Raw genomic sequence first — 72,089 nt, 5'->3', positions numbered from 1 at the left:
TTTCGAGTCAGGTCTAAGGTTGATGGTTTCAACTGGGCGTTGGTGGCGGTTTATGGTGCCGCACAGCCCGAGCTTAAACCGGAATTTTTGGCGGATCTTGTTCGGATTTGTGGGTCCGAGCAGCTCCCCATCTTAGTTGGGGGTGATTTCAACATCATTAGGAGGAGAGAGGAGAAGAATAATGATAACTTTGACGGCAGGTGGTCATTCATGTTCAATACTATTATTGAAAGCTTATATCTGAGGGAGATAGAGCTTTCTGGTAGAAAGTTTACCTGGGCTAACTCTTTGCCCAACCCGACTTATGAAAAGCTTGATCGCGTTCTTGCGAGTGTGGAGTGGGAACAGAAGTTCCCGCTTGTGACGGTTCAAGCTCTTTCACGGGATTTTCCGATCACACACCCCTGTTCGTTGACTCAGGGGAGCCGAACCACATGGGAAACAAAAACACCTTTTCTTTTGAGATGGCCTGGTTCGAACGCGAAGGGTTCCTAGACCTGATCGCTAGGGAATGGGCGAAGGGTGTTGGAGGTAGGACCGCGGTTGAGCGTTGGCAAAATAAGATTAGGAGTTTGAGAAGCTTCTTACGGGGTTGGGCTAAGCACCTTAGTTGGGTGTATAAGATTGAGAAGGACAGGCTCCTCTCTCTTATACAGAATCTGGACGTTAAGGCAGAATCCACGTTTTTTATGCCTGCTGAGCTCCAGGTTAAAACTGAAGCAGAGAAGAGGTTGAAAGAACTTCTCCGCGAAGAAGAATTGAAGTGGGCTTTGCGGGCTAAGGTTCGCAAAGTGGTCCAAGGGGACGCGAATACTCAATTCTTTCATCTGATTGCTAATGGTAAGCACAGAAAGAAGAGAATATTCCAACTTGAACAAGATGAGGGCACTATTTTAGGACAGGATAACCTAAAAACATATATAACCGAGTATTATAGGCAGTTATTTGGACCTCCGGAGGATAATTGTGTATCTCTCGATGAGTCCAGAACTGAGGATGTGCCTCAACTTTCGGCTGCTGAAAATGATATTCTGGTTGCCCCGTTTTCGGAGAAGGAGGTGTTTGATGCTATAGCACAGTTGAAAAATAATAAGGCCCCCGGACCGGATGGATTTCCGGTGGAGTTCTACAAGAAGTGCTGGCATATTATTAAGGGGGATTTGCTACCTATGTTTCCTGATCTGTTCTCTGGACAGCTTCAATTATTTCACTTGAATTTTGGAACAATCACACTGCTTCCTAAGAAGACGGATGCTGTGAGAATTGAGCAGTTCAGGCCGATCTGCCTTCTCAATGTTAGTTTTAAAATATTCACCAAGGTCGGGACTAATAGGCTCACACAGATTGCGCATTCTGTGGTGCAGCACTCCCAAACTGCTTTCATGCCGGACAGAAACATCCTTGAAGGGGTGGTCGTCCTTCATGAAACGCTCCATGAAATCCATTCCAAGAAGTTAGATGGTGTCATTTTTAAGGTGGATTTCGAGAAAGCGTACGATAAGGTCAAATGGCCATTTCTCCAACAGGCATTGCGTATGAAAGGTTTTGATGAAGCCTGGCGACGCCAGGTTGAATCATTTACGCAAAAAGGGAGTGTGGGAATTAAAGTGAATGACGATATTGGTCATTACTTCCAGACACATAAAGGCCTAAGACAAGGAGATCCGATGTCCCCTATCCTGTTTAACATTGTGGTTGATATGTTAGCCATCTTGATAGGAAGGGCTAAGGAGAATGGTCAAGTGGGTGGCTTGGTACCTCATCTGGTTGATGGAGGTGTATCCATCCTTCAGTACGCTGATGATACAATCATCTTTATGGAGCATGACCTGGCCAAGGCGAGAAATATGAAGCTGGTGTTATGCCTTTTCGAACAATTGACCGGGTTAAAGATTAACTTTCATAAGAGCGAGCTGTTCTGCTTTGGTAGAGCCAAAGACGAACAGGAGGCTTATAGGCAATTGTTTGGGTGCGACTTGGGGGATTTACCTTTCTCTTACCTAGGTATTCCAATCCACCATCGAAAGCTGACCAATAGAGAATGGAAGTGCATCGAAGACCGGTTTGAGAAGAAACTGAGTTGCTGGAAGGGCAAGCTCATGTCATATGGAGGCCGATTAATTTTGATTAATTCGGTGCTCACGAGTATGCCTATGTTTCTCTTATCGTTCTTTTAAGTCCCAGTTGGTGTTAGGAAAAGACTGGACTTTTATCGATCGCGTTTCTTTTGGCAGGGTGATGATCTAAAAAGAAAATACAGACTTGCAAAATGGGATATCATCTGTAGACCGAAAGACCAAGGGGGTCTTGGTATTGAGAATCTTGAAGTTAAGAACAGATGCCTTCTTAGCAAGTGGCTGTGGAAGCTTTCTTTTGAGACTTATGCCATGTGGGCCCAAATCCTTCGCAACAAGTACCTACAGACAAAGTCCTTGTCCCAGGTCACAGTCAGGCCAACTGACTCGCCTTTCTGGAAAGGCCTGATGAAAGTCAAACAATCTATGTTTATTAGGACAAAGGTTGTTATTGGCAACGGCGCTAGTACACGATTCTGGGAGGATACTTGGCTCGGCGAGACACCCTTGGCCATTCAATATCCGTCTTTATATCGCATTGTTCAACGACGTGAGGTGTTCGTTGCTACGGTGTTTCAATCCATCCCCCTTAATATTCAGTTCAGACGGTCGTTAGTGGGCAATCGTTGGGAAGATTGGCTCCGTCTAGTTCGGAGACTAATGGATGTCCATCTTTCTCAACAACCCGATGAATTACGCTGGAAACTGACTAGGTCTGGAGTATTCACGGTTAAATCAATGTATATTGATGTAATTAATTCGAGCTCCATTCCTACCTCCAAGCATGTTTGGGCTGTCAAAGTTGCTTTGAAAATAAAAGTATTTATGTGGTTTGTCCATAAACAGGTTATTTTAACCAAGGATAACTTGATTAAGCGTAATTGGACAGGACCTACGAGGTGTAGCTTCTGTCATCGGGACGAGACGATCAAACATCTCTTTTTTGATTGCCCGTTTGCCAGAGTACTTTGGCGGACGGTTCACATTGCTTTTAACATTACTCCACCGAATTCTGTCACTACGTTATTTGGGACATGGCTCACTGGGATTGAGCCTGAATTAGCGAGACATATTCGTGTTGGAGTTTGCGCTTTGTTGTGGACTATCTGGACTTGCAGAAATGATTTGGTTTTTAACAGAATATCACGTATTCACTTTTTGCAGGTTATTTTCCGAGCCACGGCCGTGATCCGTTCATGGTCGCTACTCACTCCGATGGAGGCCGGGGAGCATTTGGTTACTGGATCTATTCGCTGGGAGATGGTAGCTCGGGATATCTTCAACCGGTTTGGATGGCGGTCATGTAATAGGATAGGCAATTAGTTTACCTATCTATCTTTAGCCAGCCGGTTGTGGCGTCTTATCTTGGCTAGTCTGTGTGTCCAGCCTCTTTAGCTCTATGTGAGCTGTCTTTTTATTTCTTTTCAGTCGGAGACTTTGGAACCTTGTTCGAACTTTTTATTTCGTTAATAAGATGGCCGTATGCATCATTCTGATGCAGAGGCCGGGGAGATCCCCCTTTTTTAAAAAAACACTATCTATCTGCTTTCTTATCATCAGCATATATTTGATTCGCAGTGACTCTTCGGTCTGTAGGAGATATGCCCTAGAGGCAATAATAAATGTTATTGATTATCTCCCTGTTCATAATTATGTTTATGTTCCATGCTATAACTGCTGTGGTTCTCGAGCCCGTATATCCATAAAGGCTCTGGGGAGAACCCATATGCACGTGTGGAATAATAAACGGTAAAATGTATTCCTAGTCGTGCCTCTAAGACTAGCTCAAGTGTTGCATGATGATTATGTTTTCCCAATCATGGGCATGTCTATGCCAAGCAATTTTGAGGGCACAATGTCAGGAAGGACATTTGTGTTGAATCGACCCGAATTGATGTTATGCTATGAGATACATTCATCACAAGTTAATGGTTTATAACACAGAGATAGTTAATGTTTTCATAATTCCTTAGACCATGAGAGTATCGAGTGTCTTCATGCTTGCTTCATGAACTTTGGGGTTTGTTAAACGTCATCCGTAACTGGATGGCTATTACGGCGGCTTACGGGTTCATGGGAAAGTATGTTAAGTGACTTGATAGCTCGAGATTGGGATTTGATCCTCCGACGATGGAGAGATATACTCGGGCCCTCTCGGTGTTACGGTGTCCATCATCGTCTGGCCAGACACTTTGTGATTTGATCACGGGGATACCGGAACACGAAACGAGAAAAGAGAACAAAACCGGTAACGAGGTAACTAGCATAGTGGACAAGTTGTTGATCCACGGGAATGCCAACATGTCTCACCTCGGGTATTTGTAACATATCGTGAAGCAACAGGAATAGCACACGGCAACTGGAGGTTCACTCGAATATTTATTCGTGTGGGTATAGGGGTGAATATGGGTGTCCACGGCTCCGATGTTGATCATTGATCGGAAGGGGTTCCGGGTGATGTCTATACTTCACCGAACCTATAGGGTCACACGCTTAAGGGTCATCTATCTGCTGAATACTAGACAGGGAGTCTGAGAGAAAATCACCGAAAAAGTTTCGGACACCGAAAAGTTTCGGACAGCGGAATCGTACCGCAGAGAGAGGTCATCGGATAAGTTTCGATGATACTGAAAAGTTGTTTCGGGATACACCATTAAGTCAAATTGGTTTCGGCACATGCCTAATAATTCTTGGAGGATGCCAGAATCATTCTGGAAGCTTTTTGGAATTTTCTGAGATAAAAACCGGAAATGTTCCGGAGCTGCCGGAGCCACTTCAGATGCGTTTCGCAGATGAAAATCACTAAACCCGGAATTGTTTCAGAACGCGTTGAAAATCATTTTAGTGGGTACTGGAAATGTTCTTAGCCCACATAAATATTTTCAGTTCGATCAGACGCTGAAAAATGTCGTCGTGAATAGTGAAAATCAGCTTTATGGTTACTTTATGGAAAGCCACCTTTTGGGGCTTTGCTCCAAAAGATCTTGGGGATGACATGGATGGATAGGAGCCATTTTTTGGGCCCCTCATGGGGGTGTGGCCGGCCACATGGGGTATCCCCCCTTGGGGACCCTCTTGTTCCTTGGTTTCACTCCTAGGTCCTTGTGGAAGGACTTCATTCATGTGCATTTTGGGTTTTTTGTGAAACTACCCTACCCCCTTGGGATTTCCTATAAATAGAGGTGGAGGGGCAGCCCTCCACACTCATCCCTTGCTCTCATACACATGCCATGCATTATCTGGCTTCTTCTCTCCCTCCCACGAAAAGAGTTTCGTAGAGCCGTAAGGCTGTCTGGGTTCCGGCAGGAACTAGTTCTGGACGGCGAAGCCCTGCCGGATAGATGACACTGTATGTGTGCAACTCTGTAGAGAGATCGTAGTTTCGGTCCTCCCGAAGGGCTGTCCGCGACACCGTCCGGGGCGCTGTTCGACCGCCTCCCGGAGGGCTGTCTGAGGAGCAGATGAGGGTATACATCCTCGCGGTTGGGAGGTTGTAAATCCTAGCTGCGGGGATCTGCACCGCCGATCGTCGTCGACTCTACTTCCCGCTGCGCTATGAGTCGGTAACGAAAAAGATCAAACCATGTATGCAGTCTCCATAGTGGTCCTGGGCTGGTGCGTAGGTCGGAATTTTTTTGTTTTCTGTTGCGTTCCCCTTCAGTGGCATCAAGAGCCGTGCTATGCGTAGATGCAGGTTTCGACGAATACATGGAGATGTATGGGTATTGCATAATATAATTAGGTAGTAGATGAGATCTATTGCTGAAAATTATTTATGCGGGTGACAGATGAAATCTGTTACCCGAGGTTCTTGTTGCTTCCCTAGAATTTGCGTTTGCTCAATCTCGAGACAGCATGGTGGAATTTGACAAAGTTCTGGCAATCCGTGATCCTGATTGATCATGGAAGTGCTATCAGTTCTTTGGGTTCTGCCGTAGTCAAAAGAAAGATGAAATTCACAGATGAAAGGGCATTGCAGATATGATCTGCACGGGGGTCATGCGTATGACGAAGTTTAGTATGGGGCTCGAGATTTAATTATCCCGTGTTTCATACACCCCGAGATGTTAATCTAGCAACTTGAATAATCATACTTGATGATAAAACGTTGGTCGCTGCGGTTTAAGTCAAAACCTTAGAAGCCACGTAAAATAAATTTTGCATAAACCGATTAGAGGCGTCTAACTTGGTTTTGCAGGATGTGCATATGATGTGGTATAGCAGTGCTCATACTAATTCGATTATGTATGAGATGACTATATGATGTAATTTGATTAACATGACCTGTGTGTCATGATTCGGCATGATGGTTGGAGCCATATGATTGCACTTTAATGACCTGCGTGTCCACCTTGTTGTAATGCATTATTTTGTTAGCTATAGAGATAGCAATATTATCTGGTGCATCGACAAGGTGGTGGCAATCTTCGCGAAGGTGAACACCGACGCGAATGCCGAAGACGAAGAAATGAAAGACTTCTCCGTCAGAAAGGGCTATACCATATCATGCTATTATGAATTGCCTGAGATGTTTATCCCTTATGTTGCACCCTTCTTGATTGCGCGGTAGTCGCTTTTATTAGGGTGATCTCTCACTTAAAATACCAAGTAGTTAGTGTTCTCCCAAGTGTAGCACCGTCACGGCACCTATCTTTTCGGGGTGCGCCGTGTCACACGGGTACGAACGATTAGAGAAGTGTGAGGCGGGTGAGTTGAGACCTCGCAGCGAGATCACTTGGTTGTCTTGACGTTCAGGCATGACCGTCATGAGCTCGGAACACACGCATCGAAAGATGAACAAGAGTCACATAGAGATGTGATTGGCAAGTTGGCCTACCGGTTGAAATTTTTCGTCATCAGTGGTGTTACACCAATGGAGAACAATTGAAATGTGGGTCTTGTATCACTCACAATCAATTTTGAGAGATATTGAATTGAGTGGGAGCGCACTGTTGAATTAACATGTTTAATTCTTAGTGCAATTAATTATGAACATTGTCTAAGTGTTATATGCAAAATAGTTGTAGAATAATGGCTTGCGTTTCCACCTTCCCTGTTAAAATTGAATAGCTGTTAAATATCTGGTTAAAACTTTACGATTGGTACCGTAATATGAGGATTGTCCTCAAAAGTGCCGAGAAGGACTTTGTCCTATCGCATGCTTTCCGTATCCTCCCGCTAATGCTATGGATCATGTGACTCTCGTCCTTTGATCCAAAAGCTAGAATTCTGTTACGGTCAAGTGGAATATGTTTGCTTCCATGAAACCCAAACTTCGAAAGTTGGTATAGTTATATGATATTCATGGAACTGAAAATTATTTTCAGATACAAACAAAGCAATGTTTGTTTGCAAGTATTAGTAAAAGTGTTTACTATGCATTTGACTGTTGGGAAAGGGATCCAGAAGAACGCCTGTCATATAATGAAAGGTGAATAAAACAACAACTTAAAGAGAAAGGAAGTGTCCAAAGGGTGTTAGTATGACTTACACGCCTAGGAAGTCCGGGGCTAATGCCACTCTTAAGTTGGGTGCTTCTTCTGAGAGTAGGAGAAATACTAAAAGTTAAACTGCTAGAAGTATAAAGGCAAAAGGAAAGAAGACTGGAATATCCAGCTCATGTATGAATGTCATACAAGTTTTTGATGTATAGAAGGCTGGTCAAAGATATAGTTCTTGTGAATTATGGTTAAACATGTTAATCACTAATTCTTGGGTATTGTGAGTTCATCACAAAAATGCCCGCTCGATTGCATTCTGTTGCAACTCGATGTAAGAACTACTATGGCTTGAAAGACTAGCTAGAAATGAGGTTAAGGTATACACAGGGAACATAGTAAATGTTACTATACCTTCCATCGGTGTATTGCCGTCTGTATTTATTTTCATAATTCATTTAGGGTTTTACAAACTCTATCCCATTGCATAAGGCATCTTGCAAGAAGGTTGTTCATAAGAGAACTTTTTATGTTCGATGTTATGAATAACACAAGGGCCATACTTTCATTATGAATGAGATGTGTGTTATGAATATTGATAATAATACAATACCTCTGGGTTTACTTTCATAATTCATTTTAGAGTTTCATACACTCTAGCCCATTGCACAATGTTTGTTGCAAAAGAGTTGTTCATAAAAACAACAATTGTTGTTAAGTATTATGAATAACATAAGGGCCATACTTCCATCATCGATGGGACGTATGTTATGAATATTGAGGGTAATATGATACATCCATAACACTGACGCTAAATGTCGCAAGACTAAAAGAATACCACACAAGTGTGGCACTACATTTGGTCACATTGGAGAAACCCGCATGGAAAATTCCATTATGATGGATTTTGAAGTCTTTTTGATTTTGAATCATCTGACACTTGCAACTTTCCTCCGAAAAGTGAAGTGACTAAAATACCGTTCACAGGCCATAAGGAACGAACAACAAACTTATTAGTGATCATACATTTGATGTGTGTAGTCCGATAAGTATTGTTAGTGGTGGATTTATTTATCTTCAGAAATGACTCAAGTAGATATATGGATATTTACTTGATGAGACGTAAGTCTGGATCTTTTGAAATCATTCGAAAGGTTCTCAAAAATGAAGTATAAGTTATTGTAACAAGAAAATTATGTTTCTGCAATTTGATTGCACAAAGGAATATTTGAGTTACATGTTTAGCGAATGTCTGATGAGTTGTGAAAGGGGTTTCATAAACTTGCACCTCCCGGAACACCACTGCAAGTGGAAAGTCCGTGGAGATGTAATCAAACCATTTATGACATGGTAAGGTCAAAGATGACATAAATAAATTTGCCATTATCCCTTTTAAAGTGATGCTTTAGAGACTGCGGCTTTTACACTGAAAAGAGCTACATCGGGTCTGTTGAAATGAAGCCATGGTATGGTACGCCCAACCATGTTATATCTTTTCTTAACATTTGGAATATGGGGCTTGTGTAAAAGGTTACAAACCTATTCCAAATCAGACAAGTGCTACTTTGTAGGTTATACCAAAATGTAGGGTATTCCTCCCTCACTATACCGAGGCAAATAGTTTTGCCGCGAAACGGTGTGCTTTTAAAGAGAATGGTTCTTTCCAAAAGGTGAGTGGGAGAATAGTGCAACTCGACGAGATAAACAGTATCTTCATCAGATCAAAGGAAAGAGACCTTGGAAGAAATTCCAGAGTTTCCTACCGCGACTGATACAGAAGTCTCTACAATAAAATGTATGAACTTCGGTCGAACTTGCAGCTGAACCACGTAGGCAAGGCTCGTGCAAACCTCTCAGGTGCGCAAACGAGATATTGTTGTTAGACAACATTATACCTACGATACACAAGGAAGCGTTGACGGGCCCTGACTCCGGAATTGGCTAAATGCCAATACAACCCGAGTTAGTTTCCATATAAGTGATTCAAGATTAAAACCTTGATACACCTTTCGGAAGACTTAGAGTCTAACGAATATTTATGGAACTTAAAACTGATACAGATAAAATGTTTTATCCATAAAGCTCGACTTGTTGAAATAATACGATGAGGTTGTTTTCATCGTAGCGATGCTTAAAGTCGGTTCGGGTTGAACTAGCAATTAATACATATTTCAATCATGAGATATGAAACATGGATGATAAAAGGATTTCCATCTGATGGAAATGAAAGCTAGGACTTGTATATGATACAATCCAAAGTAATTTGTCGATCCAGAGGATGCTAGTAGGTATGCAAACTTCACAGTTCCAGCAATGGACAGAAGAGAGCAAAATGGAGTTGGAATCTTCGTGTTTTGATGAAATGGTCAAAGGGGTTTTGACTTCATCAATGGGTAACGAAGATGCTTGTAATTCAAGAAAGTAAGTGGGAGCGTAATAATATTTCTAAAAACCTTATGTGCTTGGCACATTGGTAATTGGAAATAAATTTCTTGACACAAATTAGGACTTCATTTGAAAATAGTTTTTCGATGAAGTGCTTAGGCTAAATAGCCTCAATATTAGGCATGATGATCTATGGAGATAGATTTACCTAATGGGGCTAAGCAATGAATACATATTGACAAGATGCTAAAACCTTTTAGCATTTAAAACGCCAAGGAGTGATTCTTGCCAAAGTCACATGGAAAGAGTTTTTGCAAGACTCGGTGTCCCAAAACACTGATGAGTAAAATACATGATGCAGATTCCACACACTTTTGTGTTTGGATTAATCATGTATTCCATGGTATGTAAAACAACCAGATATGTCCGATACTCCCAAGGTGTTGCGAGTATGGACACCAAAGTGATCAAATTACTGATCATGGGACAACAGTGAAAGATGTCACAGAGTACTAGAGTAAGTACTGATGACATGGTTCTCTCGCAAGCAGAGATCATGAGGAGTTCGTTGTAAAATGTTACATCGATAGAGTCTTCATCTTTTCTCCATGCGATTTTCGATTTAAATTAAGGGTTTTGTGTAACACACAATGTGGTGGCACAATTAGTTGGAATTTGTTCAAACTAGTTACTATGGCGAATTCTATAACAAGGGCTAAGTATGTTGACGCTTTAGAAGCGACAAAGAAGATGTTGAATCATATAGTTCATTCATGAACTTAGTATAGTTCCAAGATGGCTTTTGACAATGGGACACTACTGCAGGTAGTTGCTCCATAACTCAGTCTGAGGAATCCAGGTTCGACCTGTGATTCACATACATACAAAGCCAAGTCCACACAAAATATGAATTTTGTGAAAACGTGAAAACGCGAGGACATGCAAAGATACACACGGAACTGAAGTCGTCAGATCCGTTGGACATCACGCTATACCACAAGCAAAGCATATTTACACCGGTGTGCCACATGTGTGAAGTGCATTAGCATAAGCTAGATTATTGTCTCTAGTGCAAGTGGGAGTCTGTAGGAGATATGCCCTAGAGGCAATAATAAATGTTATTGATTATCTCCCTGTTCATAATTATGTTTATGTTCCATGCTATAACTGCTGTGGTTCCCGAGCCCGTATATCCATAAAGGCTCTGGGGAGAACCCATATGCACGTGTGGAATAATAAACGGTAAAACGTATTCCTAGTCGTGCCTCTAAGACTAGCTCAAGTGTTGCATGATGATTATGTTTTCCCAATCATGGGCATGTCTATGCCAAGCAATTTTGAGGGCACAATGTCAGGAAGGACATTTGTGTTGAATCGACCCGAATTGATGTTATGCTATGAGATACATTCATCACAAGTTAATGGTTTATAACACAGAGATAGTTAATGTTTGCATAATTCCTTAGACCATGAGAGTATCGAGTGTCTTCATGCTTGCTTCATGAACTTTGGGGTTTGTTAAACGTCATCCGTAACTGGATGGCTATTACGGCGGCTTACGGGTTCATGGGAAAGTATGTTAAGTGACTTGATAGCTCGAGATTGGGATTTGCTCCTCCGACGATGGAGAAATATACTCGGGCCCTCTCGGTGTTACGGTGTCCATCATCGTCTGGCCAGACACTTTGTGATTTGATCACGGGGATGCCGGAACACGAAACGAGAAAAGAGAACAAAACCGGTAACGAGGTAACTAGCATAGTGGACAAGTTGTTGATCCACGGGAATGCCAACATGTCTCACCTCGGGTATTTGTAACATATCGCGAAGCAACAGGAATAGCACACGGCAACTGGAGGTTCACTCGAATATTTATTCGTGTGGGTATAGGGGTGAATATGGGTGTCCACGGCTCCGATGTTGATCATTGATCGGAAGGGGTTCCGGGTGATGTCTATACTTCACCGAACCTATAGGGTCACACGCTTAAGGGTCATCTATCTGCTGAATACTAGACAGGGAGTCTGAGAGAAAATCACCGAAAAAGTTTCGGACACCGAAAAGTTTCGGACAGTGGAATCGTACCGCAGAGAGAGGTCATCGGATAAGTTTCGATGATACCGAAAAGTTGTTTCGGGATACACCATTAAGTCAAATTGGTTTCGGCACATGCCTAATAATTCTTGGAGGATGCCAGAATCATTCTGGAAGCTTTTTGGAATTTTCTGAGATAAAAACCGGAAATGTTCCGGAGCTGCCGGAGCCACTTCAGATGCGTTTCGCAGATGAAAATCACTAAACCCGGAATTGTTTCGGAACGCGTTGAAAATCATTTTAGTGGGTACTGGAAATGTTCTTAGCCCACATAAATATTTTCAGTTCGATCAGACGCTGAAAAATGTCGTCGTGAATAGTGAAAATCAGCTTTATGGTTACTTTATGGAAAGCCACCTTTTGGGGCTTTGCTCCAAAAGATCTTGGGGATGACATGGATGGATAGGAGCCATTTTTTGGGCCCCTCATGGGGGTGTGGCCGGCCACATGGGGTATCCCCCTTGGGGACCCTCTTGTTCCTTGGTTTCACTCCTAGGTCCTTGTGGAAGGACTTCATTCATGTGCATTTTGGGTTTTTTGTGAAACTACCCTACCCCCTTGGGATTTCCTATAAATAGAGGTGGAGGGGCAGCCCTCCACACTCATCCCTTGCTCTCATACACATGCCATGCATTATCTGGCTTCTTCTCTCCCTCCCACGAAAAGAGTTTCGTAGAGCCGTAAGGCTGTCTGGGTTCCGGCAGGAACTAGTTCTGGACGGCGAAGCCCTGCCGGATAGATGACACTGTATGTGTGCAACTCTGTAGAGAGATCGTAGTTTCGGTCTTAGTTCGTGAGTGCCTCCCGAAGGGCTGTCCGTGTGACCGTCCGAGTTTCGAAGGTCCTCCCGAAGGGCTGTCCGAGTGACCGTTCGAGTTTCGAAGGTCCTCCCGAAGGGCTGTCCGCGACACCGTCCGGGGGGGTGTTCGACCGCCTCCCGGAGGGCTGTCTGAGGAGCAGATGAGGGTATACATCCTCGCGGTTGGGAGGTTGTAAATCCTAGCTGCGGGGATCTGCACCGCCGATCGTCATCGACTCTACTTCTCGCTGCGCTACCAGTCGGTAACGAAAAAGATCAAACCATGTATGCAGTCTCCATAGTGGTCCTGGGCTGGTGCGTAGGTCGGAAATTTTTTGTTTTCTGTCGCGTTCCCCTTCACGGTCTTGAGACACGCATCAGGTGACTTCAAGAGGCTTGGCAACCAAATTTTCGTCTCCATGGTTGGCGGAGCAACCCGATCTGAAGTATGTCGTTTACCACAAAATGATTTGTTAACTCTGATTCGTACCATGTAACTTATATGTTCTTACCGATCTTATATTTCGTTGGATTAACTACGGGTGGCGCACAAGATGACCATGAAGTTTAAGAGAGAAATCGTCCTGGGGTCCTCTAGCATCAATAACCCTCCACAGTTTATTTAGGTAAACCTTTTCTGTGTAGTCTTATAATGTCTCAAAGTTCTGACTCAGTTGCCTAGCCTGTGTAGTCTCATAATGTCTCCAAGATTATTTCGGTAAACCTTGTTCTGTGTAGTCTTATATGCTTTTTTGTGAACTTAGACTTATACATACTGACATACTGTACTTGTTGACTCCAGAATTGCAGAAGATGAAGTCCCTAGGACCATCCTAGGAACGATGTGGCCGGATCTCATGGACGAGCAATTGTGGAGTACTCGTAATAATAGCTTACACATTTTTATGTTTTGCTCTTTTTTCCACTCTTATCTACTAGGAGTGTGAGCCATGCCGTATGTTGTAAACTGTGAGACATGTATATGCCATTCTGTTTTCTAGGTAAAAAGAATGCAATTCTGATTCTCCTGTCACACCTGAGATCGATCGTTGAACACTCTCTGTTCAGTTTGCAAATTAATATCAAATTTGCACAAGCTGAGACTCAGACATGGGAAAGAAATCAAAAGAACTAGCAGTGCCAGGAAAATCGAAGGCCTACTCAGCACTCTGCTCATGTCTTCAATTCCTTGTTTCTTTTTCTTCGCAGATCTGAAAATATTGTAAGAAAACACTATCTTGACTGTATTTTTTTTGTTGAGAGAGATATTGGCTTTACTTTGCAAATCCAAAACATACCCACAATATGTTCTGCGACCCCTTGCACTCCTTTTGCCATCAACAGCCTCATCTTTGTCAGGGATGTGCCTGATGCTATGTCCCCTTGGCATCTTCCCGTTTTTGCCGCTATCTGCGCGAGCATTTGATGAATTTCTTGACTACAAGTTTTTCTTTGGGCATACTCAAGCACCCATCTGCTCCAACTGGATCTGGAAATCCAAGTGTCCATCCAGGATCAAGCCTTTCACCTGGCTGCTGCATTGGCGAGATTGATTGACTGAATAAATTTGGTTGGGAGTATGGCAGAACATGTAGATGAGGTGTTTCTTTCTTTTCCTGGAATGTTGTGACCGTGCCTCTGATTACTGTTTTGCTAATTTTTTTCTACAAAGAGGATGGTAATGAAATCATGAGGATAGCATTGCTTTTTTTTAGGAAAATGATGGTGACATTCTGCTCTTGGCCTGTGATTATTATTGCACTGCTTTGGTTCAGAACACATTTGGATTTGCAAAAGTAAACTCAATATCTCTCTCAACAAGAAAACTGAAGTCATGATAGTGTTTTCTTACAATATATTGTCAGATCTGCAAAGAAAAAAAAAGGATTGGAGAAGTGCGGTATCGATCCCCATATCTCTCGCATGCTAAGCGAGCGCTCTAGCATCTGAGCTACATCCCCAAGTTATACTCCCTCTGTAAACTAATATAAGAGTGTTTAGATCAGTAAAGTAGTGATCTAAATGCTCTTATATTAGTTTACAGAAGGAGTACCATTCTAATTAACGAACATAATTAAATCGTAGACAGCTTACGTGTCATAGTTTCCATTTGACAATTAGGAGTAACCTTTACTTTACTAAAGAGAGGTGACATCATGCACTAGAAGAGTTAAGTTAGGTGGAGCAGTACGCCATGCTACCGCCGAGTAGCACGAGAATTCTTAGCTATCTCATTTGCTATCATATCCGACACTCCAGGACCAGAAAGCAAAGGGCACTAGATCTTGGGTTAAGTTTGCACATTCATAAAAAAAATGGCAGGGCAATGTGATCCATCACCATTGTTCATAACTTCAATCACCCGCTTTGTAGGTGCAATAATCAGGTCAATGGTGTGTTCAGCTAATTTATCATGATCATCCAATATGACAGTGATCAAAGTGAAAGAGAAATCAGCCAGAGCCCATATAGTTTATAACATCCTCCCATTTTTCCTTTCGCTCGACACCTTTGCTAGCTAGCATGCTAGAGGTACTACGTACTAACTACAAAGAGGCAAACCACCACATTTTTTGAGAACTTCAACCAAAACATCTCTAAGATGGTGAGGGCAAACTGTTGATCCACATATTTAGTCTGAACAATGATTGCAAAGTTCAAGCTACAGATGAAAGAGCTTTTCAAGATGGATGATCTAGGTCTTTTGAGCTACTACCCCGGGAGAGAGGTACATCAAAAGACGGAGGGGACCACACTATGCCAGGAGGCATACACAAGGAAGGTACTTCAAAGCCTTGTCATGAGAGATTGTAATCCAGTTGACGCTCTAATGGAACCTCGTCTAGTGCTGAGCAAGAAGAGTAAAGCACCCGCAGTTGATGCAATAGAGTATATTGCAGCGGGCAGCGGCCGCTGCGGTGTGTCAAGGTGTGTGGCTAGTGAGGCTACACGGTGATCTCATGGATCGAGATCCGGAACAAGTGGTGCTCAATGTTGATAGCAAGTCTGAAAGTTTTCTACGTGAAGATTCAGTGCGGCATGATAGAAGCAAACACATTGATACGTTGTATCACTACATAAAAGACTGCGTGGAAGAAGTTAAATTAAAGTCAACTACGTTTGCACCGATGATCAACTGCGGGTTTCTCCCGTACGTGTGTACACAGGTGTCCGGATAGGATACGTGACCAATCACCTAATAGGACTTGCATGTACGTAGCTGAATAGGACTAGTAGTAATCATCGACTCGGTTTGGTGCAATCTAGTCTAGGTTCTATATATACATGTAAGGCCCTCCTTGTAAACACAACCGTGAGTTAGATCAAAGCAATAAAGATATTAACGGGAGCGACTGGTTCCCGTGGCAATAAACTCGCGTCTCGTATCCTGCTAGTTCACGCGTACATCTCGCCGGATAGCGATTAGGCTGATCGCTAAGCCAAAGCTAGCTAGCTTGTTGCTGCCAGCTTGTTGTGTGCGTGTGTGTTGCGTTTCGTTGACCGGCGGCTCGGAAAGTAATCGAGCTACGTCGTTGTGTATTGTCGGAAAGTACTCCGACAACAGCGCCGTTAAGGTCGGGACTGGGCCAACATCCTTATCCAAGGGGCATGTGGGTTAAGGCGGTAATATCCGCCCCTCCTCCTCTCCCTCCCGCGACGCTCCCGCGGGCGTCCGGGGGGCAACCCTAGCTTGCGCCGCCGCCGGTCCCCCCTCCTCCTCCCCCCCTCCCTCGCCGCCGCCAGAGGGCGCGAGCGGGCGAAGTCCGCTCGTCGCTGGCGGCGGCGGGGCCTTCTCGTCTCCGCCCGTGGGGATTTCGGCGCGGGCCGGACTCTTCCGGCCGGATGCGGCGCTGGGCGCGGCAGCTCGGCGGCGCGCCGGCGACGGCGCGTGACGGTGATGCGACAGGCGGCACGGTGGTGGTGCGGGCTCGAGGATGGTGGCGGCGGCTGCATCACGGCGGCTCGTCCAGATCCGCCTCTGGCGCTGCAGGTCGTGGGCGACCTGGGCCGCGGTCGGCCTTCCTTGCCATGGCGGGGGGGGGGGGGGGGGGGGGGGACGGCGCGACAGCGGGTGGATGCGTGCGCCGCGGCCAGGCCGGGCCCTTGCGCCTGGTCGCCGACGATCGGCGCGGGAGACTCCCCTGGTGGCCATCCTTGGACGCGGCAGCAGGCTCTGCTCCCACCTCTCCGGTGACGGGCTTCTGCCATGGCCGTGCTCGGGGCCAGGCCTATGGCAGGGTGGGGCGAAACGGTGGTTTCGGGAGGGGGGGAGCCAGTTGGAGGGACGGGAGCTCCGCTGCCGAGCTGCCCGTCGCCGGCACTGTGTTGTCGCCGGTCGTGGCCGCGGGCCACCCTCCCCCTTCCCCCTTCCCCATCTCTGTTTGTTATCGGTTCCGGCATTGTTCGGCGGGTTTGCTGGCGGTCTCGGAGGTGGTTGTGGTGCAGATTGCTCAAAGCCTCGACCTTTGGTGGTTCTCGGGGCGGTCTGGATGCAGGGCGGCGGCTCTGGCGGTGGGAGGCGTGTTGGTCGTGGGCTGACCGCACGGCTCGGGTGCGGGCCGGCAGCCATGGCCGCTTGGGCAGTATGGATGCGGGTGGTTGACGGAGTGAGGTTGCGATGGAGGCGTAGGAGCACCGGGGTTCATCACTCGCCCAGTCCCGGTACTGGCCGACGGAGGCGGCGTCCGTGGATGTCGTTGTCCTTCTTGCAGGCTCCGTCGTGGTGCTCCCAGTGCCTTTGTGTCACTCCGGGTGAAAACCTGATCTTCGGGATCAGACGGTGACGGCTTCCTACAGTCGTTTCCCTCTTGAGGGCATCGTCTTGGGAGTCCTCGCTCCGGCTTTGTCCGTCTCATCACCCCTCGGTGGATTGCTCATCTTCATGGTGGTCTTCGGCTTATCATTAGGGTGCTTAGTCGTCGTTGGGGTGGTGTTTCGGTGCTCGGCACCTTTGTATCTCGCCTTGGGTGTGTGTGTTGAGTGTGGTGGTGGCGTGCTTTTGTATCTTCTTACTCGATGTTGTGATGATGGTGCTTTATATATAAAGCGGGGGAAACCCTTTTTCTCAAAGGGGCATGTGGGTTCTCCCTCTTAATTTCTAGCAGATCAAAAGCAGTTAAGTATGGCATCTATAATTTTATTCCGAGCATGTGCATTATGTAAAGTCACATTTTACTCTATGCCTTGTTAAACTAGTCAATGCCCGTTTGTAGTGTGGTTGGAACATTGTGTCATGACTCATGACATAATGCACAAGAGCGACAGCGACGGTGCGCATATGTCTACACCAAGGTTGTCAGGAAAAGGTGCGAGAAAACTGGGAACGGCGGCCAACCCATCCTTTGTGGCCTTCAACTGAGCGGAGGGCCAGTAATTACAGTCATACTACCGGGAGGAAATGAATTGCATCTCAAATCTCAGTGTGAGAGAAACACTAAACCATAACAACTCGATAAAGAAGCAAAATTCGACCTAGCTCACCAGGGACAGCAATGCCCAAAGACCAGTGGATAAGATTCCGCAGAGTATAGAGCTCGCAACCAATTCCCCAGGCCTCTGAACCCCACAAGTTGCTATTTAGCTCCCATCGAAAGGCTACATCAGAACCATGATAATCAACTTACTATCTCTCTCCCTTCCTCTGTTCAACTATGCAACAATTGTAGGTGGTAGTATTATGTTCCCTCTATGCTACTGCATCCACCTTTTATAACATGGTTTTGTTTTTGGCTACGTGCACACATGTAGGCAGTTCGGCACTCTCTTTGATCTTTTTAACTAATAATTTCTACTAAATAATGGCTGCATATTATTTATTACACCTGTGAGGGAGCATGTGCTTCTTATCTAGGATGACATTTATTTTCTCTTCCGGACTTTTGGTGCTTGTATTTAGGAAGCTTAGTGCTAGGCAATATGTTTATCACAATCAACCTTTTATATCTGTGCTTGCCCTAACTTTCAGACCATGACAACAGTTTGTGGAGTGTCAAAATCTAACATATGCCTTCTTTTTTATTTTTCACATAAAGCTAAGGTGTTCCCCTGTTTAAAATTTAGGAAGAAGTCATTGCTTAAGCACTTTCTATTTATTTCTTCACTATAACGTTTAAGATTGTGGCTTTAACAATGTTTGACCTAGCTTATCAGTAAAGACACTCACAATTATTTCTTCTTCCTTGGTTAGCTGACTGCATTTCTCATGTTGGATTGGTTCAGGCAAGGGTACTTCGCTAACTTTCTTTACCTTTCACAGGTCCTTCGCTACTATTGGTCATGACCTTGGGGTTACTGGCCAAAATAGGCGAGGTAAAAAAACTAGGTTATATCTCTGCTACGTGTTTAGCTAATTGGGTGTTGTCTCCTTGAGAGAATGTTATATTTTGACAAAATAGTTTCAGGCACTTCATCGATCATTCGAGGACCAAACAATCACAAGACACAACACCAAGATTTATTAACGAGGTTCATCGAACATCGGCTACATCCCGGGGCATGACTACACGGTGCTCCTCCCTTTGACACCAACACAATTAAGGTTGTCATAATCACAATTCTGTTGTAAGATTCAACGGTTGTACGATCCATATTAACTCATACTCCCTCCGTCCCAAAATAAGTGACTCAATTTTGTACAATTTTTGTATAAAATTGAGTCACTTATTTTGGGACGGAGGGAGTATGATTCTTGATTCTGGTTAGTAAAATCTATGTTTCTACGATTATGGCAGTGAAGATTCTACTATTAGTGACCCTACTATTAGAGCTCCGGTTTGATTCAGAATCACTAGTCTGACAACCTTGATCACAATACCGTACACCAGTCATCCGGGCGCCAACACACGCCGCGTACTTCTCTTGCATGTCTGTGCTATCATGTTGATATATATTACATCATGTCTCGACCCTCACATTATACAGGAGGCCTAGGATATAAGTGTCCTATTAGGACACAACTTCTACCTTAGAGCGTCTACAGCCAGACTTAGCAAATCCATCCCCTCAAACGCCCGTTCCGTCCACACCCACGTATCTCAAATTCGGTTCCTCGTATCCATGCAACACATGCACATACGAAAACAAACCTACGAAGATCAACGAACTAGCATGAAAAAATCTAGTTAAAACAGGCATAATTATAGCATAAACAGTCATCGGACAACCAAAAGATGTAGTTTCAATCAGACAGTACCCTAAACATACGATAATAAAACTTAATTCAACAGGGAAGGGCGGAGGAAATCACCATTTTCTCGCTGCCCCCTTCCCCTTGTTGTCAGCAGTGCTGCTTTGGCATTCGGTGTAGGCGTCGGCCGTCATCATTGTCGGAACTTGAGCTGTCGTCAAACAACTCCATGTGACCACCCCACCTATGGCTCCCACCCAACCGGCACCAACGCCGCTAGGCTCTCTGGCGATCTCTCTCCCTAGCCACTAATCTTCCAAACCAATCCACTCATCCTCTCCGGCGTCTCCTCCTCTATACGAGGATCACCTTCTTCGATGGATCAGGGTTCTGGTTCCACCCTTGGCTTGGATTTCTCCAAGGGGTTGGTTTTTGCAAATGAGATCTATAGATCTTGTGGCATCTCGGTTCATCCCTCGGATGGCATGGGTTCTCATGGTGGTCTCGTTTAGTAGGCATGATTTTCGCCTCTCAGATGATTCGGTGGCAGCAGCACTTGAGGGGTGGATCGGCGATTGAATTCATGGTTTCCCATATACGTGACAAGGTATTCTCCTTTCATGTTTCATGCAAAAAAGTTGGTCTCTACGTTCTTGCTCTCCGATCTTTTGCTTGCGAGCATTTTAAGTGTTTCTTCCACCTATGGGGCCATGGTGGTCCTAATTGGAGGCGTGAGGTCTTGATTTGGAGAAAAGAATGTGATGCTGAATGGGTTTTTGTTAGTCCTACCAAACATTGTGCTACAATTGGCATGATGGCCATGCATAAGCCTCCTGTCAAATCTTCTTTGAAGTCTGCATGTAGTTGCAGGAAGAAACTCTCATTTGCCACGTTCCAGAACTATCCTGCTTCCAAAGGTTATCAATACCCTGCCACACAAACATGCATTGACACTGTTCAGGATGTAGGTTATGTTATTAATCCGCGTGAGCACGTTATTATTCATTCTTCTCCAGCGCCGGAGCTCCGGTGGACGGTGGCTACTCCTCCGATCTGTTTTGGTACGGTTCCTACGCTATCCACTCGATCTGCGTCAATCTCGCCTGAGCTGGTTCCTCATTCTTCGGAGCGATCGTTGGGCGGGTTTGGGATTTTTTCAAATCACCACCTTCCTGATTCACTTCCTATTGATGGGCCTATTGAGCCATCTAGGGCAGTGGCTGCCCCGGCTAGCCCATCTTCTGTGCCATGTGCCAACACATCAGGCCCAGTCAATGCCGAATCTCCCAATGCACGGCAAGTCAATCAGAATCGTAACTTATCGCCCACCAGGATTTTGGGCCAGTCAGTTGATGATTTGGATGGATTTTCTTCTATGGTTGATGAAATTATGTTTAATGTTTGGAAATGCCAAAACTGCTTTTCAATGGCACATATCACCTCCAATTGCACCAATCAAACGCGTTGTCGCCGTTGTTTTCGGCAAGGCCACAAAGCAAAATCTTGCACAGGATCTGCACCGGCAGGGGGTTTTATGTGGGTCCCGCGCGTCATTGAGAGTCCATCTGACAGCCCACCACCGGTTTTACGGCTTGACGCCTCGAGTTCCCTCCAACCTACCGGTGCAGCCTGCCCACTGATACGTCCCGTCGACGAGTTACATCTAGCTTCGCCATCAGAGCCTGCCTCGCCTCCACCTCCGCCACCTCCATTACCACCATCTCCCCCTGCTCCGCCATCCGCCCCAAGACCAGAAACGCCACCACCTCCACCCTCAACACCACCACCTCCATTTCCGCACACGCCTTCATCGACTTCGCTGGAGATGGCCAACTTTGAGCTGGATCCTCTGCCGTACGTGCCGCCGGGCTTTGAGATCATAGATGGACGGCCGCTTCGTCTTCCTCGCACCTTCTTCGCTCCAGCTGCTGCGCCTGACAGAAGGCATGAGGAGTATTCTATTGGCATCGTCGAGCCGGTGCCGCTGCCGGAGGAGATTCAACTCTACCGAAACATGGTTAGTGATTTTGTTGTTAATCAGTTGGGGAGAGATGTTCTCGATGCTCAGCCATGGATTCAGGGAGTCAGACTGTTCCGATTCCGTAGTGCAGTTTCTAGACAAGTTATGGTGGATCATCCACCCTTTGATTTGGGCAACGATCGCTTTGTTCGTTTTATTCCGCATGATGAAGGGATCAATTATAGAGCTGTCCAGGGCTTTCGCCGTGGATGATTATGCTTTTCGGTGTCCCTCTGGATTACCGTCGGACGCAATACATTGCAGATGTGATTGGCACTTTTGGGCGTTTTCATGCTTGGCACCAGACTGATCAGCTGATGGTGCGGACTCTTGCTTATGTGTCCTTCCCTGCACCTTCTTTGGTCCCTCGGGGTGTGGTTTATCGTGAGTTCGGAGATTTTGGTGCCACTAGGGTTTCTTGGTCTACTCCAGTTTATGTTCTCTTTGCGGATTTTGTGGATGTGCTACCTGCTGACGAAGACCCAATGCCTTTTGATGGGAACCCACATCCCCTTTCTGGCCAGATGCATTTCAATAACCATAACTGGGTCATGCCGGAGTTTCCTGAGTTAGGATGGAATGATGTGCCTCCTCCTGCTGCTGGCAATGACAATGTGCAGGATCATGCTGTCCATGACAATGCTGCAGAACCTGTCGAACCTGATGAACCTGTTCAGTCTCAAGAGTCCATGGTGTTACAAGTCTCTGATGACTCTGTCAATAATGACAATGATCTTGCTGCTTTGCACAATGCAGATATTGTGCCCCTTCAACCACATGAAGCTCAACTCCCAGCTCAGCAGGTCCTGCATGTTGGACAAGTTCTAGCTGTTTTCGGGCCAGTTCTGCCCCCTCAGATGCAATGGACTCGTACCTTGTGTAAGTACATGCAGCACTTTGACTCTGCAGTCATCCCTCGGCCATTACAGATGCCTCTGTTTCCATTCATCAAACAATCTTGGAGTCATAGCCTCTTTAATGGAAGTCTGGAGTTCAGTTTGTTGCCCCCTTCATCTACTTCCGAGGCCGCCCGTCAGCTTTCACCTGTCAAGCGTCCGGTTGCTCATGCACTCTGCTTTGATGAGCCCTTTGAACTGACTGAACCTGTAACGGAGAAGTTTCAGTTTTCTGCTATGCCTGTTATCAGCAACAAGAGAGCTCGTAAATCTTCCTCTGTTCGGCCGGTTCTGATTGATTCTCAAGTCCGTCACAGTGCTAGACTTAGCGCCTTGCGTGATGGATTCCGTCAGGCGCCTCCAAGGTCAATCAGCCCACAGCATGTCAAGCGCTCTAAGAAGCGCAAAACCAATGCACAGCCTGCCCCGACTGCACCTTCTCGTGATGAACCCGTTGTGCCTCCTCCAACGGCCATCTCTGATCTCCAACGCATTGGTGCACGGCTGCGTATTGCCCCTGAGAATATTATGGCGGAGAAGCTTGTTGCTGATCCTTCTGAAGCCAACTCTTCCAAGAGTTCTGATGATGATTGAAGTCTGCTGCAACATGGGTCGGTGGAGAACCTGTTTAATCGCCACTTATCTTTGATTTTGTTTTCCTATGTTGAACTCTATGATTCTGCTAAGTGGATTTCGTAGGTCATTGTGTGACCTGCTTTTGCTTTTATCTTCTTTGGTTTGTAATGAATCAGACAATCTTTAGAGACTGGAAGATCTTGTGTTGGAATGTGCGTGGCCTTAACTCTGAAGCGTGACAACTTGCAGTTAAACAGAAGATAGAGGAAAGTGGGTGCTCTATTGTCTGTTTGCAAGAATCTAAATGCATGCATATCGATCAGCGTTTTCTTAGGAAGTTTTGTCCTCGGCGCTTTGATAATTTTGTGTATATGCCATCGTCTGGTGCTTCTGGTGGTCTTGTGATTATTTGGAACTCTGCTTTCTTCACTGGGAAATTAATCGAAGCTCATTCTTATGGCATCATTGTGGAATTCACCTCCACGCACACTTCTGAAGTTTGGACATTGGTGTCAGTTTATGGTCCCTCCCAGAATCCTGCTCGCGACGATTTCGCTCAGTGGTTATATAACCTAAACATACAATTTGATGAGAAATGGCTACTTCTTGGTGACTTTAATTTCATGCATTCTTTGGAAAATCGTAATTTGCCTGGGGGTAATGTAAATGACGTATTCCTCTTCAATGAAATCATTGGTCACCTAGGACTGGTGGAATTACCAATAAAAGGACGACAGTTTACTTGGTCCCATATGCAAACAAATCCTCTTCTTGAGCAGATTGATTGGTTTTTCACCACGGTTTCTTGGACTTCAGATCATCCTAATACTATGGTCATGCCTCTAGCACGGACAACATCGGATCATGTGCCATGTGTGGTTTCTGTTGCCACTTCTATTCCGAAAGCCAAAGTCTTCCGCTTTGAAAACTATTGGGTAAATTTCCCAGGTTTTGCTGAATGTGTTTCCGAGGTATGGAGCACGCCTGTTCGGAAGTCTTCCGCTGCTAGTACAATCTCGGATAAATTTAAAGCTCTGCGTTATGCTCTTAAGAAGTGGCATGTAAGCCTTTCCAAGGTTAAAATCCTAATTGCAGATTGCAACAAGGTGATTCTATACTTTGATGATTTGGAAGAACTTCGGATGCTCACTTGGCCAGAGATGAATTTTCGGAAGATTGTAAAACTCCACCTTGAAGAAATTCTTCGTTTGCAATTTATTTATTGGAAACAACGTTGTACTATCAGATTCATCAAAGTGGGAGAGGAAAACACCAATTTTTTCCACGCCATGGCTACAGAACGATACCGCAGAAACACCATCTCCTCCATTAAAAATGCTGCAGGCGATGTGGTGACAGATCATCATCAGTTAGCCTCCATGTTTTGGTCTGATTTCAAGCAGCACATGGGGCAAGCCAAGGGCATTCTCATGAGTTTTGACCTTGATAGCCTCCTGGCTAGAGTTGATGGGCTTGATGCTTTATCTAGACCATTCACAGAAGATGAAGTGGAGGATGTAATATAAACATATGCCCTCAGATCGTGCCCCTGGACCGGATGGATTTACAGGCCTCTTTATGAAGAGATGTTGGAGTATTCTCAAGAAGGATTTTATGAATTTGGTTGCAGAATTTTATGAGGAAAAATGCAACTTGGAGTGTCTTAACACCTCTCTCATTGCCCTCATACCTAAGAAGTTAAACCCTGAGTTTGTTGGTGACTTTCGGAAAATTTCATTAACTAATACATGCCTTAAGTTCTTGACCAAACTTTTGGCGAATCGTTTGCAGAAAGTAATCCTTCAGTGCATCCACCGTAACCAATATGGCTTCCTCAAGTGTCATTCTATCCAAGATTGCCTGGCATGGTGTTTTGAATACATACACCAATGCAAAGCGTCAAAGAGGCCCATTGTTTTATTGAAGCTGGATTTCACTAAAGCTTTTGACATGATTGAACATGACACCATTCTTAGAATTCTTCAGTGCAAGGGTTTTGATGATCGTTGGAATGGTTGGGTCAGTAGCCTTCTTTCATCAGGTTCTTCTTCGGTTCTTTTAAATGGGGTCCCTGGTCAGCATTTTCAGTGTAAATGTGGAGTTCGTCAAGGCGATCCTTTATCGCCTCTTCTGTTTGTTATTGCTGTGGATCTTCCGCAATCTGTGGTCAATGACATGTGTAGCCGTAACATCCTCACCATGCCAATCCCAACTAGGTCTAATGATTACCCCATTTTCCAGTATGCGGATGACACCCTGATTGTTTTGCCTGCTGTCGATAGCCAATTGATTGCCCTCAAAGATATGTTGCAGAATTTTGCTGAGTCCACGGGTTTGCGTGTCAACTTCAGTAAATCCTCCCTCGTCCCAATGAACATGTCTGAGGAAGAAGGAGTCCGAATTGCTGCTTTGTTAGGATGCTCTGTTGGCTCAATGCCCTTCACGTATCTTGGTTTACCCATGGGCACCTCTAGGCAAACTATTTATGATCTGTTGCCGCTAGTTGATCGAATTGAGAGAAGGTTATCAACATCTTCTTGTCTTCTAAATCAGGGTAGTAGGCTTCAACTCCTTCAGTCAGCCCTCAATTCCATGCCTATTTATTTCCTCTGCTCCTTATCCATACCGCAGGGTCTCCTCAAGCAGATTGAGAGGATTGAAAGGCAGTGTCTTTGGAGAGGAAATATTGAAACTCCTAGACAATCCCTAGCTGCATGGGATTTGGTTTGTAGACCATGGTGGGCTGGGACTCACTCATTTGGGAGTGCAAAATGAAGTTCTTCTGATCAAGCATTTGTTCAAGTTCTTCAATAAGAAAGATGTTCCATGGGTTAATCTTATTTGGGATTCATATTATCATTCATCAGCTCCACAAGTTACTCAACTTTGTGGCTCCTTTTGGTGGTGTGATGTGCTGAAGCTATATGACAAATTTTGTTCGCTTGCCACACCACAAGTGCATGCAGGGGACACGGTGGTATTCTGGCTTGATCGCTGGCAAATTGACAACAGAGTGATTGCTCTTAAGGATCGTTTCCCTAGGCTTCATTCATTTGCCAGTGATGATATGATAACAGTCAAGGAGTTTTTTGATCATCAGTCGGTCGTTGAAGGTTTTCATCTTTCCATTTTCTTCAGAAGCTTATCTGGAACTATCTCAGCTTCAGACTTTGTTGCAACCCATCAGCTTGGATCCAGATGAGAAGGATGTTTGGAAATGGCCGTCTAAATCTGGGGAGTATCAATCTAAACTCTACTATGAGTTCACCTTCTCTCATTTGGGGATTGACCCAATCTTTAAGTGGATATGGAAATGCTCCTGTACTCTCAAGATCAAGGTTTTTGGGTGGCTTTAATTGATGGATCGTCTTAACACAAGGGACATGATGCAAAGGAGACATTGGAACATCCAGGATGCTACTTGTGTTCTTTGCCAGTCTTCCTTTCATGAAGATAGAGCCCACCTCTTTTTCTCCTGCAATTTTAGTCAAAGAGTTAGGAGTTATCTTGGGATTTCATGGCAGGCCTTACCCAACCAGTCCACTTTTATGATGGCTTCAGCTTCTAGGAAGGAATTCAATAGACCTTTCTTTTCTGAGGTGGTTTTTACTGCAACATGGAACATCTGGACGCAGAGGAATGGCAAGATTTTCAGAAATGAGGCCCCTAGTTTTAGAGCTTGGAGGAGGAATTTTGTGCATGACCTTTCTTTATTAGCACACAGAATCAAATGTAAATATAGTGAAAACCTGTTAGCTTGGATAGCTGCTCTCCCCTAGCTCTCTTTGTAAGTATTGTAATCTACTTTTCTTTTCCTTTCCTTTCTTTGTACAGTGAACCTTTTTCTTTAAATTTGAATAAAGAGCTGTGAGGCTATTGCCTTGCAGTATATAGTCAAAAAAAAACTCCATGTGACCACCGACAAGCCTCCGAATCAAGCATTCCTGCTCCTCGGCGTGCCTCCTCACCTTCGCCGCCTTCGCCGACGCCTCGCACTCCACAACTCGATAGCAAGACAGAGTGCTTTGGCTTTCTTCCGCCGCAGCTGACGCGCATCCGTCTCCGCCGTTGTCAGGGAGCGCCGAAGGACGAACGTATTGAGTGCGTCCTTAAGATCGGCTAGCACAAGCGAGTTCCCGGGGCCTCGCCGACACCTCGCCCGCCGCCATGGCCTCCCTCGCACGTTGCCTCTCGCACTGTACGGCCCGCAACTTCGACTTGGGCTTCCTCGACCGGCCCGGCACGGGTGATGGCACAAGCACCCGACAGTGCCCTCGGGCGCTCTCCGGAGGTAGAATGGACAGGGTGGCGGCCGGGTGGCGTACCAGGATTGGGGCGAAGCGGGCGGCGCTCCCACTGGTACTGGGTGTCGGATGAGACGGCCCAGCAACGTCGCCCGCACTGTGGCGGCGGGCGAAGGGGGATGGTGCGTTGCTCTGTGAGCTGCCTTCGCTGCTGCGACCCCAATCTAGACGAAAGCAGCGCAATGCAATGCGGAGAGTGACAGCATCGACGTCGCCATTGGAGCCGGAGCCGCTGCGGTCGTCCGCCATAGATCGGATTGGGAAGAGGAAAGGACGGATTGGGTAGAGCAGAGGATGGAGAGAGTGGAGTGGACTGAGATCTAGGGTTCATCGGAGGGGGTATATATGGGGTCGGAGTGGGCCGGGCTGATGTGGCGGACGCGCACTGGCCGCCCCATATTTGGGCTAGATATGGGGTGCGCTAGACAGCCCGGGCATCTGAGGATGGTTTGAGGCACCCGGGTGGATTGTTTTTTGTGACCGGTTACTGACCAGTCAGCCTGCCCGGCCGTTTCAGACGTGTTTGAGGCCCACGGTTGTAGTGCTCTTAACTAGACACAATACAACTTAGAGCATCTACATCCGGACTTGGCAAATTTGACCCCTCAAACGCCCGTGGATGCACCCGGGCGCATCCACAGACACTAACCGGCCGGTCAAGTGTCATATTAAACCCTTCTCACAACCGGACACCTCAATTAGCATACCTGAAATCCATGCAGATGCAAGTACCACTACAGGAATCAGCTATTTTGTCGTCTGCCACGGCGGACGGCAAAGGCATGAACAGCGGACGGCAAAGGCCTTTGCCGTCAGCCGCGGACGGCAAAAGGCTCCGGCAAAGTAGGCTACGGTAAACAACTACTTTGCCGTCTGCTTCCGGGCGGCTGACGGCAAAGGCCCTTTGCCGTCTGCCGCGGACGGCAAAGAGAGCGGACGACAATAATTGCGCTGTCGGTCCGTTAAGTGGCTAACGGCAGGCCTTTGCCGTCCGCGGCAGACGGCAAACTTTCTAGTGTCTTTGTCGTCCGCCTTATGATGTCATCTACACGTCACTACATGGCAGGCCTTTGCCGTCCGCCGCTGACGGCAAAATTGTTTACTCTTTGCCGTCTGCCACTGTAGGCAAATTGACCAAATGGGTCAGCTCCCAAGAAGCACAGCTGGATGCCACGTGGCTTCTTTGCCGTCCGCGGCAGACGGCAACGGCGCCTTTGCCATCAGCGGCTGACGGCAAAGAGCCTGCATATTGGCTCTTTTTTCTGTTTTTTATTAAATCCAACAATTTTCACAGCAAATATATATGACATATATAGATATAGTTCACAGGCATTCATATCACATATATCCAGCACATAAGTTCCATACATTCATACATAAGCAAGTTCAATCCATTCATACATAAGCAACTTCCATCCATACATATTACATAAGCAAGTTCCATCCATCAATTCATACATAAACAAGTTCCATCCATACATAAACAAGAAGACTAGAACAAGAAGAGTAGCTTCCATGAAGTGAATGAGATCTGCAAAATGGCAAAATAAGAAAGTTAGAAATAGATGACTAGAATAAGAAGACTAGAACAAGAAGAGTAGAACAAGAAGAAGACTAGAACAAGAAGAGTATGTCATTTATGAGCTAACTTACGTGAAATGGATCATATATGAGCTAACTAAGTTGAAATGGGTCGTTTATGAGCTAGCTAAGGTGAAATGGATCATTTATGAGCTAACTTAGTTGAAATGGGTCGTTTATGAGCTAACTAAGGTCAAATGGATCGTTTTTTAGGTAACTAAGGTGAAATGGATTGTTTTTAGCTAACTTAGGTGAAATGGATCATTTATGAGCTAACTTAGTTGAAATGGATCGTTTTTGAGCTAACTTAGGTGAAATGGATCATTTATGAGCTAATTTAGTTGAAATGGATCTTTTTGAGCTAACTTAGGTGAAATGGATCATTTAAGAGCTAATTTAGGTGAAATGGATCGTTTTTTAGCTAACTTGGTGAAATGGATCGTTTATGAGCTAAATTAGTTGAAATGGATCGTTTATGAGATAACCTAGGTAAGATGGGTCATTTTGGAGTTAACCTAGGTGAAATGGGTCATTTTAAAGCTAACGTAGGTAAAATGGATCATTTAGGAGCTAATCTAGGTAAAATGGGTCATTTTTGAGCTAACTTGGATGAACTGGATCATTTATAAGCTAACCAAGGTAAAATGGGTCATTTTAGAGCTAACTTAGGTAAAATGGATCGTTTATGAGCTAACTAAGCTAATTATGCAATTTTTGACATAAGTAAGCTAAGTACAGATCGTTTTAGAGCTAACTTAGGTAAAATGGATGGTTTTGGAGGTCAGTAAGCTTATTAAGTCATTTTGGAGGAGAAGAAGCTAAGTCTAGGTCATTATGGTAAGCATTGGAGGAAATAAAGCTAAGTCTAGGTCTTTATGCATGTGTTAAGCAAAACACTAGATAAACTTACCATGATCCAGGAGGTGTAGGAGCTGGCTGGCTCGTGTCGGTAGCTGGAGAAGGATCGTGCGATGCTTGTCTGGAGTTACGCTGCACCAAAGATCATTTCCAATGTCTTGTTAGCATGATGACACTCAAATGTTAAGACTAGCAAGTAATGTCCATTCAAATTAAACTCACCGTGGTCCCAGGAGCAATCACTGGCATCGGCGGAGCGGTCTGACCGGTCTTCTCGCACACAAACTGCACATTTGGTTTTGACGACTCAGTCATACTAGTTAGTAATGAGACAAACACTACATGAATGTTTTGGCTAATATGCAGAAGAAACTTACCACAAGGAGCTCGTACATGGCCCTTGCCTGCATGTCATTCCGTGCCCTCTCCTCCTCCATCATCTTTGTCGTCCTCTCCTCCAACTCCCGCTGCCTCTCCGCCGCCTCCGCCAGAAGTTTCTCCGTTCTATCTCTCTCACTCTGTATAGCAGCCTGCAACACCACTCACATGACCATTTGTAATCATTGATGGAAGCGCACACAATGTAATGGAGAAAGATAGCTGAGTACGTATCACTAACCTTGATGGCGAGTTGCACTGGCCATTCACGAGGCCTTATCTCAGGAGCGGAGCTCGACTGGAGCGCCTTGATCTCCGGGAGAGTGCTAGGACAACGGATAAGTCCATCTCCAATGGCTATGGAGCCATGGGACCTCCCGCCACCAGATATCATCACCAGCTCTGGATCAATGGGGCCCTGGCTCGGGTTAAAGTCCTCCCCTTTCCTCGCCTTCCCCTCATCTCTATATCTCACGAGCTTGTTGTGGGAGGAGATGTTGGTGAAGTTGTTTGCATCATCGAGGTCAGACTGAGAGAAAGCCTTGACTTTCTTGAAAGAGGCAGTGTGGGCCATGGCATACAGGTCGTACACCTCTGGCACCTTATCCACCTTATTGTGGCGTGCCTGGAAGAGAGAAACAATGTAAATTAGTAATTAAAGGGCTCAAGCTAGCATGATGAATGAATTGCATGAATCATGAAGCAAACCACATACCCAGTTCCGCCCGAACTAATATAAGTTGGAGCTGCCTTGATGGTGTGGCACACCTTCCATTTGGGCACGTTTGTCCTTGGCCTCGTTGTGGAGGGCTAGCCATTCTTTTGAGCACCACTCATTGACCAACACCTCCCAACAATCCATCCGATCTGCACACCATCTCGGAGGCGCCTAAGTTAGCAAATAGAAACTTGAGCGCTACGGCTAAGAATTACTAAATGAAGGAACTTAAGTAGAAGGCCTTAAGAATTACCTTCATGTACTGCTCCTTACTCAGGAACTTATCGCGGCACGCCGGCTTGGTCTTCTTGATACCACGCAAGGCGTAGTAGTCTCGAACAGCCTGCACCCGAGCCTCGTGCCGTAAGTTCTGTAGTAGGCGCTTGCAGACGTTCTCGATAACATGTGCCGCGTCCTCCTCGTATCCCTCCTCACACCTGTAGAATGTCTGCAATCAAATGAGACAATATTGATTAGTACAATTAATAACTAGCTAGTTGAAGATTTTTAAATGTGTAAAGGAGAAATTACCCAGAACTTTCTGATCACCATGTCTGCCCTCGTGTCGCACAAGACACTGTCGATAATCTCATCCGGCGGGGCCGGGGCAGCCAAGTAGTGCTCCCAGCTCAATCCAAGCTCTGGAAGCCGACCCTCACCAGGCAACATGACAAACCCCGGGAAGTTTTGCCGGCAAAGAACTCCAAGGACGGAGTTGGGCCGACGGACACTATGATGGTGGTCCCAACCCTTGCAGCATGACAAGGCCAACACATTAGGTATTTGAAGAAACGTGAATGCAGAAGGTACAAAAATATTAAATGCACTTACGTACCTCTCCCCATCAGGGAAAATCAACCACCTCTGCTCGCGGGTCGCCGGCACGGACGGGAGCCGTGTAGCACCACGCTGGTAGACGGTGCCCCCCTCCTCCTCAATATCAGTCGGCCCCCGCCATCATCAGCATGGCCACTCGGCTCCTCGGGCTGATCCGGCCAGGTACCCCATCCGGACGTGTGCTCCTCCGGGGTCTCGTGGGCCGAACTCTCGTGGGCCGAAGGCCAGTCGACCCGAGGCTCGTGGGCCCAAGACCCGTGGACCGGAGGCTCGTGGACCGGAGTCCGTGTAGCCTCCTCCTCGGACGAGTCCACCCTAGCAGTCATGTGCTCGGGTGAAACAGCTGGGGGTGGCAGCGAGGAAGGCGCCGTAGCAGTCACCCTACCTCCTCTCCCGCGACCACGTGCCCCACCTCCTCTCTTCCTACCTCGTCCCCTGCTCGGCACCTCGGTCGACGAAGAAGGGCCCGGCGGTGTCGCCATACTGTCCAGCAACGCTCGGCGGAGAGGTGCGTCTGGAATGGAAGACCTCAGACCACGCGCCGACGAAGAAGGGGCCTTGGCGCGCTCCCGACCAGCGCCCACCATCTTTCAACACCTGCCATGACAAACAGTAAACGAAATTAGTACAACATAAAAAAAAGACCGACATGAATAATAATATGTGTATCACTTAAGTGTATCATCATCAAGTACAACATAAAAAAATTTAATACCTGACACTACTAATAATCTCGATCAGTATCATCAATAAATGCATAATCATCATCATCACTATAATCAATGACGGGCTCATAGGGTTCAGTGGCATCAACATGTGGAAGGTCACCTTGACGTAATCGGTCAAGCAATGACAGGTCATCCGCAGCAGTAACCTCTTCTTGTTCTGGCTCTTCTTGTTCCTCCTCTGGGGTGATGTCGGATTCACTGTCGCTGTCTACTTCAATGTTTTGGGGTGAAGTATAGCGGTTCTTGAAACGCTTTTTGGAAAGACGTGTCTCTTGGAAGAATTCTCCTTCATATGTGTCTGGGTTAATGTGAGGTTCACAATCCTCTTCCTTTGGGGGAGATAGTCTAGCACGTGGCGACACTTCATAAACGACATCCCAACCTTTCAGATTTGGATTAGTTTGGCACGCCCACGGTAGATAGAATACTTGGGTCGCCTGTTGAGCCGTAATATAGACATCAGGAACATCTAAATGGGTGCTTTGGTTGATTTCAACTAGCCCTATATGTTCATGAGTCCTTCTAGTCTCCTTCGGCTGAAACCAATAACATTTGAAGACTACGACATTCGGTGGGTTTTCACCATAGAATAGAAGTTCATAAATTGCTTCAACTCTCCCATAATACTCGGTACCTCCTTCGCCGATAGCAGATACACAACAATTTGTAGACTTTTGGTCGGCCATAGATAGCTCTTTGCCATAGGTACGAAAGCGATACCCGTTGATGTCGTATTTGTCAAATGAACGGACCTTATAGTCAAAACCATTAGCGACTTGTCTCAATTCGGCGTCCATAGACTCTGAATTAGCCTACAAGTTTAATATGAAAGGATTGTTGCATTACGCACAAATTAGCGAATGAAATGAAATTGTCTAATAGAAATTACCGTTTGTTTGAACCAAGAGATGAAACCAGGATAGCCGCCTCCTTGCTTTGCGAGAAGCTCATACTCTTTGACAGAATCCTTTTGGATCACCGCTCCATACGAGAATAAGGCGACGTATCGACTGTATGAAATATCCAGGAATAAGAGCAGTTCAAAGGAAATAGAAGTTGCGAAACTATGTACCGAGAACTTACTCGATGTACGGCCGCACTTCTATCAGGTTGTTGAAGATATACAACGAAATGGTCCGCCATTGTTCGTTATCCAAAGATACTGGATTTGAAACACTGGCTGGTGCGAGATTCCCTTTGAATAGGCTAAGGTTAGATCCACCCTTTTTAGGGTCGTCAGCATTGTACCGAGGCTTCGGATTATGCAAATGACGATTTTTGGCTTCGTAGTGTGCTGTCACGAAGTTTGCCGCCTCCTCAGTGATGAATGCCTCAGCCATCGATGCTTCAATTCTACGTTTATTTTTACATTTTTGTCGAAGCGTCTTCTGCATCCTCTCAGTTGGGTAGCACCAACAATTTTGCACGGGCCCCCCCAATCTTGCCTCGGTCGGGAGATGTAAAATCAAATGTTGCATTGGATTAAAGAAGCCCGGTGGAAAGATCTTCTCTAACTTGCAGATCAACTCCGACGCCAACTCTTCCATTTCTTCTAGCACGCCAGGCAATAGTTCTTTCGCACAAAGAACACGGAAGAAATAGCTGAGTTCTGCCAGTACTAGCCATTCATCCTCAGGGATGAAGCCACGCAACATCACCGGCATTACCCGGTCAATCCATATGTGCCAATCATGACTCTTGAGACCAAATATCTTCAATTTATCAAGACTGGCTCCCCTCTTTAGATTCGCGGCATACCCATCGGGGAACATCAACTGCATTTTCACCCACAAGATAATTTCCCTCATAGCTGGCCTTCCAAGATTGAACCATGCCATTGGCTTCGTCCAGTTCTGCTTTCCTTTCGGTTCTTTCATGTTTTGTAACAGCCTATCACATAGCGCCTCCAGATCGACTCTAGCCTTAGCATTATCCTTTGACTTCCCATCTATGCCGAACAATGTACCAAAAAGTGCCTCGGCGATATTCTTCTCAGTGTGCATCACGTCGATGTTGTGTGGGCAAAGGAGGTCTTTGAAGTAAGGCATATCCCATAAGCATGTTTTGTGAGTCCAGGCGTGCTTAGAATTATACCCCTTGAAGTACCCTGGACGCTCTGGATCTGGCTCGAGAGCGTTTAACTGATCCAGGATCTGTTGGCCTGTCAATGCAGGTGGTGCAGAGTTTTTGACAACTCTACCTCTGATGAAGATCTTCTTGTCTTTCCTGAACTTATGGCGATGATTCAGGAACTGTCTATGCATGTCGAAGCAAGAAAACTTGCGACCGGCCTGAAGCCAACGAAACTCAAGAGCTCCCTTGCATGTGGGGCACGGGAACCTTCCATGCACACACCAGCCAACGAATAGCGCATACGCCGGCAAGTCATGCGTCGAGTACATGTACCAGACACGCATTATGAAGTTCCGTTTGCTATAGGCGTCGTATGTCTTGAACCCATTATCCCAGGCTTCTTGCAATTCATCCTTAAGCGGCTGCATGTACACATTCATATTTTTCCCCGGATAGTTGGGCCCTGGAATTATCAACGTCAAGAAAATGTTCTTTCTTTGCATAATCTGTCCGGGGGGGGAGATTCAGTGGAAAGACAAATACGGGCCAACAACTATATTGGGCTGCCGTCATACCAAACACACTGAACCCATCCGTGCTGATGCCGACTCGAGGATGCCTCGGATCTGCTGCTTTGTCACCATGTAATTTATCAAACTTTTTCCACGCAACACCATCCGATGTGTGTACAATCATCAGATTCCCATCTGCATCTAGTTCGGTTCTTTTGCCCGTTTTGTGCCATGTCATCTGTCTGGCCGTCTCTTCGACCATGAAAAGACGTTGAAGTCTTGGTACGATTGGCATATACCGAAGAACACTAACGGGGATTTTGGTCTGTGTCTTCTCACCCATACTTTTGTCTACCACAACATACCTGGAAGACTTGCAAATGGGACAATAGTTCAAGTCCGCATAGTCAAGCCTAAACAAGACACATCCTTTCTCACAGGCATGTATCTTATCATAGGGCATCTTCAGTGCACGGAGGATTTTGTCCGACTGGTACAGGTTTGCAGGCATTACATGGCCTTTGGGTAGAAAGCGTCCAAATACTGTCACCATTGCATCGTAGCATTCTCTGCCCAAGTTGAACTGAGCCTTCAGAGCCATTACTTGTGAGATGGCATCCAACTGACAAAGCTCAGTGTGCTCATGGAGCGTACGTTTTGAAGACTCCAACATTTCATTGAAGGCCTTTGCAGATTCCTCCATCTCCCCGTCCGAATCCCGAGCATCATCGAAGTCTTGCACCATGTTTTCCATCCCGGTACCATGCTCGTCGGTGCGACGACGATCCACCTCAGCTCGGTCACGTTGGGCAGACTCACCATGAAATGTCCACACCGTATAATCGGGCGTAAAACCACTCTTCTGCAGGTGTTTGCCCATTTCAGCCTCTGTCCTCTTTTCCCAATTGCCGCACCGTAAACAGGGGCACCAGGTTTTCCTCTGGCCATTTGCAAATGCGGCTCGCACAAACCCCTTGGTTTTTGTGAACCATTCAGTGCTCCATTTGTTATGACCAGTGTGACCGGTGTACATCCACGCACGATCACTCATCTTGACTTTCAGAGCTACTAGACACACAACAAATATATATATATAATTCACCATGTATATATTCATCAGTTGATCTACTTTGTCAATTTTATTACGTCCATGCAACCTACACTCTAATAGGTAATGATAGGTCCTAATCCCACCCGAGTATGTTTAGATTGGGTTCATTTTCCCATGCTATGCTCCGGATCCTACGCAAAATTTCGGCAGCACCTCACCGCTGTTCTCCTGATACACGTCTCTGCAATAAACAGAGAGGATGTGTACCCGGAGAACAAGAGGGGAGGCACTGACGAAATTTATGCGTCGGATCCGGAGCAAAGCATATGGGAAAACGAACCCAATCTAAACATACTCGGGCTGTCCATGGATAGCGTTGGACAATTCGAAAGAATCAAGGTTATAAATATGCAAATGCATGCATATTTATAACTATGACGCTTTCGAACGGGAGACACATATTGGTTACGCATACTGATGATTCAAGACACATATATAGCTAGCTATCATGTTTCATCGGAATAGATCAAATAATTAATGGGGGAGGAGGACATGTCATTTGTGCTCACCCACGAACGAAGGGGCAGAGCTCGTCAAACGCACGGCGAGGTCGTCGAACACCAAACCTCGCAGCGATGAAACAACTGCACATTTAAAACTACCCGATCAACACAATTATATATGATGTTTTTCATAACAAAATCGAAAAATATATGACCTAACTAATAATTCACAAATATATGACCCCGTCGGCCTCTGGAAGGCCAAAGAACACCTTTTCGGGAGGTGTCGAGGGTCGGGGTGTCGTGTCGGTGTCGGGGTGCCGTGTCGGGGTCGGGGTCGGGGTGTCGGGGTCGGGGTGTCGGGTCGGGGTGCCGTGTCGGTGTCGGGGTCGGGGTGTCGGGTCAGGCTCGGGGTCAGGGTGTCGGGGTCGGGGTCGGGGTGTCGGGGTCGGGGTCTAGGGGTCGGGGTGTCGTGTCGGGGTGCCGGGTCGGGGTCGGGGTGCCGTGTCGGGTCGGGGTTTTTTCCTCTTTTTTCCTTTTGTTCTTCTTCCTTTTCTTCCTTTTCTTCCTTCTTTTTCCTTCTTCTTCTTCTTCTTCTTCTTCTTCTTCTTCTTCTTCTTCTTCTTCTTCTTCTTCCTCCTTTCCTTTTGTCCTCTTCTTCTCCTCCTCTCCTCTTTTTTCTTCTTCTTCTTCTTCTTCTTCCTCTTCTTCTTTTTTCTTCTCCTCCTCCACTTCTTCTTCTTCCTTTCCTTTTTCCTCTTCTTCTTCTCCTCCTCTCCTCTTTTTTTCTTCTTCTTCTTTCCTCAAACTAAACTAAACCTAAAACTAAAACTAAAACTAAACCTAAATCTAAAACTAAAACTAAATCTAAATCTAAACTAAACATAAACCTAAAACTAAAAAAACAGAAAAAAGAAGGAAAAAACTAAATCTAAACCTAAAACTAAACTAAAACTAAACCTAAAACTAAAACTAAAACTAAATCTAAACTAAACATAAACCTAAAACTAAAAAAACAGAAAAAAAAAGGAAAAAAAGAGGAGGTAGAGCTCACCTGGGGCAGGGCCGGTGGAGGAGGTGGCCGGTGGAGGAGGGGGGCGGGGCGGCCTGGGGCGGCGGCGCTGGGCCCGGGGCGGTGGGGCGCGGGGGGGGGGGGGGCGGGGCGCGGCGGCGCCGAGACGGTAGGGCGGCGGGGGCGACGGGGCGGGGGGCCGGTGGGGGAGGTGGCCGAGGGGGGCGGTGGGGCGCGGGAGGGCCCGGGCGCGGCGGCGCCGAGACGGTAGGGCGGCGGGGGCGACGGGGCGGGGGGCCGGTGGGGCGCCGGGTGGTGGGGCGACGGCGCCGGGAGGCAGTGGCGACGGGGCGGGGGGCCGGTGGGGCGGCGGGGTGGTGGGGCGACCGGGCGGCGGCGAGTGGTGGGGGCGGCGGCGCGCGTGGGAGAGAAACAGGGCGGGGTGGGGCGCGGCCGTTAACGTTAGATATGTTAAATCTTTGCCGTCCGCCCTCTTTGCCGTCCGCTTTTTTGCTCTTTGCCGTCTGCTAGGCCGTTAAGTTTTTTTTAAGCAGCTCGTCAGTGGGGCCCCCCTCCCTCTTTGCCGTCAGCTAGCCGACGGCAAAGATTCTTTGCCGTCAGCTAGCGGACAGCAAAGAACTGGCTGATGGCAAAGAGCTTCTTTGCCATCAGCCAGTTCTTTGCCGTCAGCTTTTGGGTAGCTGATGGCAAAGAGCTGGCAGATGGCAAAGTAGCTGATTCCAGTAGTGTACGTAACTGATTCATTACATCGTCCGGCCACTATAGTAGGCCACCAGACTACCGAAATTTGGCATGTTTGGCTATGGTGGAGAAGATCATCCATGACTGCCCTTGCCCTTCCCCGCACCATTGCCGTCCTTCTCGTGGAAGTACCGGTCGAAGACGCAATAGACATCGAGCCGGATCTAGTCGGAGTTGTCCTCCTTCTCCCCCTTGGTGGTAGTCCGGCCATGGCACAGACCACGCGATTCCGCTCTTGGGCGAGGTGTTCATCTGCCGCCTCTTCTTCATAATGCGGGCGCGGATGGCTTCCTCCTCTACGGTCGCCCGTGCGGCCGCATCATCCTCTGCCATCACCATGTCGGTAGCGAGTTGGGCCTCGGTGCCCCTTATCCTCTTCTTCCCACGGCGGGCACACCCGTACCAGTGGGACTTATACTCTGCAGGACTCGTGATGGGGATGGAGAGATTTGAGGGCTGTCTGGAACGCGATGATCCCGCCACAGAGGATTTGAGTGCTTGTTGAGCCAACGCTATGGAGCCGTGCCGGACAGATCCAGCCATCGGTTGGGCGTTATCCTCCCGGGAGCAGCGGAGTGCAATGCGTACGGCCATTGCCTCCTCCAACCCGCACGGTATGACACCCCAGTCGGTGGATCTGGACTGGTCGGAGTCAGATCCGCTACCCGCCATGCCCGAGACGGCCGGAGATGACCTTGGGTGGCGGAGAGGAGGTGGAGTGAAGTGGCTAGGGTTTAGTCCGACGAGTAGATGGGGAGGAATATATGTGGGGTCGGGTGGGCCTGGGTAGTTCGGGTCCGACGTGGAGAATGCGCCTGGGCTCCCCCCTATCTGCCCCATATTTGGACTGGATATGAGGGGTTCCGGTTAACCCGGGCATTTGCAGCCCGTTTGAGGTGCCCATTTGGGTCGAATTTCTGTGACCGGGCCGTCCGCCTGGGTGTTTGAGGCGTGTTTGGGGCGTCCGGCTGTAGATGATCTTAGAGTCCAACTATGACCTATCGTGTATAATATGTACGAAACAATCCAAAACAAACTCTACCTTGGTGAATATTCTCCTCCATCTTGCATTAGTTCATGCGTCAAACTTTTATGTAAATTGGACTAAGTTTATCCCATGAGCATCGCTACTACTCCCAAACTCCATGTGACTCCACCTGCAACTGTAGTCCATTCTTTTCTTGATCACATTCACCACTAGAGCTAAATTGAGTTCCTCTTTACTCTAGTTTTTGCTCCCAACTTTTGGAGTATCCGTTCAACGCCAACACACACTGATCATAGATCCGCGTGAAATTGAACACTCACTTATTAGGTGCCACACATAAGAGTTATCTGAACTCAACATACTCACTCTTTCTTGACCGCTTCTCTAAAACTTGAAGGAATTTCACTCTTCCTTGTTATCATCCTGAGTCAAATTCATAGTTGTCTCACCACATTTCCGACCATTAGAGCCTTGACCCATCTCCCTGTCTCGTGCTTACCGCACGCCTCGTCCCTATTACTGTGTCGAGCCTCCGATGTCCCGGCCGAGTCTCTTTCATATGTATGGATGTATATATGCACCAGTAGAAAACAGGGCTTAGGTCACAGGGCAGTTTTCACATTAGCCCCGGTTCAGTCACGAACCGGGACTAATGTGAGCATTGGTCCCGGTTCGTGCGGCCAGGGGCCTGCCGGGCCTCGTGGGGCATTGGTCCCGGTTCGTCCGTCCCCTTTGGTCCCGGTTGGTGGGACAAACCGGGACCAAAGGTCCAAGCTCCTGGCCCACCACCCTTTAGTCCCGGTTCATATCACAAACAGGGACTAAAGGGCTGGTCCTAGTTGCGGCCAGTGTTTAGTCCCACCTCGCCAAACGAAGGGCGCTCACACCAGTTTATAAGCCCGTCCCTCTCTGCCTTTTAAAGTGAAAATAGATGCCCTTATACAGGGAATTTGACCTAAATTCACAGTAAATTTCATAGAAATTTATTATGAATTTAGGTTGAATTTTCTCTATAAGCGCATCTATTTTCATTTTTATATATTTATAAATAAATAAACCTTAATAAAATAAATAAAATTAAATAAACCTTAATAAAATAAAATAAAATAAACTATAGTAACTACAATAAATAAACCTTAATAAATTAAGTAAAAATAGCAGCAGTAAAATAAATAAAAATAGCAGCAGTAAAATAAATAAAAATAGCAGCAGTAAAATAAATAAAAATAAAATAATTAAAGTAAAATACATAAGTAATTAGAAATAAAATAAATAAGTTTTTTGTTGTAAGTAGAAACAAAACAAAACAAATAAAGCAAAAGAGGAAAAAACAGAGGAAAAAAAATATGCCACCTACTGGGCCACCACGGCCTGAATACGACTAGAAACCCATCCATGGGCCAGGATTCAGGCCCGCAGAAGGCCCAGTAGGCCCACAGGCAAATAGTGACAGAATAGGCCCGTAAGCCTGCATTTGAGAGGAGCTCGAAGTGGTCAGCGCAGCTGCGCTTATAAACCACTGTCGAAGCCTCTCGGCTAGCGAGGTGGGACAAAACATCCCACCGCACCGCGCCAGTTCCAGCACAAGGCCTTTGGTCCCAGTTGGTGCCACCAACCGGGACTAAAGGGGGCATTGGTCCTGGTTCGTGGCACCAACCGGGACCAAAGGCCTTTAGTCCCGGTTGGTGCCACCAACCGGGACCAATAAGTTCCCTATATATACCCCATCGCCACAGCAGAGCACTCCAGAGTGCTCTGTTTTTTCTGGCCGGCGAGGGGAGGGCATTTGGGTGCTCCAGCTCACCTCCTATGCACATGAGGTGTTCGATGAAAGCACACTAGTTAATCTTTGTCCTCTCGAAACTGGACCTCCGAGCTCCATTTTCCTCGAGATTTGTCTAGGTTTAGCGGTCCGTCACGTCCCGTCCCCATCTTCACCGCCGTCGATCGCCCGCGCCGATCTCGTCGCCAGCACCACCGTGGTGAGCCTCTTGTTCTTATCTTCTTTCTGAAAGGAAAAAATTCTTACTTTAGATAGTTACTTGTCTAATTTTGTTACTTTTATTATTCCTTCTTATTACATAGTGCGATGGTTTTGGTATCCGCCCCCGTCGGCCCTCGTCCTGTCTATGATTCGGATGTGGTATATATTATCTTTTTATAACTATTTGGTTCATTTATTGTTTATGACAAATATACCGACCAACGTGACATAGATTTTATTTATCTAGGAGGTGGTTGAACCGGAAATTCTAACCGACCCTATTGTCGAGAGGTTAAATTTAGTTGAAGAAGAAAACAATTACTTGAAGAAAAAAATAAAAAAATTGAGGAGGAGAAGATGATATTGGAGTTGCATGTTGCGGATGTCGTTGATGATCACAAGATCAAGATGGATGCAATGCGCTTGAAGATTAGAAAGATTAGAAAATATGCCATTCATACCGAGGCTTGGTATCATTATGCCGTTGGATCAATTGTTACCTTGGTTGCGATTATGATCGCATTTGTTTTCGCATTGAAATGTTTTACATAGTTTTAATGTATGGTTTAATTAATTAGATGCTCTCGAGAGCTATATATATGTTGTTAGATGAGAACTATGTATGTGCTTTGGTTCTAATGTGATGATGAACTTCTATTAATTTGGTCACTTAATTATCTATTCATGATGTTCTGTAATGGTTTTTAACACATTTAATTATATATAATGCACGCAGATGAACCGGCAATGGATGTACGGTGAGAGACACACCTCCGAGTACATTAAGGGCCTGCATGATTTTCTCGAAGTGGCTGAGGCAAACAAGCAGAATGGTTTTATGTGTTGTCCATGCCCTATATGTGGGAATACGAAGTCTTACTCTGACCGGAAAATCCTTCACACCCACCTGCTTTACAAGGGCATTTGATCTGCTGAATGTTCCATTTGAGGATTTCTTCCAGTTTTACAATCAAAAGGCCCTCGATAAAACAACGATCACTTGCTACTGTCTGTAAGTAGTACTACTTCTGTCATTAAGTCTCTCTATATAGGTCAGCTCTTTCATTGCATGTATTTATACTTATCCTCACTATATTATGCAGATTGAAGATCGCCGAATTGAAGAAAAAACAAATCGGTGATATTGGGTTCATTAACACAAATCTCATAGATGCATATACGGTTGAAAAACATCCCAAAGAAGCCCAGGCCAACTTGCTACAATCGTTGGTATTAAATCAAAACAAAGATATAATACTCTTTCCTTACAACTTCAAGTGAGTGTTACTGTCTTGTGCATATTCGGTTTCCCTTATTAGTCCAGGTTATGGTAATGTAATTGATGACTTATGCATGCATGCGCAGCTTCCACTTTATTCTCCTAGAGATTAAACTTGAGCAGGGAGTAGTAACCGTCTTAGACTCGAGACGAAAAGATCCCTAGGGCTATGCGAACATGACTCAAATGCTCGAGAAGTAAGTTAAATCGATCATTATCCACCATATCGGCAACTTTGTTCATTTCCTGATATCAAGTAATTGTTTTCTTTGTCTGGCAGCGTTTGGAGAAAATTCACCTCAAAAGCTCTGGGACTGCCGAAGAAGCTGCAATTTAGACACCCGAAAGTAAGTACTATAGTAGCATGTTCCGCGCGTCTCCTAGTGATTCAAGCGCTAGTTTCATCAATACCATTTAGCATGCTTGCTTATCAGTTAGATTGACCTCTATTTCTTGTAAAGCGGTTGTGGCAGGAACCCGGGAATAATTACTGTGGATACTACGTTTGTGAGTCCATCCGCTACACGACCTGTGAGCGGGGCTACACTGAAGAACAATATGAAGTGCGTAAGCAATAATATTCACAATTTTATTTTATTACCATCATTTGTGTTGAGTTTCATTTATTCATATATATATGTATTGACCCCCTTCTTCAAATTAGATGTTTCGGAAGCGGGATGAACTCCTAGCAGAAGATCGTATGCGAGGAATTCAAGAGGAATTGGCGGCATTCTTACTTGACCACGTGATCGCTGAAAACGGAGAATACTATGTGGACCCTGTGTTCATACAATTTAATTAGGAGATTGTATTGTAAGAGATAATTATTGTATATATGTAGCCGGTAGTGTCGGATAGATATACGAGAACTTGTTGTTCGACCAATATCTCGGAGAAGGAGAGGTGGTCGATATCACTTCTCTCTGTATGCATATGTTCATGACGATCTTCTGTTTCCTTCATTTGATTACTAGCTAGCGTGTCTACTCCTCTCCATACGTATATAGTACGTAGCGTCGACCAAGCACGGAGATAAGAGAGGACACTTCTCTCTATTAATTAGCTAGCTAACACAATATATGAAACACCTAAATTAACCCCCCAAAACCCCTAAACCACCCCCTTTAAAAAAAACAAAAACCTCAGCTCCTGCCAGCTGCTGACGCGTGGATGCCCATTGGTCCTGGTTGGTGACACCAACCGGGACAAAAGGCCCTGCCTATTGGTCCCGGTTGGTGGCACCAACCGGGACCAAAGGCCCTCCTGCCTGGGCTCCCCGCACCGGCCACGTGGACGGCCTTTAGTCCCGGTTTGTGTAAGAACCGGGACTAAAGGGCTAGGGCATTAGTAACGACCCTTTAGTCCCGGTTCCAGAACCGGGACTAAAGGCCCTTATGAATCGGGGTAAAAGCCCCTTTTCCTACTAGTGATGGATGAACACTAGTATGTTTATGTTGGAAGAAATATGTAGAGTTTGTGTAGTGTGTTTGTGTGTGTATGATGAAATGTATGTATGGATGAATAGTATGTGTATGTTGGATACATCTAGTTAATTAGTTCATATATATAAATGTAGGTAATTAGCTCACATATATACATCCAGTTATATATCATATACATCCAACACTATAGCTAGTATGTTTCTGTTGGTTCATAATTAGTAGTTCTTTTCATAATTAGATCATACATCAAGCTTTTTCATAGTTAGTCCTTACATTTGAACTGGCTAGCTAGGGCTAATTAATTAGAGTTCTTATTGCATATTTGAATGATGTATTTATCGTAAATGTTGGAATAAGTAGATCTATGTATTAGAATACGTTTTGATTTATAAATAAGTAGTGTGTAATTTAAAAATAAGTAGTTTGTAATTTGTAAATAAGTATGCAATGCTTTTGAATAAATACTGAAATACAAACTGTGCTACTTGTTGGAACGTACATGCATATCTATATAAGTAGATGCATGTGGGTAGTAATTTCTCGTGTATGACAAACATTTGAATGCAGTGCTTTTGAGCACGCCATCCACGTCGGTGTAGTTGTCTAATCACCCTGATAATCTTCTTGACCTGATCTGTATCAAGGTCACCCTGCTGCTCCATCGCGTCCGCTTCACCTCTGTATGCAGGTCGTGGTGAGCCACTGCCATCGCAGAGAGGCAGGCGGCAACAACCGCCTTACCCTGGCTGGTCTTCCCCGGCAATGACTACAAGAAAAAGCGTGTATACTGCCCTGACGACAATGGTGTCCTACAGATCCCTCTCGTGAACGAAGCGCTCATCAGCAAGAAGTTCGTGGGAGCTCACGATGGGCCTGGATCGCAGCGCTAGGGGACAGCATGCAGGTTGCGATCGTGAACCTGTGTTCCGGTGTTGAGGTATCGCTCCCGGCTAAGGACCCGAGCACAGACTTCTCAAGCAAGGACAACTCAATTCGGAAGGTTATCTTTTCGGAATCTCCAACCTCAAGTGGCTGCATCATTGCCGTCATCACCCCGCGACACGACATCGCACTCTACAGGGTTGGTTGTCCGGACAGCATGTGGAGGACAAACCAATTTTATAAACATCTAGTTATCGACATCATATTCTGCAACGGACACCTCTATGGCCTTGCCAACTCTGAGTATCTGGTCCGGTTCGAAATAGGTGCGAACAAAGATGGAGGGCCGGTGATCACCGACGAACTACGCTTGTTGCATATCCAAAATAGTAGCATCCCAGTTTGTTTCCCCAACTACATCATTGATCTGCACAACAAATTGGCAATGGTGGTGAAAATTCACAGGGGAGGTAGTCGTGATCCTTTCTTCAACGTGCTTGAGATTCTTGACGAATTAACAACACTAGTCGTCAACCCGTGCAACTGCACGGGCTAGCATTATTATTATGCACACACTTCTGTAAGCACGTGTAGGAACATTTAATAGAGTAATCTATGTTTGGGAACACATTTCTAACATTCTTTTGTTATGTAGTAGAAACTCGATATAGTTTTTCTTGGTTATTGGTCAAGGAAAAAATAATTTGTGGTTAGGCAAGGAAAAACAACATGCACTATGCACGAAATTTCCTTGTGCACAAACATTGAAACAAAGTTTCCAGTTCTCCTTTGGAGAGATGTACATTCAAATGACAGAATACAACATGTGCGCTCAAATAGGACAATTACTCAAAGGAGTATACCCATAGAAAAATTAAACTTAATAAAAGAACACTCTTCATCTGAAACACTGGTAATTATACTTCGCTGAGAACTTAAATAATTTTTGATAAAAAGAAGGCATAGGAGAAAGAAATCCTTGGTAGCTCATAACCTGCAATGTCATATTGAGGCGTAACGTAAATATGTAATTTAGCATCTTTAAGCTGAACTAAGTTGGATATGTGGTTTCAGAGGATATACTTTTCGCCAACTTACTCATGAGCAAAACTCTCCTTAGTGAAGAACAAAGAAAAAACCATGGTGAGCAAAGAAAAACTCACTGTTGTTGGACAATGATATGAGAGAATTCCTACAAAATAGATAAGAATATGTGATACTTTTAGTTCTAAAGAATATATTGCATTTCTGACACTGGAATGATTACCATTCTTACATCCGACATGATGTATCCCTATTAGTGTCAAATACCCTAATTCCAGAACAATGGTGACTTAAGTAATCTGCAATCATAGGTAAAATGTGCGCCCTATAAAAATGAAAATCATGTAATAAGATGGACCACCTATAAGATGATTATTTGGAGGGGTAAACTTTGGAAACTTAAACGCTCCTACAATAACAAAGAAGAACAAAATCATTAGCAAGTATGAGGGCAGCATGATGCCGATCAGTCGTAATGATGACTAAACATGAGAGAACACATGACTAACTCTCAAGAAACCAAGAGAGAAGGTGAGGTCCAACTGAAAATTGAACAAAATAAACAACCCCCTTGGTTGCTCCAGAAATCGCAGTGCCCCAGACTTTTATGCCTTATGCATGCAAGCCTACATGCGAAATAAAAAAATAGCAATTTGGAGAGAATATTTCTAAGAACTAATTTGAACATTGTCTGAGATAAGAAAAAAGACCTCAAACTCACTACACAAATTCGTATTTATACTACAGTATGTGTGTTTTCAGATCATTTAACTTTTTGTAACTTGTCATTACCAAAATTGTCCGGTAAAGAACATAGCTGAGGGCCTAGGAGTAAGCCTAAGAAAATAGAGAAAGAATAAATACTACTTCTAAGAATATCTTGCACATTCACAAAGTTCTAGTAATACAAATTACAATTTTTGTTGATGACCCTTGAAGGATTACCATCTTTTCACCAGTAGGACTGAGAGCAAGCCCACAAAAATAGACAAAGCATAAGTAATACTTATTAAGAATATCTCACACGGTTAAACACTTGTTTATTAGTACGCATGGGACTGCTGTTGATGACCCTTGGAAGCTTACCTTTTTTCTCATCCGTATAATGTAACCCCATATGCACCGAATAATCCCACTCCAACATGTGGATGACTTAGGCAGCCGCAGAATACAAATGTTGGAAAAAGGGGGAAATAGGAATCATGCAGTCGCAAAAAATATAAATATAAAGGCTCCCTGAAATAGGAAATAAAGAAGAAATATTAGCGAGTTGATGGCAGATTGGTGCTGATCAGCCGTGATAATTACCACATTTGAGAACACATAACCAAGTTTTTTGTCCTGATCCCGTTTTTCTCTCGGTAGTGGCCGGAAGACTCGGTTTCCAAAAATCTCAGAAATTTCAGGGTTTTTCTGTCCAAAATTGTTCAAAGGAATTTTGATTTGAAATTTTCTTGTCCCAAAATATACAGCAATTTATCTAGAATGCAGACAAACTTGCGCTTGTTCCAGTGGTTTGGTCACGATGCACGTCCTGCTGAGGTCGTGGAATTCATTCTCTCAGCCACCCTTTTTCCATTTTGGCACCGGCAGAGCAAGAGTAAGACACCAAAAAATAGAAGTACCTGAAGGAGATCTCAATCCTGCAACCATCAGGAAAGGATATGGTAGTTGTTTCCGCTGTGATGAGCGTTGCCTTGTGTTCCAGTTAACGTAGGGCACCTATATGATCGTTTGCGTAATTCGAATTCAAATTATTAAAAAACTTGGCTGAGAACGACATCTTGGTGGGTAACAGAAACGCTGGTTACCGACCGGTTTCTAGAAATTTCAGCCGGGAAAAAAACGCTGCACATAATTAACTGAACTACCAAGACATCAAGAGATTATGAAGTCAGACTGGATATTTGAATAAATCATTTGAGTTGCTCCAAAAATTGGTAGCACCAACCTGCAATCGTTCGAGTTTCTCAAGTTATATGGTATGCAGGAACGCATGGTTATTTCAAAACATGCAATTTATATAGTAAAGATGGCAGTATATGCACTATGGTGGAAAGATGAGTTTAAATACTTACAATGGTACTTGTTAAACATCAGGAGGGGGCCAAATAACTTGTTGGAATTAACCACGATTAGTGGCCATATCCGGACCACACTTGGACCATCACCGTCGGCGCTGTGCGTTCCGTTGTTCCGGCTGATCGATCCCATAGCTAGCTTAGGCTATAGATAGGCTCCTTGCGTGCGTTCTCCAGGATTCAATCAACGTCCTTAAGTTTGACCGATCCAGCAGCTTGCGTAGGCTATAGCCATCCTTCTTACGTACATTCTCCAATAATCAATCAATGTGCTTCAGTACGGGTACTTTGTATCACCGGAAAGCCGTTAGTTGAAGCCTGCGCGTCCGTATTCTACCTCAACAATTATTGTGTTTGTGCGAAAAACAAAATTCCTTTTGATCCAGTCCGAGAATCAGCCGAGAAACAAATATATAATGTCCCAATAAAAAGTATCAGGCTAGTATCTATCGGCCAGCTAGGTTTGCCCCTTCTCTTGCAATCGTTTTACATCACGATCCTTTTTATGCCTCTGCACCCACACCAATACTCCAACTGCGTGAGCAGCCCTTCTCTTGTAGACTCAACCACGCTGCAGATCCTACAAAGTGCAGCGATAAGAACATGCATCAGGCATCATCAAGGTTAGGGATCGTGGCAGCGCCGACCAGCCGGTCAGCGACGATTACCAGATTGACCAGTCTCCTGGACGCCAGTACCAGCGAGGGGTGACTCAGGAGACATGGACACCACACGGAGGGGCGCGCTGCAGGTCGGAGGAACCACGAAGACGATCCCAATGACCGGCGGATCTCCGCACCAGAGGATGGAGCTGCAGCTAGGCTTCACCGAGGAGGCGTTTGCGGAGGCAGAAGGTCGAGGCGACGGCCGGACCTGCAGCTAGGTTTCACCGAGGAGGCGTTTGCGGAGGCAGAAGGTCGAGGCGGCGGACGGAATCAGGTGATGCAGCGATGGCGGCCAGGAGACAAAGAGGCTATGGCTAAAAGATGCATAACCTAGTTTTGACCTAGAAGGAGAGAGTCGTGAGATTGGGAGAGAGGTATAGAGAGAGGTCGTGAGATTGGGAGAGAGGTATAGAGAGACGGCTCACACTTTTTTTAATGTAATTTCTTATTAAGGGAGTTTAATGTAATTTCTTATTAAGGGAGTTAGCGAAAGATCTACACCGTAATAATTCGGTCCCACCTAAGATAAACGGCTCCTAATTTCTAATTAACGTGCTAATTTCTTGGGAGTCTGTAATTAGTATTGGTAGAGATAGGTAGATAGATAGATAGATAGATAGATAGATAGATAGATAGATAGATTGTACACTCACAAGTGGTAGGAGGTGACGAGCTTGGGTGATTATGCCTTGTTTTAAGAGAAAATGTGGTCCAAATTGGTGTATATGCCATATGCTAGGCGCGGCGAGGTGCGGAGTGTTAACCAATATTGTTGTCAGCGCATCATACAAGGATATTGTTAGGAGGTAGTTAGTTAGACAACTTATCTCTGTATTCTATCTCTATCTCCTTCCCTTGTATATCTCTCCCGTATGGTTAGATTGTAACCACTGGATCCCTTGTACTCCAAGTCATATCAATACAAATACATGCGGGTCACCATGTTACGGTGATTGAGATGCTTAAACCATTATTCAACATGGTAATCAGAGCAGGACTCTTCCACCTCGTCTAGCTCATTCCCATCTACCCTCCATCGACAGAAACCTATCCCTAGCTCGCCTCCACCCACCCTCCATCGACAGATCCTACCTTCCACCGATCATCCCAGGAACCATGTCCTCCTCTAGCTCGGCCATCTTCTCCGGCCTGAACAACACCACCTCCGAACCACTTTCCCGTACCAACTATGTCCTATGGCGCGCCCAGGCCAGATCACAGATCATGGGCGCTGGCCTTTTTGGCTATCTCGATCAAACTATCCAAGAACCCTCCAAAACCATCACAACCAAGAGCGCCGATGGGAAGGATCAGGTTGTCCCAAATCCTGCCTACTCCCCATGGCTTATTCAAGATCATCAAATAGTTGCCTATCTTCTCCGAAACCTATCCAAAGAAGTTCTCATCCAAGTCGCCTCCCTTGAGACATCACATGCAATCTGGGACGCACTGGCGAACATGTTTGCTGCTGTGTCCCTATCTCGCGTCAACAACATCCGAGCCTCTCTCACGAATGCACAGAAGGGATCCCAGTCGGCTTCGGCCTACTTCAGGTACATGAGGTCTCTCTCCGACGAGCTCGCGGCGGCGGGCAGACCGCTCGGGGAGGGAGAACTCATCTCCTTCATCGTGGCTGGACTCGATATGGAGTATCAACCGATTGTCTCCGTGCTGGATGTGCGCACGGAGCCTACCACCGTCGACGCCCTCTTCTCTCTTGTGGCCAACTTCGACCAGAGGCTCGAGATGTTCCATGGAAACGGAGCCGGCGGCTTCAAATCTTCTGCAAACTCCATCTCCCGCGGCGGCGGGCGACAAGGAGGCAACAAGGGCGGCTATCGCGGCAACCCAAACCAGAAGGGCAACGGTGGCGGTCCTCGTGGTGGCCCTGGCTATGGCGGCGGTGGCCACCCTAACGGTGGCGGATCCGGAAGTGGCGGCTCTGGCGGCTACGGTGGAGGTGGCTATGGTGGCGGCGGCAGCAGCGGCTACCCGAACGGTGGCGCTGGAGGCTACCACCAGAACAACTACGGCGGCGGTGGCGGTTCATATCATGGTGGTGGTGAAGGAGGCTACTATCACCAGGGGAATCCCAGCAACAACAACGATCGGCGCCCCCCCCCCCCCTCCAACGGCAATAGGGGCCGAAACTTCCAAGGCTACGAAGGCTACGAGGGTAAATGTCAAATCTGCAAAAAAAAAACTTATCATATTGCTAAGGACTGTGATTGGCGTTATGCCGATGATACGTCTGAAAAGAAAAAAATCGCTGCTGCAACTGATACGTCATACGGTGTCGATACCAACTGGTATATGGATACCGGTGCAACAAATCATATCACGGGTGAATTGGAGAAGCTAACAATGCATGAGAAGTATCGTGGCAGTGATCAAGTCTACACTGCAGCAAACGGTGCACGTATGGAGATAAGTCATATTGGTCAATCACATATCAAAACCCCATACAAAAACCTTGAAATAAAAGATATCTTGCATGTGCCTAATGCTTCCAAAACTCTCTTATCTGTTCATCGCATTGCCCTTGATAACAATGTCTTTTTAGAATTTCACCCATTCTTCTTTTTGATCAAGGATCAGGTCATGAAGGAAATTCTCCATAGGGGTGTCTGTGTGGAAGGACTCTATTCATTTCTTCCTAAGTATTGCTCATACAATAAAAGAGTTTATGGTGCCATCAAGCTTTCCGCTGAAAGGTGGCACAGTCGCTTAGGTCATCCATCGTTTGCTACTGTTCATCAAATCCTTAGTAGAAATAAACTCCCAGTTGTTGGTGAGAGAAATTTAGAGACTGTTTGTTATTCATGCTAGCGAGCAAAAAGTCATCAATTGCCATATCCTGTATCCACTAGTGTGTCAACCAAGCCCTTGCAGCTTATTTTTTCTGATGTATGGGGTCCAGCCCCTACTTCTGTTGGTCGACATTCTTACTATGTAAGCTTTATTGATGATTTTAGTACGTACACATGGATCTATTTGCTCAAAAAGCGTTCTGATGTCTTTCAAGTGTTTCACAACTTTCAAGCTCTTGTAGAACGCAAGTTTGATAGTAAAATCATTGCTATGCAATCTGATTGGGGTGGGGAATACGAGAAGCTCAATTCTTTTTTTCAGAAGATTGGCATTTCCCATCATGTCTCATGCCCCCATGCGCACCAGCAAAATGGGTCAGCCGAACGCAAGCACCGCCACATCATTGAAGTAGGACTAGCTCTCCTTGCTTCCGCCTCCATGCCACTAAAATTTTGGGATGAAGCGTTTCTTACCGCTGTGCATCTGATCAACATGTGGCCTAGTCGTGTCATCTCTAATGAGACCCCCACTGAGCGTCTTTTGCATATCACACCGGACTACACCACTCTTTGAGTCTTTGGTTGCGCATGTTGGCCCGATCTCCATCCTTATAACACTCATAAACTTATGTTTCGTTCCAAGCAATATGTTTTTCTTGGATACAGTGCTCAACATAAGGGTGTTAAATGTCTTGATGTTGCGACTGGTCGCGTCTATATTTCTCGTGATGTGGTATTTGATGAAACACAATTTCCTTTTGCCTCACTCCATCCTAATGCCGGTGCTCTCCTTCGCAAAGAGATCCTTCTGTTTCCTTCCCATCTTTCTGGAGTTGATCATATGGGTAATGATAACTGTGATGATCCAGTTTTGACTAACTCTCCTAATCCTTTACCTGAGTCTGGTGTTACAGGAACAAATTGCAGCGCAAACGGTGAAGGAAACCATGCTTTTTTTGAAGAAAACCATGCCCTGGAGGATTCTGTCGCGGGCACAGGAGACCATGGGCGATCCGCCTCAGGATCTGCGCGCCCGACCGCGTCAGGTCAGGGCGTATCTACGCCGGGATCACCGCCTCATCAGGAGGCCCGCGCCTCCCAGGCTAATTCCCCCTGCACCAACCTTCTCACGCCGCGTGCCGCCAGGCTGTGGGGTCGGTCCCCACCCGCACAACCAGCCAACCAACGCCGGGGGACCGGTCTCCCGCCCGCTTCGCGCCTGTCCCCCGCGTCTACACGAGGCGGGACCCGCATCGCACCGATCTCATGCATGTTGCGCCCCTCCAGTCGACTGCGCCCGGCCCCTCTGGATTGTCTGCGCCCTGCTCTCCTTCTCCTGATGAGTCGCGCGCCGCAGACGATCCCCCTGATGTCGCTGTCTCCCCCTCGGGATCACTGGGATCTGCTGCTTCACTGGAGGCTGCACCTACGGGATCCTCTGTGCCCGTTCCAGCCAACTCCGTTCTTCCGCGTACACGTCTTCAAAGTGGTACACTACAACCTGTTAATCATAAAACAAAATATGGGCTGGTTGCTGCTGTTCCTACAGGTGAACCCCGCACTGTTCATGAGGCTCTTGCAGATCCCAAGTGGAAACAAGCCATGGATGATGAATTTTTTGCTCTCCAGAAAAACCGTACCTGGCATCTTGTTCCTTCTCGTCCAGGTCTTAATGTGATTGACTGCAAATGGGTGTTTCGCATCAAGAGAAAGTCAGATGGCACTATTGACCACTATAAAGCACGCTTGGTTGCAAAAGGGTTCAAACAGAGGTATGGGCTTGATTATGAGGACACTTTTAGTCCGGTTGTTAAAGCTGCCACTATTCGCCTTGTTCTCTCCATTGTTGTATCCAGAGGATGGACTCTTCGTCAGCTAGACGTACAGAATGCGTTTCTTCATGGCGTTCTGGAAGAGGAAGTCTATATGAAACAACCTCCTGGGTTTGTAGATTCCCACAAGCCATCTCATATTTGTCGACTGGAAAAATCTCTGTATGGACTCAAACAGGCTCCACGAGCATGGTATTCTCGCTTGAGTTTTAAGTTGCAGGCTCTTGGCTTTGTTCCATCCAAGTCTGACACTTCCTTGTTCATTTACAATCAACATGCCACAGTTATCTTTGTTCTCGTCTATGTTGATGACATCATTGTCACAAGTTCCTCTAATGCAGCAGCCATGGCTCTTTTGAAAGATTTAAATTCTGAATTTTCTCTGAAAGATCTTGGTGATTTGCATTATTTTCTTGGAATTGAGGTCAGGCCGAACAAAGAGGGTGGTCTTCATCTCTCTCAGGAAAAGTATACCACTGATCTTTCGAGCAAGGCAGGGATGCAGAGTTGTAAGCCATCACTGACACCTTTGTCTAGTTCAGAATAACTTTCTCTTACAGAAGGTGTGCCCTTGAGTCAGGAGGATAGCACTAAGTATAAGAGTTTGGTGGGTGCACTTCAGTATCTCACACTCACCAGGACTGATATTTCATTTGCAGTTAATAAAGTATGTCAATTTCTCCATGCACCTACCTCAGCTCACTGGACTGCTGCCAAACGTATACTGAGATATGTGAAACATACTTTGAATGTTGGACTAACATTTACCAAGTCATCATCTACTCTTGTCAGTGCGTTCTCTGATTCTGACTGGGCAGGTTGCTTGGATGACAGGAGTTCCACAGGAGGCTTTGCTATTTTCTTTGGTCCCAACTTGATTTCTTGGTGTGCAAAGAAACAGGCAACTGTGTCACGTTCCAGCACTGAGGCAGAATATAAGGCATTGGCAAATGCTACTGCAGAAATTATATGGGTTAAGGCTATGCTCAAGGAGCTTGGGATACGTCATACACAAACTCCATGTCTTTGGTGTGACAATATTGGAGCAACATATCTTTCTGCTAACCCTGTTTTTCATGCAAGAACCAAGCACATTGAAATTGATTATCACTTTGTCAGAGAAAGGGTTGCTAGCAAGGAACTGGAAATTCGGTTTGTTCCTTCCAGAGACCAAATTGTAGATGGCTTTACAAAGGCCTTGGCTACAAAACAGTTTGAGGAGTTCAAGCGTAATCTGAACTTGAGGCGTTCAGATTAAGGGAGGGTGTTAAGTGTTAACCAATATTGTTGTCAGCGCATCATACAAGGGTATTGTTAGGAAGTAGTTAGTTAGACAACTTATCTCTGTATTCTATCTCTATCTCCTTCCCTTGTATATCTCTCCTGTATGGTTAGATTGTAACCACCGGATCCCTTGTACTCCAAGTCATATCAATACAAATACATGCAGGTCACCATGTTACGGTGATTGAGACGCTTAAACCATTATTCAACACAGAGAAGCTGCATCTACGTCGATGATATGACGTACTTGACAAGTTTGCATGGCCATGGCGAACGTGTATTTTGTATGCAAGACAAAAACAGTAACAATGCCACACAGATGATCAAATCTGTAGGATCATATGTATTTCACTGTTCATGTCCGTGTGGCACGTGGATTCTCCCTCTGAATTTCTAGCAGAACAAGACTAGTCAAGCATGACACTTTTAATTTTATTCCGAGTGTGTACATTATGTAATGTCACGTTTACTATCTACCTTGTTAAAATAGTGGCTTCCCATACGTAGTATCGCTGGAACGTTGTCTATTGAGATACCGAAGAAAGTGAATACTTCTTTGTTTTACCTATGTTGCTTGATCCCTCTAGCTATGTGTTTGGACAATGTGTTTTTGAATCTCAATTTCACTATACTCCCACATGCCATCCAAGAATAGTTGCAAAGCGTCAAATTTATTGAGTAGTGTATGATTTTGTCCATCATATGACTTTTTTCACAACGTAAGCATCCAGCTATGGATGAAAAAGTAGAAGCAGCATCTCAGGAGTCATTGTCAAGCTTCGCGTAGAATTCTGCGACAACTTTGCTCACTCCGGGTTCTCCATGGATTGCAGCTGCGCGCCAAGGGCACATTCTGATGAGATAGAAATATGAAATGGTGCAATGGTCCCCTCAAAAGAATGGTGCAATGGCCCATGGTAGCACCTGGCCGTCTCACATGCCAGCCTCTGTTGCACAACGAGGGTAGCCCTTCGTCGGCGGGTCATCGCCAGGCCAACTAAGTCATCTATTTGCCTGCAGCGCTGACATACATACAGATAGCGAGACAGCATAATCGATAAACTTACTAAGAAGCCAATATCCCAGCCGCACGATCATTTACATGCACCATGAAGAAATCTCTTGCTGTTTACTGCAAGGAATAAGAATAAAATACAAAAGGGGCAGCTTACCTCCGGATGCTGGTATGCAACTGTCATACAGAACATTGTTCAGCACATCCAACTCATTTGCAGGTGACAAGGTAATTTAGCAGGTAGGCCACCTTTTTCGGACAGCTTCCCAGGGAGAATGTGTGGCATGGCACACCTGAAGGAAATATTTTGATAGAAGCTGGTTTGTTCCTGAAAAGTACAGATTATTCCGACCTTAAACAGATAATTATTTCTCGTGTAAATTATAGTTTTTACAATCTTCTTAGCATTTTCTGACAGGACGTACCCAATTTAAGTGTTTTTTTATCCGTTACGTCCCGCCCAATCCTGGCCGCCTACACGACCAAGCTTCCCAGTCGATGGAATCATCTTACTTGTCGCCATTTGTGTGCTGCTGGTGGATGCAACGGCCATATGACACCTGGGGCTACAATAATCTCGGTTATTGGTCCTGAACTCCTGATAGCACAAGGGTTAAAAGATGCTGAGGGAATGTCAAAGACGAAAACATATGAGCCCAAACTGGAGGCTGCACTCGGCCTCGCTCCGAACAACAACTGGCCCGCAAGGTTCCGTAGACTAGGAAGCACACAACCAGTTCCTCACATCTCTCAATCCCATGATTTGCTATTTGGCTGTTATCCAAACGTCTGATAAGAACTATGGCAATCAACTTGATCAGTATATCTTCCTTCATCTCTTGAACTTTGAAAGAACGGTAGATATGGTCGACTGGAAGTATCGTGTTTGCTCTATGCTGCTAGAACCACCTTTTATAGAAAGGGTTGGCTAGGTTCAGATTTAGGCCCTTGCACACTTTCTTTTGTCTTTTTGACACTATAATAATGTTCGACTAAATAATGGCTGCCTATGATTTATTACACCTGTGAGAGATCATGGGGTTCTTACCTAGGGTCACTTTTATGTTCTCTCCAGGACTTTTGATGCTCGTGTTTATGAAGCTTTTTTTTTGCGAGAAATTTATGAAGCTTCAGTGATAGGTAATACGGTTATCCTGATCTGTCAGAGCGTATGCTGCTAGCGCATCTTAGTACCTGTATTGTAGACAGAATACTGCTATGTGGCGATTCCATCTCTAAGAAAATTGATGTTGAATTAGACACAAGTATACAAAGTCCAAATCAAACACACACAAAAAAATCATCACGCATATCTGACAAAAATAATACTGCACGTTGACGTATTTCCAATTCTAGTTCAAGCATTCGTTTACGAATATCTAGGTCTGCTTTGTACTCCCTCCGTTTCTTTTTAGTCAACACATAAGATTTGGTCAGAGTCAAACTTTGTCAACTTTGACTAAGTTCATAGAAAAAATATCAAGATTCACAATATGAAATCAATATTGTTAGATGCATCAATAAATTAATTTTCATGCCATACAGATTTAGCATTGTAGATGTTGATATTTTTTCCAACAAAGTTTGACTTTGACCAAATTTTATATGCAGACTAAAAAGAAACGGAGGGAGTACATATGTTCTATTCCTCATGATTAAAATGATGCATGTTTCTCACTTGCTCAAAGAATCTAGGTTGTTATTGCATAACAAGAATATCTCTCAAAAATGTCATCGTTGTGGTTCGCCCACCAATTTATCCTATACGACAGTGATGTAAGTATTTTCGTGAATACGCAAAGCTTGCATTTGTTTACATTGATAGAAGAGTGAGAAGAAATTACTGTAGTGGGTTACATCGCGGACAGCGTACACTAGGAGGCGTGTGAGCAATGCCCGGATAAGAGGAGTGGCGTGCTCAACCCTAGCACAAAGGTCTATCTCTCAGCCACTATGTGATCTAATCCGGTGGCGCCGGCTCGAGCCCACCAGTCCACGTCGTCCTGGACGATCTGTACTAGACGGCCAATAGAAGGGCGAGCAGTGTCGAAGATACATCCGTTTCGGTGCTTCCAGATCTGCAAAGCCGTGAGGATGATGATGGAAGAAAGGCCGCGACATTGAGTTGGACGGGTGGTGGAGCGAGCAGTTGCAGTGCAGGTGACGAATGGTGTTGCTGCGAAAGGAGGTGCAATTATGGATTGACACCCAATCAAGATGTGTTGCATGTCCTCCGGCACCTGGTCTCAGGAGGAGCAAAACTCATTAGGTCGAAGTCCCGCCTAGCCAACCGATCCGCCATCCGACACTGGTCGAGCACAGCCAACCAGGCGGACACTTTCATGCGGAGCCGTGCCCAAGTTTTCCCGTAGAGACTCCAGTTGGGATCTGGGATGGAGCCAAGGAAGAAAGCAAGGTAAAATTACTTGGCCGTGTAAGCACCAGAGTCCATCCAATGCCAGGTGATCAACTCATCCAACCGGTTGGACAGCTGGAAAGGTCGCAGCGACCGCCAAAGTTTGACCTACAGGGCAAGGGTCATTAGGACGAGCGCTCCGTGGATGTCCCACACCCATGCATGCCCATCGAGACCTTGATGAACTGAGCATAGCCGTCGTCGCCTCTTGGGAAAGATCAATGGGGCGTGGTCCGCAATGGATTTCCAATCTATCATGGGGTCTGTCCAGAAGCGGCATGAGTTGCCATCCCCAAGCAAGCAAGTGGTGGACGCTCGGAAGATTTGGAGAGATGCCGAGTCAGACGACAGATGTAGGTGGTTTCATGGGCATGCAGGATCTGTGCGCTGTATCCATAACCATCTCGTCCTTAGCGCCATGCCCGCCTAGTAGCTTTGGTTGGGCCTCTGGTTTTAGATGTTAGGCTTTGCTGCGAGGTATGTTTGGTATTCGGCTTGGACTATCGGCACCCTTCATCAAGTGGATAGGAATAGCGACAGATGTTGTCAAGATGATGGGTTCAAACTTACTGATGTATTACTTTGTAAGATTTTTGTGAATAATTAATAAAGTGGCTGCATGCATCACCCAGATGCAAAGGCTGGGGGTCTTCCTCCTTTTCTAAAAAACAAAATACCCGCTCAGAGGAAGACGAGTCACCCAGCTTACCTTGGCAAGGATGGACTTGTCCAGAACCAAGGCCATGAGGAAGTGGGTCGGAATGGCAGAGAGAACATGGCAAGCAAGTGCATGTCACCAAGTGAGTGCAAGGAAGCCTTCCAGGTGGTAACTTCTTTTCAAGCTTGTTGACGAGTGGGAGAAGATCGAAATAGGAAGATTTCTGGCGGCAATCCGAAATATGGATGCGGAAGGCGGTGATCGGACACTCAATTAAGGGGGAGATGGTGGTCACCTGGGTGTTGGAGCACTGGCTGGGAGTGGCCGAGTACTTCAAGAAATTGGCAGTTGGTGTGCACACCAATTGGAATGCCGAAGACGCATTGGATCTCTTTGATGGCCCAGATGACATGCTCGCCGGGGTTGTAAAAAACAACCACGTCATAGGTATACAGGCGCTCTTCGATTATCGTCCGATAAGTCTGATTTACCTCATCGCCATGCATTCCATGAAGCTTTCCGCAAATCAAAGAGTGCCTTCACGAATTGAAGATCATCTTCACGAAAAGCTTGGCAATTAGGTGAATCAGACTGATCGGCCGATAATCAAAGAGTGCCTTCGCGAATTAGACTAATGAAAGTAGCACGCCAACGGTAGTCAATTCATCCCTCTCAACACGCCACTTGGTGCTCGCGGTCATCCCAATTTATCTATTAATGGTTTTCTCTTCGACGCTTGGGCAATCAAGGCGACCAATAAGATTTGTAGGAATTTCCTCTAGAAATGTAAGGTAGATGCAAATGGGAAATGGGGCGGTGAGGTTGCATGTTTGGTCAGCTAGAATCAGCTTTGCGAAGTGGGTTAGGGGTTGTCAACGTTAGAGAGTTTGATCATGCACTGTGGTTGCGCTGGAAGTGCTATGCTAGAACACACAAAATACGGCTCTAGATTTTCACTCCGACTGCACATGATACAAAGGATTCTAGTTTGTTTTATGCTTCCACGACAACTCTGATTGGAAATGGTAACAAGACATGTTTCCAATCCTCGAGATGGCTCAACAACCAAGCACCGTGCGATATGCAACCTCAGCGCCCCATTTCCCATTTGCCATGCCCCTCGTTCATGTCACCTCGAGATGGCTCAACAACCAAGCACCACCCAAAAATGGCAGCTTGGACTGGCCTGTTTTCTAGCAGGCCTAGCTCGGCTGGTCCGGAGTAGTGGAGTTCTTGATAATTGTAGAATTATTTATTGATTAAAATATGGTGCATGAGGTTTAAAATCAAATATTGTAGTCCCTAGTAGTATTATTGAGTAGTTCTTTTTTCGAGTTGTACTATTCAGTAGTTTTAACCAGTCTTGACAGGGTGGCTAACTACTGAAACATAAATTAAAGTGGGTCGAAAGAGGTCTAAGCATAATTATTCGCACAGTTCTAAAGATACTGTGATAGGAACTTTCTAGGTAGAAGGACTAAAAGCCAAGCATTCATACCTCATCCGAAAAATGGTAATTCCTTAGAATATTTTAGTAGCCGGCAAAATCATTATCAATTTTCTTTTTGCCTGAAAAAATGGCAATGATTTTACCTGTGTCGGCTGTCTCGTTGAGCTCAAACATAAGCCGTTGACAAAGTACCTTTTTCTTTGAGTTAGTTTTATATCATTCCCATCCCAACCCTCCGTGATGGTTACCACCCTTAGTTGTTTGATTAAACACTAAAAAGTCTCTGCTGGGAAATAAAGTTAAAATAAGCTACTAAGTACAAGATTGTCAGCGAAACACTTGCAAGCTTTGCAAGCACAGGCGCAACACTTGCAAGCTTTGCAAGCACACAACAACTCGGCACCGAGCCATAAACAAGCAAAAGTACAAGATTGTGAGCGAAAGCTATGCACTCAATTCCCGATCACTAATATTCTCAATCTACCACGTTTTTTCTTGCAATGGTTTCACTAAGGGTTGGTGTAGGAGGAAGTTGTTGAGACTCCATGGGATGTGTCCTACTCATGAAACAACATACTCCATCGGTGGTCATATTTATATCGAGATTTAGCCATGCACGGTGCGGTTGTTTGAAACATTTATATGGGGTATTTGAGCGTGTAAGCCTTCATAAGTAATTGAACTCTCCAATCCAATACATAGGGCATGTGCCATCTTCTTTTTGGACTTGGTTTATATGTGTCCTTCCAAATTCTGCGAGACAACTCATTCAATTTTCTCAGTTAGTTAGGACACTTTGATAGTATGTGCATATATTGCAACGTGGATTGACTTCAGATCGGAAATATTTGTGGTACAGATATCACCCTTCCCTTTTCCCCAGCAATGAAGGGGATTAATATATAATATATCTCTTGGTTTTTTCTTCAAAAGATTACAGACAAACAAATTAGTGAAGAATTTGCTCGGGGACGTCGAGGCGAATGTGACATATAGCCTGGCAGATAGCGCGCGCGTGCTTGGGAACGGTAAGGCATGAGGCTCACGGCACAAAGAGCAGCGCAGCGGCAACAACTTGGGCGCTGAGACGGCTAGCCTACGGATCGTGAGGCAGGCTGCCACTTGTGGAGCGCAGTCCATGTGGTCAGCCAAGCCGCATGGTCTGCAGCGCAGATGCAGCGCATGGCCGGAGTGGGCTCAGAAGCTGGTGGCTAGTGCAACGGGCTCCTCATTCGTTTGATTTGTTGAGAAAAAAAATGGTCTGTTTCTAGGCATTGCTGGGTGTGGGACATGGAAGTGGGGCTCAATGTAATGGGGAGCCCCTTAGGCTAGCTAGAATGGCTACATCATTAAGATTGGGTTTTGCCGGTTAAGTACCACACGCTGGCGCTATATCCCAGATGGAAAAGATGTAATTTTACTAGCCAAAAACTTCACTTTGTCCTGTCACAACTTCATCTTTGTTGCCCTGCACATTGTTCGGCTGTTCTTATAATGTATATGAAGTCCAAACAGACCAAAACTCATCGAAAGGACTCTATTTTCAGCTTTATGATAAGGTCACAAAAGCTTCCCAAGGGCTGTTAGATATGAGTGCTTTTATGTCCATTGATGATTCAAAATAGTAATGACTGAAGTTCCTTCTTTTTTTAAATAGGAGCTGATCAAGAAACTGATCCAAGGAGAATTATCTCTAAATGAATACCCATCTTTAAGTGCACCAAGTTCTACTGCTCAAGGGACCGCTGAAAGTGCGTCGGCACCAAAACCAGCACAAAATCCACAGCCCATGTCCAGGAGATCACGGCGCACACCACAATGGGCTAAGGGCCATAACTATGTCGATGGTCAATCAAGGTATTGACTGAATATAGTTTTCCGTCTGAACCCATAGCACAACTGCTCTGATCAGCTTCACATGATCTAGCTGCTTTCTTATCATCAACATATATTTAATTGGCAGTGACTTGTCGGTCTTGAGACATGCATCAGGTGACTTCAAGAGGTTAGGCAACCGAATTTTCATCTTTATGGTCGGCGGAGCAACCGGATCTGAAGTATGTTGTTTACCACAGAATGATCTGGTAACTCTGATTTGTACCACATAACTTCTATGTTCTTATCTATCTTATGTTTCGATGGGTTAGATACGGGCGGCGCACAAGATGACAATGAAGTTGAAGAGAGAAATCGTCCTGTGGTCCTCTAGCATCGATAACCCTCCACAGTTTATTTCGTAAACCTCCTCTGTGTATTCTTATAATTTCTCAAAGTTCTCACTTAGTTTCCTAGCCTGCGTAGTGTTATAATGTCTCAAAGATTATCTCGGTAAACCTTTTTCTGTGTAGTCTTGTATGTATTTTCTTTGTAAACCTGGTCTTATACGTACTGATATACTGTACTCACTCGTTCACTCCGCAATTGCAGAAGATGAAGTCATTGGGACCATCCTAGGAACAATATTGCCGGGTTTCACGGACGAGAAATTGTGGAGTACTCGTAATAGTAGCTTACACATTTTTATGTTTTTTTTCACTCTATCTACCAAGAGTGTGAGCCTTGCCTTATGTTCTAAAGTGTGATACATGTATATGCCACCCCGTTTTCTCGGAAAAAAGAGTGCAATTTTGATTCTCCTGTCACTTGCGATCGATTGGTTCTAATATCTTTTGTTCATTTTGCAAATTAATATCAATTTTGCAAAAGCTGAGACTCAAAAATGGGAAAGAAATCAAAAGTACTAGCAGTGCCAGGAAAATCGAAGGCCTACTCTGCTAATGGAATGTGTTGTGCAGTGGCCTACTTGCAAGCAAGGTTGCCACCATAGACTTCCCAGGGTGTGTTGCACTCCCTTTGCCATCAACAGCTTCATCTCTCAGGGATGTACTGATGCTTATGAACCCTTGATATCTCTGCCCGTTTGCCGCTATCTGCGCGAGCATTTGATGAATCTCGTGACTACAAGTTTTCCTCTGGGCATACTGAAGCACCCATCTGCTCCAACTGGATCTGGATATCCAAGTGTCCATCCAGGATCGAAGCTTTTCACCTGGCTGCAATGGTGAGATTGATTGACTGAATACATTTCGTCGGGGGTATGGCAGAATATGTAGATGAGTTTTTCTCTTTCATTCCTGGAATGTTGTTACTGTGTCTCCGAGTACCGTTTTGCTCTCTTTTTTTCTACAAAGAGGATGGTAATGAAATCATGACGATAACATTGTTTTTTCTTTAGGAAAATGATGGTGACATTTTGCACTGCTTTGGTTCGCAGCACAATATGTTTTGGATTTGCAAAAGTAAAGTCAATATCTCTCTCAACAAGAAAACTGACGTCATGATAGTGTTTTCTTGCAATATTTTCAGATCCGCAAAGATAAAAAGGAAATTGGAGAAGTGGGGTATTGATCCCCATACCTCTCGCATGCTAAGCGAGTGCTCTAAAATCTGAGCTACATCCCCAAGCTGTACTATTGTAATTAACGAACGCAATTAACTCGCAGATTACTTACGTGTCATAGTTTCCATTTGGCAATTAAAAGTAACCTTTACTTTACAAAAGAGAGGTGAATCATGCACTAGGAGAGTTAAATTAGGTGGATCAATATGGCAATGCTAACCGCCGACTCCGAGTAGCACGAGAATTCTTAATTAGCACAGATGCTATCATATCCGACTCTCTAGGACCAGAAAGTAAAGGGCACTAAATCTTGGGTTAATTTGCACATTCATAAAAAAAAATGGCAGCAGCTGCTGCAGGGCAATGTGATCCATCCCCATTGTTCATAACTTCAATCACCCGCTTTGTAGGTGCAATAATCAGGTCAATGGTGTGTTCAGCTAATTTATCGTGATCATACAATATGCGAGCGATCAATGTGCAAGTGAAATCTGCCAGAGCCCACAGAAATTCTAACATCCTCCCACTTTTCCTTTCGCTCGAAACCTTTGCTAGCTAGCAAGCTAGAGGTACTACTAATTACAAGAGGCAAACCACCACATTTTTTGAGAACTTCAATCTTAACATCTCTAAGATGGCGAAGGCAAACTGCTGCACATATTGAGACTCACTGAACTCACTTGTTGCCTCCGGAATTGCAGAATCTGAAGTCGCTAGGATAATCCTAGGAATTATGTTGCCGGTTCTGGCGGACAAGCAATTGTGGAGTACTCGTAATAGTAGTTTACAATTTTTTATGTTTTGCTTCTTCTCCCACTCTATCTACCAAGAGTGTGAGCCATGCTGCATGTTGTAAAGTGTGGGACATGTAGATGCCATTCTGTTTTCTAGGAAAAAAGAATGCAATTTTGATTCTCCTGTCACACTTGGAGATTGATCGCTTCTAACACTTTCTGTTCATTTTCAATTCAAATATCTACTTTGCAAAAGCCAAGATTCTAAAATGAAAAATAAATCAAAAGAACTAGCAGTGGCGGGGATATTCGAAGGCCTACTCCCCTAATTGAATTTATTGATCTCCTTCTTGCCACCATGTCCGTGAGCATTTCATGAATTTCTGGACTACAAGTTATCATCTGAGCATATTGAAACTCCCAGCTACTCTAACTGGATCTGGAAATCCAATTGTCTTGGCTTTCATTCGGCTGTTGGATTGGCCAGACTGATTGACTGAATAAATTTGGATGTGGTGTGGGGCAGTATAGATGGGTTCTTTTTTTTTTTGTGAACAGATGGGTTCTTTCTTTCTTTCTGGAATGATGTGACTGTGTCTTCTAGTATCGTTTTGCTCTTCTTTTTTTCTACAGAGAGGATGGTAACAAAATCATGATGGACAATTTTGTTTTGAGGAAAATAGTGGTAACATTTTGCTTTTGGTATGTGACTATTACGCACTGCTTTGGTTCGTAGCACAGATTGTGCGTATGTTTTTATGAGATTTGGCGTTGCAAAAGTAAAGCCAAGATCTCTCTCAACCCCCCAAAAAAAGTAAAGCCAAGGCAGTGTTTTTTCTTTACAATACTTTCAGATCTGCAAAGAAAAAAGGCTAGAATCTGGAGAAGTGGGGTATCGATCCCCATACCTCTCGCATGCTAAGCAAGCACTCTACCATCTGAGTTACATCCCCTTTTTGCTGGACAAAAAATCTTACTGAATGCAGGTGACACGACACTCCCAGATTCCATGATTCCCTGTGGTATGAGCACCACCGAGGCGACAACCATAATTGCCACACGTGCCAAATTAAATTAAGGACCAATTAACTGATTCCAAACCAACCTGTGGTTGGTTGGTTAGAGGGACTGTGGTATCCCCAGCCCACCAGGGTTCAAATCCTGGTGCTCACATTTATTCCTGGATTTATTTCAGGATTTCCGGCGATGCGCATTCAGTGGGAGGAGACGTTCCCTACAGTTACTTCGTAAATTTCAAGATGATATGCCGGCTCAGTCTTTTGGAGGTGCTCATAGGGGTAGGGTGTGCGTGTGCGTCTTGTACTGTGTTCAAAAAAAATATTTCCAATAGTAATGAAACGACCAAAAAAAAGCATAAACACTGAGGAAAGGTGACAGACAGGAGAAGAACGATATCGACTTAAATTGATTTTTACAGCCAATGTAGTTTTCCAGCCAACTTTTACTCTCTTTTTTTTTTGAGGGAAGGCCATCATGGCTAGCTTTATTAAAACTTAAATAATGTTTACATCGTCTACGAGCTTACTGACAATAAAGTCAGGGGGCTCGTCCAACCAACTAATGAAGTCTTATTACAGTAACTAAAATGAGCTAGCATATGAGCCACTTGATTACAAGATCTATAACAATGCTTATAAACGAACTTCCCTATTGAAGTACTAGTGTCCAAACATTCAGTGAATATTGCCGCCGCCGAGTCCCACCATATGGTTTGTCCATCACAATAATTGATTACTTGCAAAGAATCTGATTCAGCTTCTACCCGGTTACACCCAAAGGAGTTAGCAAAAATCAGCCCGTCTCGCATGGCCAACGCTTCTGTTGTTATTGCATCCACCGCAACAGGTATAAACTTGCATTGGGCTCCCAAGAAATTACCTTTGTCATCACGCAGGATAGCCGCCGTAGCACCTACCCCTTCGTCCGAGTAGTACGCCGCATCAACATTTAACTTAATGAACCGAGGGTCCGGCTTACACCACTTTGCTTCAGGGGAAATTCTCACCAGTGATGTAGCCCTCTGATGGTTGCTTGAGATTGATAACACAGAGAGTGCCCACCTCCAAGGGGGAGGAATTGATTCATTGTGCGTCACTTGTCTACGGATCCACCAAGCTTGTACTAGCATCTTGATGTTTGTAGGCAGAATATATGTACACACGGTGCGATTCAGTGGTCCACATGTACGGGTTACGTTGCGACGTTTCTGTGTCCGTCTATATATATGTTATACGCACGCGTACGTATGTCTTCAATAGATCGATTCACGTTACGTGCGCATATAGTGATCTAACCTAGCTCGTAGCTGTCGGCCCGAACCGATGACCGGCGGCGGCGGCGCATGGAGACCATCCACGTCGGTGCAGTGGCCCGATCTCAACGACGATCTCCTCGACCTGGTCTGCAGCAAGGTCACCCTGCTGCTCCATCGCGTCCGCTTCGCCGCCCGCCTTACCCTGGCTCGTCTTCCCAGGCGATGACTGCAAGAAGAGGCGTGTATACTGCCCCGAGGATGGCGGGGTCCTGCAGATCCCTCTACTGAGCGAGGCGCTCATCAGTAAGAAGTTCGTGGGAGCTCATGACGAGGGCTGGGTCGCAGCACTAGGGGACAACATGCATCTTGCGGTCGTGAACCTCTTTTCCGGTGTTGAGGTATCGCTCCCTGCCAAGGACCTCAGCACAGTCTTCTCAAGCAAGGGCAACTCAATTCGGAAGGTTATCTTTTCGGAATCTCCAACCTCAAGCGGCTGCATCATTGCCGTCATCCCTGCGATACGAAATCGCACTCTGCAGGATTGGTTGTCCGGACAGCATGTGGAGGACGAACCAATATTATAAACATCTACTCATCGACGTCGTATTCTACAATGGACACCTCTATGGCCTTGCCTACTCCGGGTATCTGGTCATGTTCGAAATAGGTGAGAACAAAGATGGAGGGCCGGTGATTACCGACATTCCACGCTTGTTGCATGTCCAAAATAGTAGCGTCCCTATTGGGTTCCCGAACTACATCATTGAGCTGCACAACAAATTGGCGATGGTGGTGAATATTCTTCCGGGCGGTAGCCGTGAGCCTTTCTTCAAGGTGTTTGAGATTGTTGACGATTTGACGACAATGTGCACTCACAAGTGGAAGGAGGTGACAAGCCTGGGTGATCACGCCTTGTTTTTAGGGAAAAGGTGGTCCAAGGTGGTGTACGTGCCGTCTGCTAGGCGCGGCAAGGTGCAGAGAAGCTGCATCTACGGCGCCGATGATATGACGTACTTGACAAGTTTGGATGGCCATGGCCAACGTGTATATCATATGCAAGAAGAAAACAATAACAATGCCACACATATGATCAAATCAGCAGGATCATATGTAGGTGCCCGTTCTTATCCATGTGGCACGTGGATTCTCCCTCCGAATTTCTAGGAGCACAAGAATAGTCAAGAGTTACAGCTTCAACTTTATTCCGAGTGTGTACATTATGCAAAGTCACATTTACTATATACTTCCTCCGTATGAAAATATAAGACGTTTTTTGACACTATGTATGAAGTTACAGACGTGGTGCCTTGTTAAAACAGTGGCTGCCCATATGTAGTATCGCTAGAATATTGTGTCGTGAAGTAACAAAAAAAAATGAATTAATTTTTTCTTTTACCTATGTTGCTTTGATCCCTCTAGCTATGTGTTTTGAAAATGTGTTTTCTAATCTTAATTTTACTATATTCTAGGACCCACATGCCATCCAATAATAATTGCAAAGCACCCAATTTATTGGGTAGTGGACGATTTAGTCAATCATATGACCTTTTTCACAACGTAAGCATCCAACCATGGATGAAATGGTCGAAGCAGCATCTCAGGGCCTTGTCAACCTTTGCGGCAGAATTCTGCATCAACTTCGCTCCCCCGGGTTCTCCATGGATTGCAGCTGCGCACCACAGGCACATGTCCGATGAGATAGATATATGCATGGTGCCATGGCCCATGGCAGCACCTGACCGTCTCACATGCCAGCCTCCTTTGCACAGTGAGTGCCATACACACAGATAGCCAGCCAGCATAATCGATAAACTTGCTTCCTATCGCAAATGTTTCTTTGCTTGTCCAGTTTTCAGCTCTCCTCGTGAGCATGCCTCACGCCATCGTTTTGGAGTGAAAGGATTCAAAAACATACTACAAAACTGTAATCCAAATTCGAGTACGTCATCACTTAGACCTAAGCTAGGTGACAAGACTTCACGCCCACTCCTACGCTAAGGTGTGGTAGGCATGTCTACTGTTATATAGTTTTCTTAAATCACACACATTTGCCAGTAACATTGTTATCAAATATAATTGTTATGGTTCCCATCACGATTCTTTGTGATGCTCTGAATACGAGTACATAATGAAAAATAAATGCTAATGTTTTGCGAGCAAAGGGCTCTCTATTAAGTGCCGAAGTAATAGTCAACACTAACAGTCTTCCAGTAATGCATCCAATTTAGCAAAATAGGCGTGTCATGTGTTGTTTCCATCAAGCGCCCAAGTAAAAAGATCGAGATTTGCCAGGGTTCTTTCCAGAAACATGGGAATCCACAAAGCTAGCACAAATGCTTAACAAGAATACCTAAAGTGATCAGGAACAAACAGGCAAGGCAAGGCAGGCTGCAAATGTTTAAATTTTCATGAAAGAATAAATAAACAAATAGAATATGTCAACAAATCTCATAATCAGGGAGAGCACGATCTGCATGAAATTGGTAAAATGAATATCGAAGAAGCTTTTCTGGATCACCATCCCCACAGCATACTTGATTAAACAAGTAAATGCTCAAATGGAAGGTACAAATCGAAAGGAGGGTAATAATGTAAGATCCAGCAAAGTAAAAGGAAAATGTGCATCTAAACAACTACTCCCCCTGTTTCTAAATATAAGCCTGTTTTAGAGATTTCAATATGGACTACATACGGATGTATAGACGTATTTTAGTGTGCAGATTCACTCATTTTGCTCTGTATGTAGTCCATATTGAAATCTCTAAAAGTCTTACATTAGGAATGGAGGGAGTAGAAGAAACTGGAACTGATTACTTAAGCAGTGCTTACTAAAGATTCCAGGATGAAAGGAACTGGATGGTGGACGCCCCATTATTTAGTAATCAAGTCAGACACTACCGGAATCGCACCCTATGCCGACGGCCCTGGCCTGATTGGCCGTCGGGACAGGCCTATGCCGACGGCCCCCGTCGGCATAGGACCGTCGGCAACATATCCGTCGGCGTAGCCCGGGAGGCCGTCGGCATAGAAAGGCCGTCGGCATAGGCCCTATCCCGACGGTGTCCGTACATCTATGCCGACGGCCCTGGCCGTCGGCAACGTTACGTCGTAACGGCGGCCGCCGTCAAGTGCTGACCAACGCCTGATCGCCACGTGGCAAGCCTATGCCGACGGCCTAGCCGTCGGCATACATATAAACTAAGCCGACGGCCAGGCCGTCGGCATAGGCGTGCAACGTGGCAGCAACTAGGCTCTCCTGGGGTAAGGCTATGCCGACGGCCTGGCTGTCGGCTTAGTTTATACGTATGCCGACGGCCAGGCCGTCGGCATACACTTGCCGAGGAGCTCCCAGTTGCTGACACGTGGCGTCTATGCCGACGGCCTAGCCGTCGACTTAGTTTATATGTATGCCGACGGCCTGGCTGCCACGCGTCAGCAACTGGGAGCTCCGGCCAGCCCTATGCCGACGGCATAGCCGTCGGCATAGTTTGTATTTGATTTTTTTTCTTTTATCTGTTTGTTTTCAAATCAATTCAATTCAGATATACAGCACATATCAGCAGATATATAAGATGGAAATAGACATATAGAACACATCTAAGTATCATCCGTCACCATCACAACAATATATGCATAAGCATCATCATAATCAACATAAAGATAACCATAAGCATATAAAGAAGCACGCAAGTCATCTAAAGGACCATCAAAGACCACAAGTTTATCATCATCACCACACACAAGTCATCTAAAGATACATAAGCATAAGCACACAAGTAACCAAAAGGCTTAAGCGCCAGGACGTCGAGCACCGCGGAGGTCGTCACCGCCAAGACCGCTGAAGCCCAGGTCGTCAGTGCTAGCGGCAGCGCTACCGCCAAGACCGCTGAAGCCTCCGCCTCCGCCTCCATGGATCGGAGTGGTCGGGCTCCGTGACTCGGGAGTGCTGCGAAGACCACCGCCAACGGTTGATCCACCGGTTCCCTGGATGTTGAAAAGACATATTAACGGGATATATGACTGTGTTGAAAGGCATGATATGCTTTGAGTGAATAGATTTGGGATGAACTAACCGGCGAGGGGCCAGCGTTCTGTGCCACAAACTCCTCAAAGGTCAGCAACGTTGGTTGTGCTGGAGGACCCTCTGCTGATGGCCATTGAGGACACCTGCCGGCCGCCATTTCCTGAAAAGCGTGCTGCATCTGGCGATCCCTCTGCTGATGGTATGCATGAAGGCGGTCGTGCCACGCCATGCTCTCCTGGCGTGTGTACTCCATGTAGGCCTACAGTATGACATGATGAAACTCATAAAACTACTAAATGCGGAAAATAAAGGGAGCAATGAAGATAAAAGGGAAAATACTTTCAGTTTGCTGCTCCTGAAAGAGGGACAGTGACGGTGCACTGCTCATGGGCGTGCTCGTGCGCTGGCTCAGGGTCGGGTCGATCCGACGGAGCTGTGTGTAGGAGATAGTAGGAGTGATCACAGCATCGAGAACCGCCTCCCGACCGTGCTCCTTCAGCCCCATGCCCACCACCCCCTTTCGTCCAGATCCGCCGCAATGGGGTCAGGATGTAACGCCAGATACCCATCGGAGTAGGCCTTCTTCCTATGCGCGGTCTTCTTGCCGTAGTACTTGGGCTCGCCAGGCTTGGGGTCCTTCCGCGTATGGGCGATCTCCCACGCCTGCATGTGTGAGAGCGGCCGCTTCAGTTTCTCCTCCCGCACCACCAAACAGAGGTTAGTCATACATAAGAAAGTAATGGTAAATAGAAGAAGAAGAATGTTTAATGGGGTTAGTCATACATTAACTGCCTTGTGGAGATAGTGGTTTCGGTTTCCCTGAGCATGTACTCCCTCCTTCCCTCGGTTAGCCTTGTTTTTGACTCTCATAGCCGCCCAGGCTCCAGCCTCATCACACCAAAGATCCACCAATGCCGCCCAGGACTCGTCTTTTCCATAACACCAATTTGGTAACACCTACAGAATGAAAGCATAATGGCATGTCAACACGAAACGGTGAAATGTACCACAAGGTAATGAAAGCATAATGAAAAATATTTTATACTTACCTTCAAGAACTCGTCCCTCTCCAAGGTAATGCCCATCCTCCGCGCGTC

General features: G+C 45.5%; 1 protein-coding gene across 1 annotated transcript in view; it reads right to left on the bottom strand.

The window, feature by feature from the left end:
* Window positions 1-71,355: 71,355 nt before the first annotated feature.
* LOC141027737 (uncharacterized) overlaps window positions 71,356-72,089 on the bottom strand; it is an 895-nt gene continuing 161 nt past the window's right edge. Inside the window, exons 1-3 of the mRNA XM_073505033.1 lie at window positions 72,042-72,089; window positions 71,776-71,949; window positions 71,356-71,655 (exon numbers count right to left, since the gene is read on the bottom strand). The exon at window positions 72,042-72,089 is cut by the window's right edge and continues 161 nt beyond it. Of these exons, the coding sequence (XP_073361134.1) occupies window positions 71,488-71,655; window positions 71,776-71,949; window positions 72,042-72,089 (390 nt within the window). The 3' untranslated portion in view covers window positions 71,356-71,487. The remainder of the gene's footprint in view (window positions 71,656-71,775; window positions 71,950-72,041) is intronic.

Source organism: Aegilops tauschii, chromosome 7 (genome assembly GCF_002575655.3).
Source record: "Aegilops tauschii subsp. strangulata cultivar AL8/78 chromosome 7, Aet v6.0, whole genome shotgun sequence".
Lineage (NCBI taxonomy): Eukaryota > Viridiplantae > Streptophyta > Magnoliopsida > Poales > Poaceae > Aegilops > Aegilops tauschii.
The sequence above is the reverse complement of the archived record's forward strand: the minus strand, read 5'-3'. Positions and strand labels throughout refer to the sequence as shown.